This window comes from Hordeum vulgare, chromosome 5H (assembly GCF_904849725.1).
Source record: "Hordeum vulgare subsp. vulgare chromosome 5H, MorexV3_pseudomolecules_assembly, whole genome shotgun sequence".
NCBI classification, from domain to species: Eukaryota; Viridiplantae; Streptophyta; class Magnoliopsida; order Poales; family Poaceae; genus Hordeum; species Hordeum vulgare.
The window spans coordinates 393949985-394022073 of record NC_058522.1 but is presented as its reverse complement, the minus strand read 5'-3'; positions in this window follow the sequence as shown (position 1 = coordinate 394022073).

The following is a 72089-nucleotide window of genomic DNA, read 5'->3' as shown; positions in this document are numbered from 1 at the left end:
TGAAAGAGGAATCACCCTCGATAACCACGACCGACTAGCTATACTACAGAGATATCATCAGGAGTACTTAGCGAGGTGTCACCCTCGGTACCCGATAGTATCTCTGTAGCGTCGTACAATGAAGGGGGTGAATGTGCTGTGTCGGGTCTGGCTCGTCGATCAGAGATCGAGATTAGAAAACAAGCGGGGCAACTGAACTACGGGGTCAGAGGGGATGACTGCTCCACCTATACTAAGCATATTAAAGTTACAAGACTGAAAGTAGCAATTCATCAAAAATAGGCTATGCATCAGATATAGGAGCTAACTACAACAGTAGCAAAATACTAATGCAAGCAGTAGGAAGAAAGATATAGGCGATATAGGAATGATCAAGGGGAGTTTGCTTGCCTTGCTGCTCTGCGGCAAAGGACTGATCGGCAGGGTCGTAGATGTACCCGGCAGCAGCGTCAGTCTCGTGGTCTACCGGTAAGAAGAGGGGGAAGAAACAATAATTAATAGCACCGATGCAACACAAAGCATGACATGGCAAGATGCAGGCTAGACATGAGCTAACGCAGCGACATTCGTCATAGACGGGTCGGAAGAATATCTGACGATATTTTCCGGGTCTCGGGCTACTACCGGTTATACTGGAAACGATGGAAAAGTTCCAAGTTTGCTATGCTAGGGACGCGTGACAGACGAACGGGCCGTGTATCCGGGTTCGTCTCGTTTTGCTGATCAACTTTCGTGTTGAAATTATTTTGATCTGACTTACGGATTATTAAATATTAATTTTTAAAGTTTCATTCAATAATTAGAAATTAAAAACAGATTGGAATAATTTTAATAAAATCCCATTATGACATCATCGCGATGTCATGCTGACATCAACATTTGACTGGTCAACTGACCTACGGGTCCCGAACGTCATAGGCACAAGTTTTATTTAAGATTAAATATTAATTAATCAAATTAATTTAGTGGGGGACCCACGTGTCATACTCTAATTATTCTAATTAATTAATTTAACTAATATATCTATTTAACTAATTCGTTAACTCATTAATTAATTATTGTATCTATTTATTTATTTATTTAATAAAAACATATATTTTTATTTTTATTTTAACTATCGCGTGGGACCTCCCTGTCATAGACAGTGGGTGCGTTGGCCCCACCGGTAAGTGACCTAAGGCTATTTACTCATTTTTTTTACAGATACATAACCGTGCAAATATTGTATTCCTCCAAATATCCATATACGCAAATACATACGTCGCATCACATACATACATACAAACGCATTTAATACATCATTTATCTTATTCTCTCAAAACTCTCATCTCCCTCTCTGTTAACAGAGAGACAAAGAACACAACTCTCTGCTAACTCAACATAGGAGAGCACGTTCTTCAAATCCTCCTACCGGTCACTACCGTCGACGGATCGGGGTCCCGTTTGCCGGAACGGAACCGGGACGGTGAGGAGAACGCGACGGTGGGAGGAGCCCGAGGAGGGGCTCACCAACGTTGATGAGACGGCCCGATGAAGCCGATGTTCGCGGGAGAAGCGGGGTTGACGGCGGTGATGACGCGGTGGTGCTGATGCCGGTGAGGACGGTGGTGATGGTGGTGACGCGCCGGCGAGGGCCTCCCGAAGCCGTGGTGGTGGTGGTTGCCGGAGTTGGTGAAGGGGGCCGGCCGATGGTGGTCCGGGGATGGCCGGCCGAGGTGTGGGGGCTCGGGTTAGGGCCGAGAGGGCCGGCCGACGGGATGGGGAGGGCCCCGGCCGCCGGATCCGGAGGGGTGGTGGCCGGCTCTAGGGGAGAGGCGAGGGAGGCCGGTGGTGGAGGCGAGGTGAGTAAGGAGGCCGGGGTGGGGAGGTGCTGGCCGGCGTGGTGGAGAGCCGAGGGGCTCGCCGGCCGGGAGTAGAGGGGCCGACGGGGGGAGAGGCCGCCGGCGGGAGGACCTGGGAGGGAGGAGGCGACGTGGGAGAGGAGGGCTCGTGGGGGTTAGGTGGGGGAGGGTGAGATCGAGAGGCAGGGGGGTCGTGGGGAGGCTCGGTCTCGGTTGGGACCGAGAGCGAGGGGAGGGAGAGGGATACGAGAAAGAGAGAGAGATTCCGTGGGGGTGGGGGTTACGAGAGAGGTGGGATGTGGGGCCAGCGGGAGGGGTGCTGGCGGCGGCGTGGGGGGGGCGAGCGGGAGGGAGGCGAGCGAGGCAGGGGGTCGCTAGGGTTTGAGGGAGGGAGCGCAGGGGCCTGGCCGGTTGGGCCTCTTGGCCCAGCTGGGCCAGGGGGTGGGGGCCCCTTTTTCTTTTTTTGTTTTTTTGTTTTTTTGTTTTAGGTTTTCTTTTTCTATTATTTCTAAGTCCTTTTAGTACCTAATTTTATTTACTATCTCTTATAATTTACTCTATATACTTTTACTTCTTTCTTTTATTTATTTCTTTTAGATTTACTATATTTCCTTTATTTATTTTATTCAAGATCCACTTTTAAATATATAGCGTTTACCGATAATTCCTAAAGGGCCCGATTTGATATTATAATCTGCGAGGAAATTTTTATAACTCCCCAAGTTATTATTTCAACAAACGAATTCTGTTCTCGTTCGACTTAATTTTAAAGCTTCGAATTTGATTCGGTTTCAACCAACACGAGATCATTGATATTACTTGCGATGACGTGGCATCATTAGTACGGGATCAGTGTCGCTTAATTACAATCATTACTGTCGCAAAAGTCGAGGATGTCACACTATTACAGGACTAGCTCCTACCATTACAGGACTAGTGTTGGGGATTGGGGCATGGGCGTGATGTGCATATGCTTTGCCTATTAGATGTTGTTGTTACATAGTACATCATGCACTAAATCTGTTTCAGTGTGAGCTATGCCGCTGGCTGGTATTGCTTATGGAAAATAGATAGATAGCTGCTGATGTATTACACCTCCTCTGCTCTTACTGCATCTGTAAATGGATAGTGTAACATGTGACTAGATGGCTGCATAATTAGAGTTGAATTTTCTAACCGAAGCATTGTGCTGTTATCACCTCCAGAACAGTTACAATTACTGCAAGCATCCTTGATAGGAACTCACCGCAATTTCATATGCTCCACAAAGGCAAATTTAGTGTGAGATAATTTTCTGCTAATTTGGTAGCTCCATGTTTTTTTATAACTAGCAACTTTTATACAACTCTGACATCTATTATAATGGATATATTTTGTGATTTGAAGTTACTGATCTATGCTCTCATGTAATGTTACGGTCTAATGTTTTTTGTTTTGTCTCTTTTTCCCTTGCTAGGAAAATGGTGAGAAGATGTCGATGATGCATACTTGGGACATTTAAATGAACACAACATAAAAATTTCTGAACCTATGTCTCATAGGAGAGTGGAATGAACTCTATTGTTAGCAGATGTGTCATTGTTTTATTGGTCAATTTTGCTCGTTCTTGCTATATTCCTGTGTAAGGAAATGTATTCATGAGATGAGTTATTGTGTTATGTAAACCTGAGAGATGTACTATGTGATGTTATATGATGGATGATTTTAATTCGACTTGGAGTTTTCTTGTTTTGAATCTGAAATAGTGTTGGATTTAATATTGGACAAATAATTGGGTTGAAAAAGGCCCAACAAATAGAAATGAAACCAAATTTTGGAACAAAAAGTTGCTGAATTCAAAAATGATAAAGGGCCCAAACTGAAACTGGACCAAATGTATTTGGGCACTAAAAGGCCAGGGCCCAAATTATAATGATAAAAAAACTCGAAACAAATACTAGAAATGTATGTAAACAGGCCAAGGCCCAATAAGAAAAATCCCAAAGAAAATAAAACCAGCCCATGTGATCAATTGAAATGGGTTGGGCTGATTTCAACTATGATGTTTTGATTTCTTCGTAATTTTGCCACGTAGGACTGAGTTAGATTGCCAACGACGATTTAGGATCGTCGTAAAGGTTACGACAATCCAGGAATCAACATAAAAGTTACGACGATTTTGAACAAAACGTCGCTGCTGTTCATTTGTGAAGCTCTGTTTTCGACGCTTGGTTTTTCGTCGTGAGATCGTCGTAAATTAAAAACCGTGACGATGTAGCGACGAAAACATAGCGTCGTGTATTAGCATATTCCTTGTAGTGAATGTTCAGATCCATAAGATTCAAAACAATAGTTTAATATTGACATGAAAACAATAATATTTCAAGGATACTAGAAAAGTAATCATGAACTTTTGAAATAACAAGGCCAAAGAAAGTTATCCCTACAAAATCATATAGTCTGGCTATGCTCCATCATACCCACACAACGAATTTAAATCATGCACAACCCCGGTATTGGCCAAGTAATTGTATTCGCACTCTTACTTTCTCAAACTTTTTCAACTCTCACGCAATACATGAGCGTGAGCCATGGATATAGCACTATAGGTGGAATAGAGTGTGGTGGAGGTTGTGAGGCAAAAAGGAGGAGATGGTCACATCGACTCAGCGTATCAATGGGTTATGGAGATGCCCATCAATAGATATCAATGTGAATGAGTAGGGATTGCCATGCAACAGATGCACTAGAGCTATAAGTGTATGAAATCTCAAAAAGAAAAACTAGTGGGTGTGCACCCAACTTGCTTGCTCATGAAGACCTAGGGAAATTTTGAGGAAGCCCATCATTGGAATATACAAGCCAAGTTATATAATGAAAATTCCCACTAGTATATGAAAGTGACAAAACAAGAGACTCTCTATCATGAACAACATGGTGCTATTTTGAAGCACAAGTGTGGAAAAAGATAGTAGCATTATCCCTTCTCTCTTTTTCTCTCATTTTTTTTGGGCTCTTTGGCCTCTTTTTTTCATCTTATTTTTTCTTCCTTTTTTTGGTGGGCATCTTTGGCCTCTTTTTTTTAGGGGCTTCGCTGGCCTCTTTTATTATTTCCTCACATGGGACAATGCTCTAATAATGATGATCATCACACTTTTATTTACTTACAACTCGATACTTAAAACAATAATGACTCTATATGAAATGCCTCCGGGAGTGTACCGGGATGTGCAACGATCTAGCTTAGTGTATGACGTTGAAACATCTTGCTAGCTATCTTACGATCATGCAATGGCAATATGAAAGTGATGGCACATGTCATGAGACGGAATGGTGGAAGTTGCATGGCAATATATCTCGGAATGGCTATGAAAAGGCCATAATAGGTAGGTATGGTGGTTGTTTTGAGGAAGGTATATGGTGGTTTTGTGCACCGGCGAAAGTTGCACGGCACTAGAGAGGCTAGCAATGGTGGAAGGGTGAGAGTGCATCTATACCATGGACTCAAATTAGTCATGAAGAACTCATATACTTATTGTGAAAGTTTTATTAGTAATCAAAACAAAGTGCTAAACGCTTACTCCTAGGGGAAGGGTTGGTAGGAGTTAACCATTGCGCGATCCCCACCGCCACACAAAGGATGACAATCAATAAATCAATTATGCTCCGACTTCATAACATAGCGGTTCACCATACGAGCATGCTACGGGAACCACTAACCTCAACACAAGTATTTCTAGATTCACAACACCCTACTAACATAACTCTAATATTACCATATCCATATCTCAAAACTAATTGTAAGGAATCAAACTTCTCTTACTAATCAATGCACTTTAATATGAATGTTTTTATTATATCCTCTTCGGATGCCTATCATATTTAGGACTAATTTCATAACACACACCAATTACCAAGTTACTTAGAGAGAGCGCTCTCAAAATGATATAAGTGAAGATCGAGAGTTTTTATTTCTACAAAATATGACACCGCCGTGCTCTATAAAGATTTAAGTGAAGCACTAGAGCAAAATTATCTAGCTTAAAAGATATCAGTGAAGCTCATGGGAACAAAATTATCTAGCTCAAAATATATAAGTGAAGCTCACGGGAGAAAAATTATCTAGCTCAAAAGATATAAGTGAAGCACATGCGAGCTAAATTGCCTAACTCAAAAGATATAAGTGAAGCTCATTGAGTGTTCTAACAAATTCACGATGAGTGCATGTCCCTCTCAAAAGGTGTGCAGCAAGGATGATTGTGATAAAACAAAAGGCAAAGACTCCTATAATACATGACGCTCCAAGCAAAACACATACTTTGTGCATCTACTACTATTACTCCACACATCGACCGCTATCCAGCATGCATCTAGTGTGTTAAGTTCATAAGAAACAGAATAACGCCTTAAGAAAGATGACATGATGTAGAGGGATAAATTCATGGAATATGATATAAACCCCATCTTTTTACCCTTGATGGCAACAACATGATGCGTGCCTCGCTACCCCTTCTGTCACTAGGTGAGGACACCGCATGATATGAACCCAAAACCAAGCACTTTTCCCATTGCAAGCATTATAGATCAAGTTGTCCAAACAAAACCCATAACTCGAAGAGAGTTACAAGGATACGAAATCATGCATATAAGAAATCATAGGAGACTCAAATAATATTCATAGATAATCTGATCATAAATCCACAATTCATCGGATCTCGACAAACACACCGCAAAAGAAAGTTACATTGGATAGATCTCCGTGAAAATCATGGAGAACTTTGTATTGAAGATCCAAGAGAGAGAAGAAGTCATCTAGCTACTAGCTATGGACCCGAAGGTCTATGGTGAACTACTCACGCATCATCGGAGAGGCAATGGTGTTGATGAAGAAGCCCTCCGTGTCTGAATCCCCCTTCGGCAGGGCACCAGAACGGTCCCCAGATGGGATCTCGCGGAAACATAAGCTTCCGGCGGCGGAAAAGTATTTTCGTGGCTCTCTCTGTTGGTTTGGGGGTTTTAGGGAATTTATAGGCGAAAGAGGTAGGGCAAAGGAGGCACGGGGGCCCACGAGCTTGCTAGGCGCCCCCCTGGGGCGTGCCTAGGGGGCTCGTGGCCTCCTCCGTGGCCCTCTGCCTTGGTTCTCAAGTCTTCTGGATCCCTTCTGTTATGGAAAAATCACACCGAAGGTTTGATTCCGTTTGGAGTCCGTTTAATATTCTTATCTGAAAAAGGTCAAAAACACGGAAAAAACAGAAACTGGCACTGGGCACTGAGTTAATAGGTTAGTCCCAAAAATGATATAAAATAGCATATAAATGCATATAAAACATCCCAAGTTGATAATATAGTAGCATGGGACAATGAAAAATTATAGATACGTTGGAGACCTATCACTGCTCAGTATGAAGGTTTCGTCTAGCTTCTCGTCCAATTTAAAGGGAATAATAAATATGGCACAGAAAAAGTTCCAGAACCCAAAGTCTCATTACTGCCACGTGATTATTCCCAACTGCTTACGGTTGCATTGAGGGGGCTTCTACAAGAAAATGTTCGATTAGCAATTGTGAAGCTATGTGCATTCCTCAATGCAATCTCTCAGAAGGTAATCGATCTAGAAATCATGCCAAGTTTAAAGAGTGATTTGGTGCAATGTCTTGTCAGTTTCAAGCTGGTGTTCCCACCATCCTTCTTCAATATCATGACGCATGTCCTAGTTCATCTAGTCGACGAGATTGGCATTCTGGGCCGTGTATCTCTACACAATATGTTCCCCTTTGAGAGGTTCATGGGAGTCTTAAATATATATGTTCGTAACCGTGCTAAGCCAGAAGGAAGTATCTCCACGGGCCATCAAAGGTAGGAGGTCATTGGGTTTTGTGTTGACTTCATTCCTGACCTTAAGAAGATTGGTCTCCCTCAATCGCGGTATGAGGGGAGACTGACTGGAAAAGGCACGCTTGGAATGGACTCAATAATATGTAGGGACATGCATTCTTGGGCTAAAGCACACTACACAGTACTACAGAACTCTACCTTGGTGACCCCATATGTCAATGAACACAAGAATATTCTACGCTCCAAACACCCGGAGTAGTGTGACAATTCGATTACATGTGAACACATCAGTACTTTCGGTAGTTTGTTGCAAACACATCTCATGGGTGACAACACTGTTGAAGATGAGATGTACTCGTTGGCCAGTGGACCATCTTTGACTGTATTGAATTACAAAGGGTACGAGATAAATGGGAATACATTTTACACTATCGACCAAGATCCAAAGAGCACCAACCAAAATAGTGGTGTCCGCTTTGATGCAGCAACCAAGAGGGGAAATGACACATATTATGGTTACATGGTGGACATATGGGAAGTTGACTATGGACATGATTTTAAGCTCCCTTTGTTTCAGTGCAAATGGGTCAATCTGTTAGGAGGCGGGGTACAGGTAGACCCATAGTACAGAATGACAACAGTGGATCTGAACAATCTTGGGTAAGAAACGAACCATTTGTCCTAGCCACAATCTTGGCGCAGGTTTTCTATGTAAAGGACATGCCTACCAAACCGAGTGTAAGAAATTATAAGAAAGCGAATACATAATACGATGAGCCAAAGCGCCACATAGTTCTTTCAGGGAAAAGAGACATCGTGGGAGTGGAGGGCAAGACAGACATGTTTAAATATTATGAAAAGTTTCATGAAATTCCTCCCTTCAAAGTGAAGGCTGGCCCAAGCACCCTGTTAGGCGATGAAGATTATCCATCGTTATGGTGCAATAAGCAAGGGACACACGCGAAGAAAAAGTGAATACATTCTCTCCACAACTATTTTGATGATTCTCTGATGATGGATTTGATTATGCAAAGAAATGAAATCCCTTTGTAGTAGATGAGTTTTCGTCCGAAACCCTCATACTTCGAAAGAGATTGACCATTTTGTACATGAAGTGCATCCAGTTTTTATCATAACCCTCTCAACTTGTTAGCACATGCTATGTGGGTGAAATGATGATACCATGCCAACATTCAACCTCTTCAGAGTTCATTTGTAGTGTTTTTCAATTTCAGGATCATTTAGCTAAAAAAATAACTAAATGCATGAAAAAAACCAAATGGTGTCATAATGGGTTGAAAATTGATGATGTGGATTTGAATCGTACATGTTGAATGCACAAAAATCCTGAAGTTGAAATAAGTTCAAAAAATGAAATCCCTTTGTAACACATGAGTTTTCGTCCGAAACCGTAATACTTCAAAAGAGATTGTCCATTTTGTACACGAAGTGCATCCATTTTTTGGCGTACCCCTCTCAACTTTTTAGCACAAACTATGTGGGTGCAATGATGATACCATGCCAACTTTCAACCTTTTAAGAGTTCATTTGTAGTGCTTCTCAATTTCAGGGTCATTTAGCTTTAAAAAATAGTAAATGCATGAAAAATACCAAATGAAGTCACAAATGGTTGAAAATTGATGATGTGTCTTTCAAAGCTACATGTTAAACGCACAAAAAGTCTCGAGTTGAAGTAAGTTCAAAAAAATGAAATCCCTTTTGTAACACATAACTTTTTGTCTGAAAGTGTGATACTTCAAAAGAGATTATCCATTTTGTACACGAAGTGCATCCAGTTTTTTCCGTAACCCTCTCAACTATTTAGCACATGTTATGTAGTGAAATGATAATACCATGCCAACTTTCAACCTTTTCAGGGTTCATTTGTAATGCTTTTTAATTTCAGGGTCATTTAGCTCAAAGAATAAACTAATAGCAAAAAAGTGGACTAAATAGAATCAAAATAATATTAATTAGAATTATCAAAGTATTGCTTTGTTAAAAATAATGAACTAAAAAGAATAAAAAAATATTAACTAAAATTATCAAATATTTATTTGTTAAAAAGAATGAACTAAAATATTAACTAAAAAGAATGAACTAAAAAGAATCAACTAAAACATTAACTAAACAAAATCAACTAAAAAGAATCAACTAAAATATTAACTAAAATTATCAAAGTATTTATTTGTTAAAAAGAATGAATTAAAAAGAATCAACTAAAAGAATAACTAAAAAAGAATCAAGTAAAACATTAACTAAAAAGAATGAAGTAAAAGAATAAAAAAATATCAACTAAAAATAATTTTCATAAATTTTTTTGTTAAAATCTTTAAAAGCAAACTAAAATAACAAAAAAAATGCCCGCCTACTAGGCCACCACAACCTCCATACGACTAGAAACCCATCTGTACATGGGCGAGGATGCAGGCCCGCGGGCCTAGCAGGCCCAACAGGACGTCAAATATGCAAGTACTGCATGCATTAGAGAGGAGCTCGAGGTGGCAGCGGTAGCGACGCTTATAAACTACTCCGAGCCGTGATAACCCACAAGTGTAGGGGATCGCAACAGTTTTCGAGGGTAGAGTATTCAACCCAAATTTATTGATTCGACACAAAGGGAAGCGAAAGAATATTCTCAAGTATTAGCAGCTGAGTTTGTCAATTTCAACCACACCTCAAAGATTAGTGTCTTCAAGCAAAGTATCAGTAGCAAAGTGGTATGATAGCAACGGTGTCAGAAAAAGATCTGTTGACGGCAGAGTATTCCTAACTTGTTGTATCAATGGCGCCAGTAAATAGCACGTGGACGGGGAACTATTCTTCCCAGGAAACGGCTCCAGAAAAGTCTTGCAACAAGTAGCAGCAAAGTAACGGTAGTAGTGACAGCAGTAGTGACAGCAGCAGCAGAGTAACAGGAGTAGCAACAGTAGTAGCGACAAAGTAACATAGCAAGGACCAGTAGTAAAAGACTCGTAGGCAGTGGAACGGTGATGGATGAGTATGACGGACGTGATTCATCATGTAACAGCTATAACACGGAGAGATAAGTAACTAGCTCATGTTCGTCAATCTAATGTAGGCATGTATTCCGTATGTAGTCATACGTGCTTAGGGAAAAGAACTTGCATGACATCTATTGTCCATCCCTCCCGTGGCAGCGCGGTCCTAATGGAAACTATGGTATATTAAGGTTCTCCTTTTAATAAAGAACCGGACCAAGGCATTAACACGTGGTGAATACATGAACTCCTCATACTATGGTCATCTCCGGGAGTGGTTCCGGCTATTGTCACTCTGGGGTTGCTGGGTCATAACACATAGTAGGTGACTACAACTTGCAAGATAGGATCTAAAACACACATATATTGGCGACAACATAATAGGTTCAGATCTGAAATCATGGCACTTAGGCCCTAGTGACAAGCATTAAGCATAGCCAAGTAGTAGCAACATCAATCTCAGAACATAGTGGATACTAGGGATCAATCCCCGTCAAAACTAACTCGATTACATGATAGATCTCATCCAACTCATCACCGTCCAGCAAGCCTACGATGATATTACTCACGAACGCTGAAGAGCATCATGGAATTGTCGATGGAGGAAGGTTGACGATGACGATTTCCCCTCTCCGGAGCCCCGAACGGACTGCAGATCTGCCCTCCAGATGAAGAACAGGAGGTGGTGGCACCTCCGTATCGTAAAACACGATGAATCCTTCTCTCTGATTTTTTTCTGGGAGAAACGGAATAAATAGAGCTGAGTTTGGAGGCGGTGGCACCACGTGGGCCCCACAAGTCCTCACGGCGCTGCTAGGGGGGTGGCCGCGGCCCAGGGGCTTGTGGCCCACTGGCACACCTCCTCCGGTGGAACTTTGCCCAGGTATTTTTCATTTATTCCAAAAAAATTCTGCGTAAATTTTCAGGACATTCCGAGAACTTCTATTTCTGCACAAAAACAACACCATGGCAATTCTGCTGAAAACAGCGTTATCCCGGGTTAGTTCCATTCAAATCATGCAAGTTAGAGTCCAAAACAAGGGCAAAAGAGTTCGGAAAATTAGATACGAGGGAGACGTATCAACTCCCCCAAGCTTAAAGCCTTGCTTGTCCTCAAGCAATACAGTTGACAAACTGAAAGAGACAAAAGAAAAACTTTGACGAACTATGTTTGATCTTGTTGTTGCAACTATGTCTAACTCATATCCAGAGTTTCAGCAATATCACAAGCAAACCACATAAGCAAATGACATCTAGGTATCACGGTAAACTCATATCAATGGCATAATAAACTACCGAGCAAATAATAATAAGCCTCAAATGTCAACACTTCAATCAAAACAACATGAAGCAGTACGAATAGATGGTATCTCGCTATTCTTTCTGAGACCGCAAAACATAAATGTTGAGCACCTTCAAAGACCAAGGGCTGACTAAACATTGTAACTCATGGCAAAGAAGATCCAGTCACAGTCATACTCAACACAGTTAAAAGCAAAGCATAAAAATGACAGAGTTGCTCTCTAATTGGTGCTTTTGTAAGAGGAGGATGACTCAACACGAACATAAATAGACAGGCCCTTAGCAGAGGGAAGCATTGATTTGTAGAGGTGCCAGAGCTCATGCTTTTAAAATAGAGATAATAATTTTGGGTGGCATGCTTTCATTGTCAACGCAATGACTAAGAGTTCTCAACATCTTCCAGGCTACACATGCTATAGGCAGTTCCCAAACAGAAAAGTAAAGTTTTGACTCCCCCACCACCAATCAATCACACTCCACGGCTATCCGAATCCTCGGGTACCGTCCATACCAACATCAATCCTGGGGGAGTTTTGTTTGCAATTATCTTTTCGATTTGAGCATGGAACTGGGAATTCCAATTACCGGCCCCTTTCTCGTGAATGATAGTGAATAAACACATATCGAGGATAACACGCCTAGCATGGAAGATACTGATAGCCCCCTGTCACCACATGAGCGGTTCGGGCATGCAAAACATATTATTTCTTGAAGATTTAAAGAGTGGCACATGCAAATTTACATGGAACGGCAGGTAGATACCGCACATAGGTAGGTATGGTGGACTCATATGGAACAACTTTGGGTTTATGGAAGTGGATGCACAAGCAGTATTCCCGCTTAGTACAAGTGAAGGCTAGCAAAAGACTGGGAAGCGACCAACTAGAGAGCGACAACAGTCATCAAAATGCATTGAGATTAACTAACATTGAGTGCAAGCATGAGTAGGACATAAATCACCATGAACATGAATAACATAGAGGCTATGTTCATTTTGTTTCAACTACATGCGTGAACATGTGCCAAGTCAAGCCACTTGAAACATTCAAAGGAGGATACCATCCTATCATACTACAACACAGTCATCTCAACATTCATGTGGGCATCCAAGACAAACCATTATAAGCTCCTAGCTAAGTAAGCATGGCATCAGCAACTATGATCTCTAAGTTGTCATTGCAAACATGTTTCTCTCACAACAAAGCTGAATCAGGCATGATGAGCTAGTCATATTTACAAAAACAAAATAGATCGAGTTCATACTAGCTTTTCCAGGCTCGGTCACTTCATCATATATCGTCATTATTGCCTTTCACTTGCATGACCGAACGATGTGAACAATAATAAGCGTGCTCGTGCATTGGACTAAAGCTGGAATCTACAGGAAAACACAAAGGAGAAGACAAAGTAATATGGTTCTTTGAAAGCTAAACAGGTATGCATTCAAGAGCCACTAAACATTGTAACCAATATCTTCTACCTTGACCCAAAGAAAAAGAAAACTATTTACACGGGAAAGCTCCCAACAAACAAAACAAGAAAAAGAAAATATTTTTGGGTTTTCTCAAACTAGACAGATACACGAAAAGAAAACGAGAAAAAAAGTAAACTAGCATGGATGATACAGTGGCAAAGTGTGAACACCGACGAACAAAGTGAAAGCATAAGCAAGAATGTAAAGTTGGTGAGAACACGTACTCCCCCAAGCTTAGGCTTTTGGCCTAAGTTGGTCTACTCCCAAGGATGGTCCTGGCGAAACCCAAAATCATAATGAGGGTTATACGGGAGCGCTACAGCCACTGCCTGAATAGCTGCCTGACGGAGACGAGCAGCCTTTGCCTCCCTCTCATACTCCTCTGCCTCTCCTCTGGTTATGTAATATCTCCGTTTTACCTGAAAGTCAAAGAAGGCAGGAGCAGGAAGGGTAATATGGAAAACACGCCGCCGGTTAAATCTCAAACGGTATAGGAGGGATTCGTCATCGCTCTCAAGGAGCTGGTAGCGTGTCAAAGCGACGCGGTCAAGGAAAGTTGTATGGAGCGGGGGATCTCCTTCGCGGATGGGTACTCCAAGAAAATTTGCTATGCGTGTGGCATAGATCCCAGCAAAGAAATCCCCTTCATTAGCATTCTTATTCAGCCTCCTTGCTATAATAGCTCCCATGTTGAAGCTTTTGTCACCCGTCACTGCGCTCTTATGGACAATGCTCAATCTTGCCATTAATGCATCTGCCTATGAAGAGGGCAAACTAATGCAAGGCAGGAAAATGAATACTCCCCATGGTAGCTTGTGTAATGTGTCTAGTTTCTCCAACAGTAATACCAGATCAAAAATCTCTAACCGAAGATTTAGGAGGAGCATTGAGGCTACCCCAAATAGGTATTTTGCAAATTCTATTGAAATCCTCTAAATCCATGGTATACGATTTGTCATAGAGATCAAACAGTACCGATGTTTCACGGCCAGCTGAAAATTTGAATCTACGAACAAAAGAGGGAGTGAGAGCAACATAATGTTCACATTTATCGGACATGAATTCTTCGAGCCCGATGTTGTGCACAAGTGCATCAAACCCATCTTTGAAACCTGCCTCAATCATAAATTTATCAGAAGGCCATTCACATGGTTGTACCTGCGCGTCCCTTGGTTGGTAAGGATCAGGCTCCCGAATCGCAAGACGGGGACCTCTCTTGCTTGAGGAACCACCATGATAGTTTCTCCTAAACATCTTCCTTTTCTGAAATTTTCAGAGACCCAAAGGAAAAATGAAGAAGGCTTAACTAAACTAGTAGCAACTACTCCCACAAGTGCCTAGAGGCCATATTACGTATCAAAACCACTTGGGACCAACTAAAATTAGCAGGAAAAGGTCAAGAACATGGTCACTAAGGCAGCAAAAATACACGGAGTATAAGGCACTAGAGCAAAAACTAATTGGACCAATGGAAGAGTCACTTACGAAGGAGTAATTTCCCCAAAACAGTTCGGAGAATGGTGATTTGAGCAAAGAGATCGAAAATCCCAGCAAGAGGAGCAAGAACACGGGTTTGAGGTGCGAAACGGTTTTTTCTCGAGGTAGGAGAACCAGATGAGAGAAAGAATGAGTGGAGGGGGTGCCTGTGGGCCACACAAGCCTGGGTGGCGCAGCCAGGAGGTGCCCGCGCCCCAAGGGCTTGTGGCCCACTGGTGCAGCCCCCAGACAAACTCTTTGTCTCCGAATTTTTCAAAAATTCCAGAAAAAATCAAACTAGATTTTCAGGACGTTCGGAGAACTTTTATTTTCGGGGTACTTTTCTATGGGACGCTAAAACAAAAAACAGGGAAAACTAAACTAAATCTATCATTTTTCTTCTAAGCAACCTAAAGTGAAATCTTGGAACAAAGGCTTTTGACTTCTCGATTCATCCATCTCATGGTCATCGAAAGAAAATCCGTCAATGAGGTTGATCAAGTCTCATCGACAAACCTTTTCGAATCGCAAAAGAGAATGGAGAATTTTCAAATAGTCACTAGGTCACCTCAATGGGGATATGTATCTCCCCAACAAGCAAATCATACTTCATCTTGACACGAGGAATAGGGCATTCAAAGCTCCCAATAAGAATCGATGAAGTTTTTTCGATAGCATTGATGCAATGTACTCGATGTTGTTTCTTCAGAAAGTGCACCGTATGCTCATTACCGTTGGCATGGAAAGTGACATCGCCTTTGTTGCAATCTATAATAGCCCCTGTAGTGTTTTAAAAAGGGTCTTCCGAGGATGACCGCCATGGCATCGTCCTCGGGAATATCCAAGATAACAAAGTCTGTTAAGATGGTGACGTTAGCAACCACGACAGGCACATCCTCGCAAATGCCGATAGGGAAAGCAGTTGATTTGTCGGCCATTTGCACAGAGATTTCAGTGGGTGTCAACTTATCTAGTTCAAGTCTACGATAAAGAGAGAGAGGCATAACACTAACACCGGCTTCAAGGTCGCATAAAGCAGTTCTCACGTAGTTGCCTTTAATGGAGCAAGGTATAGTGGGCACACCGGGATCACCTAGTTTCTTAGGAGTTCCACCCTTGAAGGTATAATTAGCAAGCATGGTGGAAATCTCAACTTTATGTATCCTCCTCTTATTAGTCACAATATCTTTCATGTACTTAGCATACGGAGACATTTTGAGCATATCTGTCAAATGCATTTGCAGAAAGACAGGTCTGATCATTTTAACAAAGCGCTCAAAATCCTCATCATCCCTTTTCTTGGATGGTTTGGGAGGAAAGGGCATGGGTTTCTGAACCCATGGCTCCCTTTCTTTACCATGTTTCCTAGCAACGAAGTCATTCTTATTGCATCTCTTAGTCTTAGGATGTGGGTTATCAAGATCAACTGGTTCAATCTCCACATCCCTATCATTGCTAGGTTGAGCATCTTTATGAACATCACTATTGATATTATCATTAGGCTCGTGTCCATCACAAGATTGTGTTTCAGCATCACAAATAGAGACATCGTTTGGACTCTCAGGGGTAGCAGCAACAGGGTTGCTAGCGTGCAGGTTCCTATCATCTTTGTTTTTCTTTATAGGATGACTAGGTGCATCAGTGCTAACTCCTTGAGAATCTTGTTCAATTCTCTTTGCATGACCCTGAGGATACAAAGGTTCCTGGGTCATTCTACTGCCTCTAGTGACCACTCTAATGGAATTGTCATTCTACTCAGTGAGCAAGTCATTTTGAGCTTTAAGTACTTGTTCTACCTGAGTAGTAACCATAGAGGCATGTTTACTCAGAAGCTTAAGATCATTGACATTTATGTCCACACAAGCACTTAAATGACTAAGCATACAAGCATTCTGTTCCAGTTGTCTGCTAACATAATGGTTGAAACTCTGTTGTTTGGCAACAAAGTTATCAAATTCATCCAGCAATAAGCTAGCAGGTTTATCAAAAGGAATATCACTCTCATCAAACCTATGCAGAGAATTTACTTCTACTACCTGTATCGGGTTATCGAGACCATGGATCTCTTTGATAGGTGGTAGATTTTTGACATCTTCAGATTTAATGCCTTTCTCTCGCATAGATTTCTTGGCTTCTTGCATATCTTCAGGGCTGAGGAATAGAATACCTCTTTTTCGGAGTTGGCTTAGGAGGTGGTTCGGGAATAGTCCAAGCATTCTCATTGCACAAGATGTTATTCAGTAGAACCTCAGCTTGTTCTACAGTTTGTTCCCTAAAAACACAACCAGCACAACTATCTAGCTGGTCTCTGGAAGCATCGGTAAGTCCATTATAGAAGATATCAAGTATTTTGTTCTTCTCAAGAGGGTGATCAGGCAAAGCATTCAGTAGTTGGATGAGCCTCCCCCAAGCTTGTGGGAGACTCTCTTCCTCAGCTTGAGCAAAGTTGTATATTTCCTGCAAGGCAGCTTGCTTCTTATGGGCAGGGAAATATTTTTCATAGAAGTAGTAGACCATATCCTGGGGGCTACGCACATAACCAGGAGCAAGAGAAGTGAATCAGGTCTTAGCATCACCCTTTAGCGAGAAAGGAAACAGCTTGAGGATATAGTAGTGGAGGATCTTTTCCTCACTAGTGAATAGGGTGGCTATATCGTGTAGTTTGGTAAGATGGGCTACAACCATTTTAGACTCATAACCGTGAAAATGATCAGATTCGACCAGAGTGATTAACTCAGGGTCGACAGAGAATTCATAATCCTTATCGGTCACAAAGATAGGTGAAGTAGCAAACTTCAGGTCGTATTTCATCCTAGCGTTCAGAGATTTTTCTTTCCACTTGAGTAGTAGTTTCTCAACATCATAGCTATCCTTACACGCAAGAAAGTCCTCAGCTATCTCTCCCTCCATAACATAGCGCTCAGGCATTACAGGCATAGTAGCAGGTTCTACTTCAATAGTATCAGCAGTTTCAGAAGTATCATCACGTCTAGCAGCAACTCTAGCAATTTGTGCATCAAGGAATGCACCTAGTGGCAAAGCAGTATCAGGCATAGCATCATCAGGGAAACTAGTAGTAGCATCATAAGGCAAAGGAGTATCAAGCATAGCATCATCAGGCATAGTATCAAGCATAGCATCCTGGGCAGCAGAAGTAGCATCATCAAGCACGGGCGACATATCAAGATTTCTAGCACGAGGCGATGCCGCAAACTTACTCATAACTGAAGGTGAATCAAGTGCAGAGCTAGATGGAAGTTCCTTACCTCTCCTCGTAGTGGAAGGCAAGATTTTAGTTCTTGGATCTCTCAGATTCTTCATAGTGACCAACAGACGGCAATCCCAAGTGACTCAGAGAATATAGTTTTGCTTCCCCGGCAACGGCGCCAGAAAATAGTCTTGGTAACCCACAAGTGTAGGGAATCGCAACAGTTTTCGAGGGTAGAGTATTCAACCCAAATTTATTGATTCGACACAAAGGGAAGCCAAAGAATACTCTCAAGTAATAGCAGCTCAGTTTGTCAATTTCAACCACACATGAAAGATTAGTGTCTGCAAGCAAAGTATCAGTAGCAAAGTGGTACGACAGCAATGTTGTCAGAGAAAGATCTGTTGACGGCAGACTATTCCTAACTTGTTGTACCAATGGCGCCAGTAAATAGCACGTGGACGAAGAACTATTCTTCCCAGGCAACGGCTCCAGAAAAGTCTTGCAACAAGTAGCAGCAAAGTAACAGTAGTAGTGACAGCAGTAGCAAGGAACAACAGTAGTGACAGCAGCAGCAGAGTAACAGCAGTAGCAACAGTAGTAGCGACAAAGTAACGTAGCAAGGACCAGTAGTAAAAGACTCGTAGGCAGTGGATCGGTGATGGATGAGTATGCAGGATGTGATTTATCATGTAACAGCTATAACACAGAGAGATAAGTAACTAGCTCCTGTTCGTCAATCTAATGTAGGCACGTATTCCGTATGTAGTCATACGTGCTTAGGGAAAAGAACTTGCATATCTATTGTCCATCCCTCCCGTGGTAGCGGGGTCCTAATGGAAACTACGGGTTATTAAGGTTCTCCTTTTAATAAAGAACCGGACCAAGGCATTAACACGTGGTGAATACATGAACTCCTCATACTATGGTCATCTCTGGGAGTGGTTCCGGCTATTGTCACTCCGGGGTTGCCGGGTCATAACACATAGTAGCTGACTACAACTTGCAAGATAGGATCTAAAACACACATATATTGGCGACAACATAATAGGGTCAGATCTGAAATCATGGCACTCGGGCCCTAGTGACAAGCATTAAGCATAGCCAAGTAGTAGCAACATCAATTTCAGAACATAGTGGATACTAGGGATCAATCCCCGTCAAAACTAACTCGATTACATGATAGATCTCATCCAACTCATCACCGTCCAGCAAGCCTACGATGAGATTACTCACGAACGATGAAGAGCATCATGGAATTGTCGATGGAGGAAGGTTGATGGTGACGATGGCGATGATTTCCCCTCTTCGGAGCCCCGAACAGACTCCAGATCTGCCCTCCAGATGAAGAACAGGAGGTGGCGGCGCCTCCGTATCATAAAACGCGATGAATCCTTCTCTCAGATTTTTTTCCGGGCGAGACGTAATAAATAGAGCTGAGTTTGGAGGCGGTGGCACCACGTGGGCCCCACAAGCCCTCACGGCGCGGTTAGGGGGGTGGCCGTGGTCCAGGGGCTTGTGGCCCACTGGCACACCTCCTCCGGTGGATCTTTGCGCATGTATTTTTCATTTATTCCAGAAAAATTCTCCGTAAATTTTCAGGACATTCCGAGAAATTTTATTTCTGCACAAAAACAACACCATGGCAATTCTGCTGAAAACTACATTAGTCTGGGTTAGTTCCATTCAAATCATGCAAGTTAGAGTCCAAAACAAGGGCAAAAGAGTTCGGAAAAGTAGATACGACGGAGACGTATCAAGCCCCTCTCGACTAGAGAGGTGGGACTAAACTTTTGACCACGGCAGCACCTCCCATTCATCTCGGCTGGTGCCACCAACCGGGACTAAAGGTCTATTTTCAGCAGCCTTGGTGGCACCAACCGGGACTAAAGGTTACTGTGAGTGGGCCAGGCATCCCACCTTTAGTCCCGGCTGGTGGTTGGAACCGGGACAAATGATCTTTAGTCCCACTTCCAGCCACGAACCGGAGCTAAAGGTTCCCCGTATATATACTTCTTCTTATCCTAGTGCGACCCACTTCCCGGGACAAGATTAGATTAACGCCGCCACGCTGCCCAATTTATTTGACGATCTGCACCGTCGCTCGTGTAGCCTCCCCTACGGTGCCCGCGCGCCCCCTCTGTCGGCCGGTGAGGCCAGTGCATCCCCTCTGGTGCCCGCGCGCCCCCTTCATCTCGACGGACCTCGTTTTCTCCGCGGCGCCCTTGCGTCCCTGCCACCATGCCCAGTGCATTGTTGTTGACGTCGGCACCTTCCTCTCAACGTCGGCCAACACCGCCACCACCTTCATGCCGGCCAACATCACCTCGCCATTGACCAACACCAACACCTCAACACCACCGTGAGGTATATATGCTCGGTCGGCGCTAGCTATTTTATTTTTGTTTTTGCTATTTTATTTTTGTTGTAGTATGGATATGATCTATATATGTATATGAAGTTTAATATATGTATGGGTATTGTGTGCATAATTTGGATAGGCTATATGATAGTATATAGTGTTACCTATATATGGATATTGGTGTATACATGTTTTTATTTTTTGTTTAATTTGTAGATGGATGCATGCATGTTTGAGTTCGAGAGAATACGTATGTGTGTGAACATGTTGTCCAAATTATAGATAGACGTAGGTCAACTCATGAGTCCCGGGCGAAGATCGCCGGAGGAGTCCCCGACGATGTTTTTTGTTCATATGATGATTTTTTTGTTCATAGCATTTTTTGGTCCATGTATATATGTATGTGTATGTACGAATGGATGTATATATATATATATATAGAAAATGATAACTTCGACATCACGGGGGACGTCAGACATGCATGAGAGAGAGGCACTTTGTTCGCCTGACCAACTATCGAGGCCACCCAAACCCTAGAAGAAAGAGCGTCGCTGTCGATCTACCCCCTCCCCGATAACTTCGACCTGAGGGGGCCGTCGTACATGCATGAGAGAGAGGCGTTCCGGTCACCTCACCAACTATCGAGGCCACTCAAACCTTAGAAGAAAGAGTGTCATTGTCGATCTACCCCCTTCCCGATAACTTCGACATGAGTAGGGACGTCGGACATGCATGAGAGAGAGGGGGTCCGCTCACCCGACCAACTATCGAGGCCACCCAAACCCTAGAAGAAAGAGCGTCGTTGTCGATCTACCCCCTCCCTCCCATACCCGTAATTGTTATGTATAATACTATATAGTGTACTCTCCTGAAAGTATAATCCTGATAACTTCGACATGAGGGGGGACGCCGGACATGCATGAGAGAGGCGGTCCACAAAGTATCCTCTTTCGAAAGATATGTAGGACGACTCATCAGACATGAGGGGAAGGAGTCCTTGACGATGTTTGCCACTAATCCATTGCTCATGTGCATATGATTCCTTGTTGTGGTATTAAGTCCATGTTTGCCACTAATCCATCTCTCATGTTTGTATATTGCCATGTTGTAATATTTGCAGAAACTATGGACAGAGACTTGGAACAAGAAGAGTTGTTGGGGGATATAATCCGTGAAGGAGGTGATACCTTGTCGTTTCTCAATGACACCAATGGTCAGGAAGGAGAGAATTACGGCTTCGGTGATCCAACAATGGAGGAGAAAGGAGGTCATGATGGCTCCGGTGACCGAATGACGGAGGAAGGAGATCATGATGACGGCTCCGGTGACCGAACAGAGGAGGGATCTTTAACTGTTGCAAAGTCCGGCGAGGCATACATACATACACACACACACACACAGATATATATATATATATAAAGCCTATGCTGACTTGATGCATTAATTGTTTTGGTATGTACATATATTAACGCTTCTTTCTTCTTTTAGCTCTCCGGATCGAGCCAAACTTTCGTAAGGAAACGAGGCCCGAAGATAAGGTTGCGCAAGGATGAAAGGTTCACGATCACAGAAGTCGCGGGAAATGGCCAATCGATTGCTCTCAAGCGAACCAAGGACGCATTTGTACATCCATGCAGAGTTGTTGTTAAGGACAGTGTCCAGATCATAATCCACGAATGGAATAAGAAGGACCCTGGAGTTTCTTATGTCCATGATAGAATCAAAGATGATCTTTGGACCTCGTTGATGACAAATTTCAGCCTACCGCTAGAGGAGCATCCGAATAACCCAATTATAGAGCGTAAGGTCAAGGCATTTCCTCTTAATAAGATGGCAGAACTATTCAAGAACTGGAGGAAACATTTGAACACAAAGTTTGTCGAGAAAGACGAAACTCCAGAGTTCACCAGTCAATATGAGAAGATCAAAGATCACTGGCCCGCATTTTTGGTCTACAAGAAATCGAACAAGGGTAAGCAAAGGTCAGAGACAAACAAGAAAAATGTTGCAAAGAAGAAGTATCACCATACCACGGGGTCAGGTGGCTACAGCAAAGCCCGGTCGTTGTGGGACAAAGCTGAGCAAGACCTGCTTGCTAAAGGGGTCCAACCAGCGACATTGTACTGGCCAGATCGGTCAATGATTTGGTTCTTCGGGGTTGGGGGAACTTTGGACCCAGAATCAGGGAAGTGTGTTTGGATGAACGAACAACTTGTAATACCCATTACCAAGCTTGAGAAGGCAATCAAGGCAGTGCTGGAGGGGGCGTTCATTCCCGACAGAGAGAAGGACGAGCTGACAGAGGCCCTCGGGAATCTTTAACACCATGGACGAACACGAGGCACATCAGGCTCCGTTCTGTGGGTGCATGGGTTTCCCGACAACGATGGTTATAGAAGCCGACAAAGAAAGAAAAAAGAGGTAGCAACCGAAATGCAGAAGCTCAGTGCAAGATTAGAGGAACTAGAGGAACTTGAGAGCCAACGAGTTACTGGCCAACCATATCAGCGGCACGAAAATCCTTCCTTGGATGCTGCCACAGAAGCTACCCCACCATCTCAGCGGATAAGCAGCGTGGCTTCCACGGAGCTCGTTCAGTCGGATTTCAAGGCTCCTCGCTACCCTGTGGATAGTATCACAGAGGCTGAACATTGGGTGCTAATGGCGAAATGCCAGAACCTGACCTTGAAGGCGGTGCTCGACTCTGTTCCACCTCCTTGAGCTTAAGGAACTTTCCATTGTCGTCTTATTCCACATGGCTATGCTATTGTGTTGGTGGATAAAGTAATGGAGGTATTTGAGGAGCTGGAGCTTGACTACCCTACAGGTGAAGGGGACATTCATCTGGAAAATTCTTTAACGTCGTAATGTCTATGGAGAAAGGAGTACATCAAGCTTCCAAACTGCACGCCTGAGTAGAATCATCAGCGGATTCCGCCTCCTCCGACACGCGAGCGCACTCCCCCTCCTCCTCCTCTGACTCCTGTGACGTGTGAGCGCACGCCACCTCCTCCTCCTACGCATCCTCCGGCGTGTGAGCGCACTCCGCCTCCTCTTCCTCTGCCTCCTCTGGCATGTGAGCACACTCCACCTCCTCCTTCGCCGCCTCCTCCGGCGCGTGAGCGCACTCTGGCTTCTCCGGCACGTCAGCAACGGCAAAAGAGAGACGCCGCCTGTACAAGAGGCAGGAAGAAATTCAAATTTGGTCCAAGCCGCAAGGCTCCTGTAAAATTACCATATCAGAGGACTAAGGAGGAAAATATGTAAATCGTGGATGCGTATAATAAGGGCTTTTTTGCATCAAAACGTCCACCTCCAAACGAGAAAGTTGATCCAATAAAAGTGAAGCGCTGTCTGGATGCCCTTAAGCGACCACCACCGGGTCCGCTTCCATCACACTATGAGTGAATTCTTGGAAAGACATATGATCAAGCGAAGCAGTTGGGAAGATTAAGTACCACCAGTGCAAGAAGTGGGAACATTCTTCCCCAGCTCGGCGAAAAGGAGAAGCAATTGTGCCCCCCGCTTAAGATCTTTGCCGATGTCTCTAATTTTGATGCGTGGGTAGTGGCCGCTAATAATCCTGGTTTCACTCTTGGTGATTTCATAAGCGATGATGTATAGTTCGAACCTGCCCCAATAGTAGCCCTTAGATACGAGCACGGGAAGCCTCTCGTCAAACCTGAGCAGTTGACGGAACTATCAATGATGATGTGAAGACTACATGATTGGTACTTGAAAGCGTGCAAGGATGGGAGAGACAGTATCTACGTGGGATTTAAAGATGGGCACTTTTACAATTGAAATGGGTCGTTGTACATTGAATTTGACGAATTCTTTCAGTTATACAATCAAGAGGCCCTCGACAAAACGATCGTCAGTTCCTACTATCTCTAAGTATTATTTCATTAACTAAGTCTCTAGATCAACTCGTTCATTATTGCGTGTAATTATCCTTACTATATTAGGCAGATTGAAGATCCTCGAATGCAAAAGGAAAAATATATGACATTGGGTTCATTAACCCAAATACCGTACATGCACATACGGTACGTAAGGCTTCCATGGATACAGAGAAATTGTTGCTAACTGTGTTACTTCGACAATATGACAGAAGGGAAATACTATTTCCTTACAACTTCGAGTGAGTGTTACTAGTTGTCTTCTGCACATTCTGTTTCGCTTACTCGAGGTTAAGTGTAATTGATGATTTATGCATGCGCAGGTTTCACTTTGTTCTGCTAATCATTAGGCTTGATGAGGGAGTAGTACTTATCTTGGACTCGCTACATAAAGACCCTACAGAGTTGGTGTCGATTACTGAAATGCTTCAGAAGTAAGTCCAATCATTATCGCACCATATCGACAACTTCCTTCATTTCCTGATATCAAGTAATCATTTTCTTTGTCGTGCAGTGTTTGAAAAAAGTTCACCAAGACCGCTAAAGGTGAATGGACTAAGGAGCTGCAATTTTCCTTCTCTAAAGTAGGTAGTACTAGCTTGTTACGCGCATCTCTCATTCATTCTAGTTTCAATACCATTATCATGCTTGATTATTATTTTGATTGAACTCTATTCTCGGAAAGTACATCTTGAGGCAGGAATCCGGTAATATTTTTTGTGGATACTACACTTGCAAGTGGATACACCAGGCGACCTATGAGAATGACAGATCTTTTAGAGAACTTGATGCACGTAAACAATATTCACATTTTTTTTATTACCATCAATTGTGTTGAGTTTCATTCATTTATATATATATATATATATATATTGACCTCCTTCTTTGTATTAGATCAAGTGAAAGCGGGAAGAACTCCTACCAACTGATCGCATACGAGCAATTCAAAAGGAATTGGCGGGACTCATTGTTGACCATGTCATACCATCAGACGAGGAATATCATCAGGATTTCCTTACCGATTTTGGTGGATAGATATTAGCTAGTTAGTGACCACAAGAGATGTTATATATTTTATATATGCATGATCGTGTACGATATGTAGTAGCGTCGAGTTGTTCGACCAAGCACGGAGAAAGAGAGGTCACTTCTCTCTATATATGTCCATGATCGCGATGTTGTGTAATTAATGGTTCCTTCATTTGCTTACTAGCTAGCATCGAGTTCTCTCTATATGTAGTAGCTACCGTCGACCAAGCACGGAGAAAGAGAGGTCACTTCTCTCTATATGTAGTACCTAGCTAACACAATATGAAACCCCTAGAACCCCACTAAACCCCTAACCCCCCCCCCCTTTAAAAAACAACGCCTACAAGTTGCTGACGCGTGGCTGCCTTTTGGTCCCGGTTGATGTTACCAACCGATACTAAAGGTCCTCCTGCCTGGGCGCCCCATAGCGGCCACGTGGAGCTCCTTTGGTCCCAGTTCGTAAGCCAACCGGGACTAAATGTTTTAGGTATTTGTCTTGTTTGTTCTGTCCCGCTTGAAGAACCAAGACTAAAGGCCATCTTGAACCGGGTTTAATGCCCTGTTTTCCACTAGTGTAAGAAAAATATTGTGTGTGCAATAGTTGTGTGCATGTAATAGTTGTAAAGTAACAATGCGATGAACAGTAATGATCGTTGTTAATTGATGTCGATGATTTACATATTTATATCCCTGGAAGGGACATGCCGCAGAGGCGCGACGTTTACAAGAGGCACGACGAGTACGATGTGTCTGTTACATTAGGATGCGATCGTTCGAGAGAGAAACTGGCGGTCGATCGCACAAAGTTTCTATTTAATTAAACTAACTAATTAATTCTAACACTCCCCCTAGCCTCTGCTTCAATTATTCTTGTAACCAGTATCAACACTATCTTGATCATCATCATCATGATTAATCTCCTCCAAAAACCCTGTAGGAAAAATATGAGGAGGTATACACAATATGCCATCAAAAATTCCTTCCAAAAACCTAGTAGAAAAATAAGGAGAAACTGACATATCACAATGCTTGCATTACTATTGCCACATTAAAAACCTTCCATGAGAAACCATTCAGGAAAAACATATAAAGAAAAAGAGTGCAATATCAAAGATCCGAGGATTACAAACAGATTATCATTGAGGGATACACTCCCTCTGAACTTTGCAAGTTTCGAAGTCGTTTCATACCAATTCCATTAATGTACTTCTCAAATAAAGAACTTGGTAATGACTTTGTAAACAAGTCAGCAAGATTTTCACATGACTTCGTTTGCAAAAGATTTATCTCCCCAGTTTATTGTAACTCATGGGGATAAAATAATTTAGGAGAAATATGCTTTGTCATATTGCTCTTTATATAACCTGTCTGCATCTGTGTAATACATGCAGCATTATCTTCATAGATAATGGTGGGTGACTCTAATGATCCAATCCCACTTGCACTTTCAATTAAGTTTATCATTCTACGAAGCCATGCACATTCACGTGACGCTTCAAACAAAGAAATAATTTTAGAATGATTCGTGGACGTAGCCACCTGAGTTTGTTTTGTCGACTTCCAAGAAAAGCTCGTACCTCCACTCAAGAAAAGAAAACCAGTCTGTTATCTGTCATTATGGGGATCCAATAGGTATCCAGCATCACAATATTCCACCATGGTCTTATCTTGATTTTTCTTATAGAACAAACCAAGATCTTTGGTGCCTTGAATATATTTGAGAATGTTCTTCACACCAACCCAATGCCTCTTTGTTCGTGATGCACGGAATCTAGCCAATAAATTTACTACAAACGATATATCAGGCCTGGTGTAGTTTGCTAGATACATTAGTGCTCCAATAACACCGAGGTAAGGAAACTCAGGTCCTGATACCTCTTCATCATCACCCTTAGGTCTAAATTGGTCTTTATCTCTATCAAGAGATCTAACAACCATTGGTGTTTTCAATGGATATGCTTTATCCTTATTAAATTTCTCAAGAATCTTTTGGATATATGTAGACTGATGAACAAGTATTCCCGAAGGAAGTGTTGGAATTATGCCCTAGAGGCAATAATAAATATAGTTATTATTATAATTCCTGTATCAAGATAATCATTTATTATCCATGCTATAATTGTATTGAATGAAGACTCATTTACATGTGTGGATACATAGACAAAACACCGTCCCTAGCAAGCCTCTAGTTGGCTAGCCAGTTGATCAAAGATAGTCAGTGTCTTCTGATTATGAACAAGGTGTTGTTGCTTGATAACTGGATCACGTCATTAGGAGAATCACGTGATGGACTAGACCCAAACTAATAGACATAGCATGTTGATCGTTTCATTTTGTTGCTACTGTTTTCTGCGTGTCAAGTATTTATTACTATGACCATGAGATCATATAACTCACTGACACCGGAGGAATGCTTTGTGTGTATCAAACGTCGCAACGTAACTGGGTGACTATAAAGATGCTCTACAGGTATCTCCGAAGGTGTTAGTTGAGTTAGTATGGATCAAGACTGGGATTTTTCACTCTGTGTGACGGAGAGGTATCTCGGGGCCCACTCGGTAATACAACATCACACACAAGCCTTGCAAGCAATGTGACTTAGTGTAAGTTGCGGGATCTTGTATTACGGAACGAGTAAAGAGACTTGCCGGTAAACGAGATTGAAATAGGTATGCGGATACTGACGATCGAATCTCTGGCAAGTAACATACCGAAGGACAAAGGGAATGACATACGGGATTATATGAATCCTTGGCACTTAGGTTCAAACGATAAGATCTTCGTAGAATATGTAGGATCCAATATGGGCATCCAGGTCCCGCTATTGGATATTGACCGAGGAGTCTCTCGGGTCATGTCTACATAGTTCTCGAACCCGCAGGGTCTGCACACTTAAGGTTCGACGTTGTTTTATGCGTATTTGAGTTATATGGTTGGTTACCGAATGTTGTTCGGAGTCCCGGATGAGATCACGAACGTCACGAGGGTTTCCGGAATGGTCCAGAAACGAAGATTGATATATAGGATGACCTCATTTGATTACCGGAAGGTTTTCGGAGTTACCGGGAATGTACCGGGAATGACGAATGGGTTCCGGGAGTTCACCGGGGGGCAACCCACCCCGGGGAAGCCCATAGGCCATGAGGGTGGCGCACCAGCCCTTAGTGGGCTGGTGGGACAGCCCAAAAGGGCCCTATGCGCCATACAAAGGAAAATCAAAGAGAAAGAAAAAAAAAGGGAGGTGGGAAGGAAGGGAAGGACTCCCACCCACCAAACCAAGTCCAACTCGGTTTGGGGGGGAGCCTTCCCCCCTTGGACTCGACCGACCCCCTTGGGGCTCCTTGAGCCCCAAGGCAAGGTCCCCTCCCTCCCACCTATATATACGGAGGTATTGGGGCTGATTTGAGACGACTTTTCCACAGCAGCCCGACCACATACCTCCACGGTTTTTCCTCTAGATCGCGTTTCTGCGGAGCTCGGGCGGAGCCCTGCTGAGACAAGGTCATCACCAACCTCCAGAGCGCCGTCACGCTGCCGGAGAACTCTTCTACCTCTCTGTCTCTCTTGCTGGATCAAGAAGGCCGAGCTCATCGTCGAGTTGTACGTGTGTTGAACGCGGAGGTGTCGTCCGTTCGGTACTAGATCGTGGGACTGATCGCGGGATTGTTCGCGGGGCGGATCGAGGGACGTGAGGACGTTCCACTACATCAACCGCGTTCTCTAACGCTTCTGCTGTACGGTCTACAAAGGTACGTAGATCACTCATCCTCTCTCGTAGATGGACATCACCATGATAGGTCTTCGTGCGCGTAGGAAATTTTTTGTTTCCCATGCGACGTTCCCCAACAGTGGTATCAGAGCTAGGTTCATGCGTAAATGTCTTCTCGAGTAGAACACAAAAGTTTTTGTGGGCGGTGATGTGCGTTTTGCTGCCCTCCTTAGTCTTTTCTTGATTCCGCGGTATTGTTGGATTGAAGCGGCTTGGACCGACATTACTCGTACGCTTACGAGAGACTGGTTTCATCGCCACGAGTAACCCCGTTGCTCAAAGATGACTGGCAAGTGTCGGTTTCTCCAACTTTAGTTGAATCGGATTTGACCGAGGAGGTCCTTGGATGAGGTTAAATAGCAACTCATATATCTCCGTTGTGGTGTTTGCGTAAGTAAGATGCGATCCTACTAGATTCCCATGGTCACCACGTAAAACATGCAACAACAAAATTAGAGGACGTCTAACTTGTTTTTGCAGGGTATGCTTGTGATGTGATATGGCCAACGATGTGATGTGATATATTGGATGTATGAGATGATCATGTTGTAATAGAAAATATCGACTTGCACGTCAATGGTACGGCAACCGGCAGGAGCCATAGGGTTGCCTTTATACTAACGTTTTTGCTTGCAGATGCGTTTACTATTTTCCTAGGATGTAGCTTTAGTAGTAATAGCATGAGTAGCATGACAACCCCGATGGCAACACGTTGATGGAGATCATGGCGTGGCGCCGGTGACAAGAAGATCGTGCCGGTGCTTTGGTGATGGAGATCAAGAAGCACGTGATGATGGCCATATCATGTCACTTATGAATTGCATGTGATGTTAATCCCTTTTATGCACCTTATTTTGCTTAGAACGACGGTAGCATTATGAGGTGATCTCTCACTAAAATTTCAAGACGAAATTGTGTTCTCCCCGACTGTGCACCGTTGCTACAGTTCGTCATTTCGAGACACCACGTGATGATCGAGTGTGATAGACTCAACGTTCACATACAACAGGTGCAAAACAGTTGCGCACGCGGAACACTCGGGTTAAGCTTGACGAGCCTAGCATGTGCAGACATGCCCTCAGAACACATGAGACCGAAAGGTCGATCATGAATCATATAGATGATATGATTAGCATAGGGATGCTTACCACTGAAACTATACTCAACTCACGTGATGATCGGACTTGAGCTAGTGTAAGTGGATCATGAACCACTGAAATGACTAGAGAGATGTACTTTTTGAGTGGGAGTTTAGAAAATAATTTGATTAAGTTAAACTCTAATTATCTTGAACATAGTCTAAGTCCACTTTGAATATATTTGTGTTGTAGATCATGGCTCACGCGACAGTCATCCTGAATTTTAATACGTTCCTAGAGAAAGCTAAGTTGAAAGATGATGGAAGCAACTTTGTAGACTGGGCTCGTAATCTTAAACTAATCTTACAAGCTGGGAAGAAGGATTATGTCCTTAATGCTGCGTTAGGAGATGAACCACCCGCTACGGCTGATCAGGATGTTAAGAACGCTTGGTTAGCACGTAAGGAGGACTACTCAATAGTCCAATGTGCAGTCTTGTATGGCTTAGAACCGGGACTTCAACGTCGCTTTGAGCGTCATGGAGCATTTGAGATGTTCCAGGAGTTGAAGTTCATCTTTCAGAAGAACGCCCGGATCGAGAGGTATGAGACCTTCGATAAATTCTATGCTTGCAAGATGGAGGAAAACTCGTCTGTCAGTGAACATGTGCTCAAAATGTCTGGGTACTCAAACCGTCTAGCTGAGCTGGGGATTGAACTCCCGCAAGAAGCTATCACTGACAGAATCCTTCAATCACTGCCGCCAAGCTATAAAGGCTTTGTGTTGAACTACAACATGCAAGGGATGAACAAGTTTCCCGGCGAGTTGTTTGCGATGCTGAAAGTCGCAGAGTCTGAACTCCGTAAAGAGCATCAAGTGTTGATGGTGAATAAGACCACTAGTTTCAAGAGAAACGGCAAAGGCAAGAAGGGTAATTCGAAGAAGAGCAGCAAGCCTGTTGCCAATCCGACGAAGAAACCCAAAGCTGGACCTAAGCCTGAAACGGAGTGTTACTATTGCAAGGGTATGGGTCACTGGAAGCGCAATTGCCCCAAGTATCTGGCAGATAAGAAGGCGGCCAAAGAAAAATCAGGTATATTTGATATACATGTTATTGATGTGTACTTAACCGGCTCTCGTAGTAGTGCCTGGGTATTCGATACAAGTTCTGTTGCTCATATTTGCAACTCGAAACAGGAACTGCGGAATAGACGAAGGCTGGCGAAAGATGAAGTGACGATGCGTGTAGGAAATGGTTCCAAGGTTGATGCAATCGCCGTCGGCACAGTGTCACTTCAGTTACCAGCAGGATTAGTGATGAACTTAAATCATTGTTATTTAGTTCCTACGTTGAGCATGAACATTATATCTGGATCTTGTTTATTGCGAGACGGTTACTCTTTTAAGTCAGAGAATAATGGTTGTTCTATTTCTATGAGTAACATCTTTTATGGTCATGCACCGAATGTGAGAGGATTGTTCATATTGAATCTAGATAGCGATACACATATACATAACATTGAGACCAAAAGAGTTAGAGTTAACAATTATAGCGCCATATTTTTGTGGCACTGCCGCTTAGGTCATATTGGTGTAAAGCGCATGAAGAAACTCCATGCTGATGGACTTTTGGAGTCACTTGACTTTGATTCACTTGACACGTGTGAACCATGCCTCATGGGCAAGATGACTAAGACTCCGTTCTCCGGAACAATGGAGCATGCAAGTGACTTGTTGGAAATCATACATACCGATGTGTGTGGTCCGATGAGCGTGGAGGCACGCGGCGGATATCATTATTTTCTCACCTTCACTGACGATTTGAGTAGATATGGTTATGTCTACTTGATGAAGCACAAGTCTGAAACATTTGAAAAGTTCAAGCAATTTCAGAGTGAAGTGCAAAATCATCGTAACAAGAAGATCAAGTTCCTACGGTCTGATCGTGGGGGTGAATATCTGAGTTTCGAGTTTGGTACTCACTTAAGACAATGTGGAATTGTTTCACAGTTAACACCGCCTGGAACACCACAGCGTAATGGTGTGTCCGAACGTCGTAATCGTACTCTATTAGAGATGGTGCGATCTATGATGTCTCTTACTGATTTGCCGTTATCATTTTGGGGTTATGCATTAGAAACAGCTGCATTCACTTTAAATAGGGCACCATCAAAATCCGTTGAGACGACACCATACGAACTGTGGTATGGCAAAAGGCCAAAGTTGTCGTTTCTTAAAGTTTGGGGATGTGATGCTTATGTCAAAAAGCTTCAGCCTGAAAAGCTGGAACCCAAAGCGGAAAAGTGCGTCTTCATAGGTTACCCAAAAGAGACAGTTGGGTACACCTTCTATCTCAAATCCGAGGGCAAAGTGTTTGTTGCTAAAAACGGAGCTTTTCTCGAGAAGGAGTTTCTCTCGAGAGAATTGAGTGGGAGGAAGATAGAACTTGACGAGGTTGTTGAACCTCTCATCCCTCTGGATGGTGGTGCAGGGCAAGGGGAAACCTCTGTCATTGCGACGCCGGTTGAGGAGGAAGTTAATGATGATGATCATGAAACTCCAGTTCAAGTTTCTATCGAACCACACAGGTCGACGAGACCACGTGCTGCTCCAGAGTGGTACCGTAATCCCGTCTTATCAATCATGTTGTTAGACAACAATGAACCTGCAAATTATGAAGAAGCAATGGTGGGCCCAGATTCCAACAAATGGCTAGAAGCCATGAAGTCCGAGATAGGATCCATGTATGAGAACAAAGTGTCGACTTTGGAGGTACTACCTGAGGGCCGCAAGGCTATTCAGAACAAATGGATCTTTAAGAGGAAGACGGATGCTGACGGAAATGTGACCGTTTATAAAGCTCGACTTGTGGCAAAGGGTTTTTCACAAGTTCAAGGAGTTGACTACGATGAGACATTCTCACCCGTAGCGATGCTTAAGTCCGTCAGAATCATGTTAGCAATAGCTGCGTTTTTCGATTATGAAATCTGGCAGATGGATGTCAAAACGGCGTTCCTTAACGGTTTCCTTAAGGAAGAATTGTATATGATACAACCCGAAGGTTTTGTCGATCCTAAGAATGCTAACAAGGTGTGCAAGCTCCAGTGATCCATTTATGGACTGGTGCAAGCATCTCGGAGTTGGAACAAACTCTTTGATGAGGTGATCAAAGCATTTGGGTTTATACAAGTGGTTGGAGAATCTTGTATTTACAAGAAAGTGAGTGGGAGCTCTGTGGCGTTTCTAATATTATATGTGGATGACATATTGCTGATTGGAAACAACGTGGAGTTTTTGGAGAGCGTAAAAGGATTACTTGAATAAAAGTTTCTCTATGAAGGACCTAGGAGAAGCTGCTTACATTCTAGGCATTAAGATCTATAGGGATAGATCAAAACGCCTGATAGGACTTTCACAAGGCACATACCTTGATAAAGTTTTGAAAAGGTTCAAAATGGAACAGTCCAAGAAAGGGTTCTTGCCAGTTTTACAAGGTACGAGATTGAGTAAGACTCAGTGCCCAGCAACTGATGAAGATAGAGAGCATATGCGCTCCGTCCCCTATGCTTCAGCCATAGGTTCTATCATGTATGCAATGCTATGCACTAGACCGGATGTTAGCCTGGCCATAAGTATGGCAGGTAGGTTCCAGAGTAATCCAGGAGTGGATCGCTGGACAGCGGTCAAGAATATCCTGAAGTACCTGAAAAGGACTAAGGAGATGTTTCTCGTGTATGGAGGTGACGAAGAGCTCACCGTAAGAGGTTACATCGATGCAAGCTTTGACACAGATCCGGACGACTCTAAGTCGCAAACCGGATATGTATTTATTCTTAATGGGGGTGTGGTGAGCTGGTGCAGTTCCAAGCAAAGCGTCGTAGCAGATTCTACATGTGAAGCGGAGTACATGGCTGCCTCGGAGGCGGCCAAGGAGGGTGTCTGGATGAAGCAGTTCATGACGGATCTTGGAGTGGTGCCGAGCGCACTGAATCCAATAACCTTGTTCTGTGACAACATGGGTGCCATTGCCTTAGCAAAGGAACCGCGGTTTCACAAGAAGACCAGACACATCAAACGACGCTTCAACCACATCCGCGACTACGTCGAGGGAGAGGACGTAAATATATGCAAAGTGCACACGGATCTGAATGTAGCAGACCCGCTGACTAAACCTCTTCCACGGCCAAAGCATGATCAACACCAGAACTGTATGGGTGTTAGATTTATTACAATGTAATTCACATGATGATGTGAGGGCTAGATTATTGACTTTAGTGCAAGTGGGAGACTGTTGGAATTATGCCCTAGAGGCAATAATAAATATAGTTATTATTATAATTCCTGTATCAAGATAATCGTTTATTATCCATGCTATAATTGTATTGAATGAAGACTCATTTACATGTGTGGATACATAGACAAAACACCGTCCCTATCAAGCCTCTAGTTGGCTAGCCAGTTGACCAAAGATAGTCAGTGTCTTCTGATTATGAACAAGGTGTTGTTGCTTGATAACGGGATCACGTCATTAGGAGAATCACGTGATGGACTAGACCCAAACTAATAGACATAGCATGTTGATCGTGTCATTTTGTTGCTACTGTTTTCTGCGTGTCAAGTATTTATTCCTATGACCATGAGATCATATAACTCACTGACACCGGAGGAATGCTTTGTGTGTATCAAACGTCGCAACGTAACTGGGTGACTATAAAGATGCTCTACAGGTATCTCCGAAGGTGTTAGTTGAGTTAGTATGGATCAAGAGTGGGATTTGTCACTCCGTGTGACGGAGAGGTATCTCGGGGCCCACTCGGTAATACAACATCACACACAAGCCTTGCAAGCAATGTGACTTAGTGTAAGTTGCGGGATCTTGTATTACGGAACGAGTAAAGAGACTTGCCGATAAACGAGATTGAAATAGGTATGCGGATACTGACGATCGAATTTCTGGCAAGTAACATACCGAAGGACAAAGGCAATGACATACGGGATTATATGAATCCTTGGCACTGAGGTTCAAACGATAAGATCTTCGTAGAATATGTAGGATCCAATATGGGCATCCAGGTCCCGCTATTGGATATTGACCGAGGAGTCTCTCGGGTCATGTCTACATAGTTCTCGAACCCGCAGGGTCTGCACACTTAAGGTTCGACGTTGTTTTATGCGTATTTGAGTTATATGGTTGGTTACCGAATGTTGTTCGGAGTCCCGGATGAGATCACGGACGTCACGAGCGTTTCCGGAATGGTCCGGAAACGAAGATTGATATATAGGATGACCTCATTTGATTACCGGAAGGTTTTCGGAGTTACCGGGAATGTACCGGGAATGACGAATGGGTTCCGGGAGTTCACCGGGGGGGCAACCCACCCCGGGGAAGCCCATAGGCCATGAGGGTGGCGCACCAGCCCTTAGTGGGCTGGTGGGACAGCCCAAAAGGGCCCTATGCGCCATACAAAGGAAAATCAAAGAGAAAGAAAAAAAGGGAGGTGGGAAGGAAGGGAAGGACTCCCACCCACCAAACCAAGTCCAACTCGGTTTGGGGGGGAGCCTTCCCCCCTTGGACTCGGCCGACCCCCTTGGGGCTCCTTGAGCCCCAAGGCAAGGTCCCCTCCCTCCAGTGGCGGAGACAGGGGGGCGAGCAGGGGCCTGCCCCCCCCCAACGACCAGCTTACACATGAAGTATTGCTACGTATATACATGTACTTGGCTTGTTGCCCCCCCCCCATCAGCAGTACTGCCAAGCACTTTGTGAAAGTACAGGTACCGAGCAGTCTTTCATAAGTGCATAATTAACTATACATAGGATTTTATTTGGCTTGCCCCCCCCATATTCAAATCCTGGCTCCGCCACTGCCTCCCTCCCACCTATATATACGGAGGTATTGGGGCTGATTTGAGATGACTTTTCCACAGCAGCCCGACCACATACCTCCACGGTTTTTCCTCTAGATCGCGTTTCTGCGGAGCTCGGGCGGAGCCCTGCTGAGACAAGGTCATCACCAACCTCCGGAGCGTCGTCACGCTGCCGGAGAACTCTTCTACCTCTCTGTCTCTCTTGCTGGATCAAGAAGGCCGAGATCATCGTCGAGCTGTACGTGTGCTGAACGCGGAGGTGCCGTCCGTTCGGTACTAGATCGTGGGACTGATCGCGGGATTGTTCGCGGGGTGGATCTAGGGACGTGAGGACGTTCCACTACATCAACCGCGTTCTCTAACGCTTCTGCTGTACGGTCTACAAGGGTACGTAGATCACTCATCCTCTCTCGTAGATGGACATCACCATGATAGGTCTTCGTGCGCGTAGGAAATTTTTTGTTTCCCATGCGACGTTCCCCAACAGGAAGATGTTCAAGTTGTAAGCCCAAACAAAATTTAGTCTTACCCGGATCTTTCATCCCAACGTCCCTCTTAAGATGATTACTTACCTCATGTATTTCTTGTGTAGTCCCAATGATATTTAGATCATCCACATACATAGAAATAATACAAAATCCATTCTTAGATTTCTTAATAAACACACATGGGAAATCATTATTATTTGAGTAACCCTTTTGAAGAAGGAATATACTCACTCGGTTATACCACATTCTTCCCGACTGCTTCAAGCCATACAATGACTTCTGAAGCTTTACAAATACATGTTGCGATTAGCCTTTGGATTCGAAAGCTTCATTCCCTCGGGAACTTTCATATAAATATACAAATCTTGTGAGCAATATAAATATGCAGTCACAACATCCATCACTTGGATAGACAAATTCATTTTCACTGCGAGTGATATTAAATATCGGAACGTTGTTCCACTCATAACAGGAGAATATGTTTCATCATAATCAATGTCGGGTCTATGCGTGAACCCATGTGCTACAAGCTTCGCCTTATATCTCACCACCTCATTGTTCTCGTTCCTCTTACGAACGAAAACCCATTTTGCTCTCACAGGGAACACATGATGAGGAGTGGGTATTACTGCAGTAAATACCCCTCTTTTTATGATCAAGCGCAATTCATCCTGAATTGATGCATTCCATTTGGACTAGTCTAGGCGCTTCATGCACTCTGCCATGTACTTAGGTTCGCAATCCAAATCAAGGACTTCTGCATAGAGGAGAAATAAATGTCGACAACTACAGTGTTTCTACTGTATGATTCTTCTAAATCAATATAGTTAATGGATATCTCATCAATACCTTTTGATCCTTCGTGATTTCCCTCAACAATTGGATCAAGGTCTTCCGATGTCTCATCATCAAAATTTGTGTGCACACTCATACTGGGTTCTGGATGTCCAACATCCTTGAGGTGTCCATCAACCCTAGGTTGAATATCAACATCTTGTTGACTTGCATTTACTTTTTGAGGATTCATCATTCCCCTTGGACGCTTTTGCAAAGCCTTGTCCATTGTGTCTAGATTCCTCCCCCTCTTAGGTGGCTGAGTAGATCTATGGGTCACATCTACTCTCTCTCGCTAATTCATAGCAGGAACATTTGATTTTGTGACACCTTTCTAATCAATAAATGCATCTCGCAGATTATTTACAATATTTTGCAAATTTATAATCTTATGAACCTCCAGTTCAGACTCATTCGTACATGGATCTAAGGAATGGATGCCTTTCACATCACAATCTATTTCTCGGCATTCTTTGTGGTTACTCCCTCCCCCTAATGCCGGGAAATTGTCCTCATCAAAAATGCAATCAGCGTACCGGGTTGTAAACAAATCCCCTGTGAGGGGTTCCAGGTACTTAATGATTGATGGAGAATTGTACCTCACATATATCCCCATTCGTCTATGAGGGCCCATTGATGTACGCTGCGGTGGTGAGATCGGGACATACCGCGCAACCGAATTGTCGCAGATGGGGAATACTTGGCTGGTTTCCACATAGTAACTGCAAAGGGGAGACCGTATGATATGTAGTTGGTCTAATTTGTATCAATTCTACAACATGTAAAACTGCATGACCCCAACATGAAGCTAGAAGATTACTATTCTGCAGGAGAGATCTTGCTATCAACTTGATCCTCTTGATAAGTGATTCCGCAAGACCATTCTAGGTATGTACATAAGGTACTCACTGCTCCACAGAAATGCCCAAAGCTAGGTAGTAACCATTAAATTCTCATGAACTAAATTCCGCAACATTATCCATTCTGATGATGTTTATCCTATGCTCAAGATGATTTTCTCTCCATTTAATAATCTGAGCAATTAGCTTTGCAAAAGCATGGTTCCTTGTTGATAGTAGACACGCATTTGACCATCTCGTTGATGCATAAATTATTGGAATTATGCCCTAGAGGCAATAATAAATCTATAGTTATTATTATAATTCATGTATCAAGATAATGGTTTATTATCCATGCTATAATTGTATTGAATGAAGACTCATTTACATGTGTGGATACATAGACAAAACACCGTCCCTAGCATGCCTCTAGTTGGCTAGCCAGTTGATCGATGATAGTCAGTGTCTTCTGATTATGAACAAGGTGTTGTTGCTTGATAACTGGATCACGTCATTGGGAGAATCACGTGATGGACTAGACCCAAACTAATAGACGTAGCATGTTGATCGTGTCATTTTGTTGCTACTGTTTTCTGCGTGTCAAGTATTTATTCCTATGACCATGAGATCATATAACTCACTGACATCGGAGGAATGCTTTGTGTGTATCAAACGTCGCAACGTAACTGGGTGACTATAAAGATGCTCTACAGGTATCTCCGAAGGTGTTAGTTGAGTTAGTATGGATCAAGACTGGGATTTGTCACTCCGTGTAACGGAGAGGTATCTCGGGGCCCACTCGGTAATACAACATCACACACAAGCCTTGCAAGCAATGTAACTTAGTATAAGTTGCGGGATCTTGTATTACGGAACGAGTAAAGAGACTTGCCGGTAAACGAGATTGAAATAGGTATGCGGATACTGACGATCGAATCTCGGGCAAGTAACATACCGAAGGACAAAGGGAATGACATACGGGATTATACGAATCCTTGGCACTGAGGTTCAAACGATAAGATCTTCGTAGAATATGTGGGATCCAATATGGGCATCCAGGTCCCGCTGTTGGATATTGACCGAGAAGTCTCTCGGGTCATGTCTACATAGTTCTCGAACCCGCAGGGTCTGCACACTTAAGGTTCGACGTTGTTTTATGCGTATTTGAGTTATATGGTTGGTTACCGAATGTTGTTCGGAGTCCCGGATGAGATCACGGACATCACGAGGGTTTCCGGAATGGTCCGGAAACGAAGATTGATATATAGGATGACCTCACTTGATTACCGGAAGGTTTTCGGAGTTACCGGGAATGTACCGGGAATGACGAATGGGTTCCGGGAGTTCACCGGAGGGGGGCAACCCACTCCGGGGAAGCCCATAGGCATTTGGGGGGGTCACACCAGCCCTTAGTGGGCTGGTGGGACAGCCCACCAATCCCCTATGCGCCAAGAGAGAAAAAATCAAAGGAAATAAAAAAAAAGAAGGAAGAAGTGGGAAGGGGGAAGGACTCCCTCCCACCAAACCAAGTAGGACTCGGTTTGGGGAGGGAGAGTCCTCCCCCCTGGCTCGGCCGACCCCTTGGGGATCCCTTGGACCCCAAGGCAAGGTCCCCCTCCCTCCTCCTATATATATGGGGCTTTTAGGGCAGATTTGAGACGACTTTCTCACGGCTGCCCGACCACATACCTCCATAGTTTTTCCTCTAGATCGCGTTTCTGCGGAGCTCGGGCGGAGCCCTGCTGAGACGAGATCATCACCAACCTCCGGAGCGCCGTCACGCTGCCGGAGAACTCTTCTACCTCTCCGTCTCTCTTGCTGGATCAAGAAGGCCGAGATCATCGTCGAGCTGTACGTGTGCTGAACGCCGAGGTGCCGTCCGTTCGGTACTAGATCGTGGGACTGATCGCGGGATTGTTCGCGGGGCGGATCGAGGGACGTGAGTACGTTCCACTACATCAACCGCGTTCTCTAACGCTTCTGCTGTACGATCTACAAGGGTACGTGGATCACTCATCCCCTCTCGTAGATGGACATCACCATGATAGGTCTTCGTGCGCGTAGGAAAATTTTTGTTTCCCATGCGACGTTCCCCAACAGTGGCATCATGAGCTAGGTTCATGCGTAGATGTCTTCTCGAGTAGAACACAAAAGGTTTTGTGGGCGGTGATGTGCGTTTTTCTGCCCTCCTTAGTCTTTTCTTGATTCCGCGGTATTGTTGGATTGAAGCGGCTTGGACCGACATTACTCGTACGCTTACGAGAGACTGGTTTCATCGTTACGAGTAACCCCCTTTGCTCAAAGATGACTGGCAAGTGACGTTTTCTCCAACTTTAGTTGAATCGGATTTGACCGAGGAGGTCCTTGGATGAGGTTAAATAGCAACTCATATATCTCCGTTGTGGTGTTTGCGTAAGTAAGATGCGATCCTACTAGATACCCTTGGTCACCACGTAAAACATGCAACAACAAAATTAGAGGACGTCTAACTTGTTTTTGCAGGGTATGATTGTGATGTGATATGGCCAACGATGTGATGTGATATATTGGATGTATGAGATGATCATGTTGTAATAGAAATATCGACTTGCATGTCGATGGTACGGCAACCGGTAGGAGCCATAGGGTTGTCTTTATACTAACATATGTGCTTGCAGATGCGTTTACTATTTTGCTAGGATGTAGCTTTAGTAGTGATAGCATAAGTAGCACGACAACCACGATGGCAACACGTTGATGGATGATCATGGTGTGGCGCCGGTGACAAGAAGATCGTGCCGGTGCTTTGGTGATGGAGATCAAGAAGCACGTGATGATGGCCATATCATGTCACTTATGAATTGCATGTGATGTTAATCCTTTTTGCACCTTATTTTGCTTAGAACGACGGTAGCATTATGAGGTGATCTCTCACTAAAATTTCAAGACGAAATTGTGTTCTCCCCGACTGTGCACCGTTGCTACAGTTCGTCGTTTCGAGACACCACGTGATGATCGGGTGTGATAGACTCAACGTTCACATACAACTGGTGCAAAACAGTTGCGCAAGCGGAACACTCGGGTTAAGCTTGACGAGCCTAGCATGTGCAGACATGGCCTCGGAACACATGAGACCGAAAGGTCGATCATGAATCATATAGTTGATATGATTAGCATAGGGATGCTTACCACTGAAACTACTCTCGACTCACGTGATGATCGGACTTGGGATAGTGTAAGTGGATCATGAACCACTCAAATGACTAGAGAGATGTACTTTTTGAGTGGGAGTTTAGCGTATAATTTTATTAAGTTGAACTCTAATTATCTTGAACATAGTCTAAGTCCACTTTGAATATATTTGTGTTGTAGATCATGGCTCACGCAAGTGTCATCCTGAATTTTAATACGTTCCTAGAGAAAGCTAAGTTGAAAGATGATGGAAGCAACTTTGTAGACTGGGCTCGTAATCTTAAGCTAATCTTACAAGTTGGAAAGAAGGATTATGTCCTTAATGCTGCGCTAGGAGATGAACCACCCGCTACGGCTGATCAGGATGTTAAGAACGCTTGGTTAGCACGTAAGGAGGACTACTCAATAGTTCAATGTGCAGTCTTGTATGGCTTGGAGCCGGGACTTCAACGTCGCTTTGAGCGTCATGGAGCATTTGAGATGTTCCAGGAGTTGAAGTTTATCTTTCAGAAGAACGCCCGGATCGAGAGGTATGAGACCTCCGATAAATTCTATGCTTGCAAGATGGAGGAAAACTCGTCTGTCAGTGAACATGTGCTCAAAATGTTTGGGTACTCAAACCGTCTAGCTGAACTGGGGATTGAACTCCCGCAAGAAGCTATCACTGACAGAATCCTTCAATCACTGCCGCCAAGCTATAAAGGCTTTGTGTTGAACTACAACATGCAAGGGATGAACAAGTCTCCCGGCGAGTTGTTTGCGATACTGAAAGTCGCAGAGTCTGAACTCCGTAAAGAGCATCAAGTGTTGATGGTGAGCAAGACCACTAGTTTCAAGAGAAACGGCAAAGGCAAGAAGGGAAATTCGAAGAAGAGCGGCAAGCCTGTTGCCAATCCGCCGAAGAAACCCAAGGCTGGACCTAAGCCTGAAACAGAGTGCTTCTATTGCAAGGGTATGGGTCACTGGAAGCGCAATTGCCCCAAGTATCTGGCAGATAAGAAGGCGGGCAAAGAAAAATCAGGTATATTTGATATACATGTTATTGATGTGTACTTAACCGGCTCTCGTAGTAGTGCCTGGGTATTCGATACCGGTTCTGTTCCTCACATTTGCAACTCGAAGCAGGAACTGCGGAATAGACGAAGGCTGGCGAAAGACGAAGTGACGATGCGCGTAGGAAACGGTTCCAAGGTTGATGCAATCGCCGTCGACACAGTGTCACTTCAACTACCATCGGGATTAGTGATGAACTTAAATCATTGTTATTTAGTGCCTGCGTTGAGCATGAACATTATATCTGGATCTTGTTTATTGCGAGACGGTTACTCTTTTAAGTCTGAGAATAATGGTTGTTCTATTTCTATGAGTAACATCTTTTATGGTCATGCACCGAATGTGAGAGGATTGTTCATATTGAATCTTGATAAAGATACGCATATACATAACATAGAGACCAAAAGAGTTAGAGTAAACAATGATAGCGCCATATTTTTGTGGCACTGCCGCTTGGGTCATATTGGTGTAAAGCGCATGAAGAAACTCCATGCTGATGGACTTTTGGAGTCACTTGACTTTGATTCACTTGACACGTGCGAACCATGCCTCATGGGCAAGATGACTAAGACTCCGTTCTCTGGAACAATGGAGCGTGCAAGTGACTTGTTGGAAATCATACATACCGATGTGTGTGGTCCAATGAGCGTGGAGGCACGCGGCGGATATCGTTATTTTCTCACCTTCACTGACGATTTAAGTAGATATGGTTATGTCTACTTGATGAAGCACAAGTCTGAAACATTTGAAAAGTTCAAACAATTTCAGAGTGAAGTGGAAAATCATCGTAACAAGAAGATCAAGTTCCTACGGTCTGATCGTGGGGGTGAGTATCTGAGTTTCGAGTTTGGTACTCACTTAAGACAATGTGGAATTGTTTCGCAGTTAACACCGCCTGGAACACCACAGCATAATGGTGTGTCCGAACATCGTAATCGTACTTTGTTAGAAATGGTGCGATCTATGATGTCTCTTACTGATTTGCCGTTATCGTTTTGGGGTTATGCATTAGAAACAGCTGCATTCACTTTAAATAGGGCACCATCGAAATCCGTTGAGACGACACCATACGAACTGTGGTATGGCAAAAGGCCAAAGTTGTCGTTTCTTAAAGTTTGGGGATGTGATGCTTATGTCAAAAAGCTTCAGCCTGAAAAGCTGGAACCCAAAGCGGAAAAGTGCGTCTTCATAGGTTACCCAAAAGAGACAGTTGGGTACACCTTCTATCTCAAATCCGAGGGCAAAGTGTTTGTTGCTAAGAACGGAACTTTTCTCGAGAAGGAGTTTCTCTCGAGAGAATTGAGTGGGAGGAAGATAGAACTTGACGAGGTTGTCGAACCTCTCATCCCTCTGGATGGTGGCGCAGGGCAAGGGGAAACCTCTGTCATTGCGACGCCGGTTGAGGAGGAAGTTAATGATGATGATCATGAAACTCCAGTTCAAGTTTCTGTTGAACCACGCAGGTCGACGAGATCACGCGCCGCTCCAGAGTGGTACGGTAATCCCGTCTTATCAATCATGTTGTTAGACAACAATGAACCTGCAAATTATGAAGAAGCAATGGTGGGCCCAGATTCCAACAAATGGCTAGAAGCCATGAAATCCGAGATAGGATCCATGTATGAGAACAAAGTGTGGACTTTGGAGATGCTGCCTGAGGGCCGCAAGGCTATTCAGAACAAATGGATCTTTAAGAAGAAGACGGACGCTGACGGTAATGTGACCGTTTATAAAGCTCGACTTGTGGCAAAGGTTTTTTCACAAGTTCCAGGAATTGACTACGATGAGACTTTCTCTCCCGTAGCGATGCTTAAGTCCGTCAGAATCATGTTAGCAATAGCTGCATTTTTCAATTATGAAATCTGGCAGATGGATGTCAAAACGGCGTTCCTTAACGGTTTCCTTAAGGAAGAGTTGTATATGATGCAACCCGAAGGTTTTTTCGATCCTAAAAATGCTGACAAGGTGTGCAAGCTCCAGCGATCCATTTATGGACTGGTGCAAGCATCTCGGAGTTGGAACAAACGCTTTGATGAGGTGATCAAAGCATTTGGGTTTATACAAGTGGTTGGAGAATCTTGTATTTACAAGAAAGTGAGTGGGAGCTCTGTGGCGTTTCTAATATTATATGTGGATGACATATTACTGATTGGAAACAACGTAGAGCTTTTGGAGAGCATAAAAGGTTACTTGAATAAAAGTTTCTCTATGAAGGACCTAGTTGAAGCTGCTTACATTCTAGGCATTAAGATCTATAGGGATAGATCAAAACGCCTGATAGGACTTTCACAAAGCACATACCTTGATAAAGTTTTGAAGAGGTTCAAAATGGAACAGTCCAAGAAAGGGTTCTTGCCAGTGTTACAAGGTACGAGATTGAGTAAGACTCAGTGCCCAGCAACTGATGAAGATAGAGAGCATATGCGCTCCGTCCCCTATGCTTCAGCCATAGGCTCTATCATGTATGTAATGCTGTGCACTAGACCGGATGTTAGCCTGGCCATAAGTATGGCAGGTAGGTTCCAGAGTAATCCAGGAGTGGATCAGTGGACGGCGGTCAAGAATATCCTGAAGTACCTGAAAAGGACTAAGGAGATGTTTCTCGTGTATGGAGGTGACGAAGAGCTCGCCGTAAAAGGTTACGTCGATGCAAGCTTTGACACAGATCCGGACGACTCTAAGTCGGAAACCGGATACGTATTTATTCTTAATGGGGGTGCAGTAAGCTGGTACAGTTCCAAGCAAAGCGTCGTAGCAGATTCTACATGTGAAGCGGAGTACATGGCTGCCTCGGAAGCGGCTAAGGAAGGTGTCTGGATGAAGCAGTTCATGACGGATCTTGGAGTGGTGCCAAGTGCACTGGATCCAATAACCTTGTTCTGTGACAACACTGGTGCCATTGCCTTAGCAAAGGAACCAAGGTTTCACAAGAAGACCAGACACATCAAATGACGCTTCAACCTCATCCGCGACTACGTCGAGGAGGAGGACGTAAATATATGCAAAGTGCACACGGATCTGAATGTAGCAGACCCGCTGACTAAACCTCTTCCACGGCCAAAACATGATCGACACCAGAACTGTATTACAATGTATACTTATTACAATGTAATTCACAAGGTGATGTGAGGGCTAGATTATTGACTCTAGTGCAAGTGGGAGACTGTTGGAATTATGCCCTAGAGGCAATAATAAATGTATAGTTATTATTATAATTCCTGTATCAAGATAATGGTTTATTATCCATGCTATAATTGTATTGAATGAAGACTCATTTACATGTGTGGATACATAGACAAAACACCGTCCCTAGCATGCCTCTAGTTGGCTAGCCAGTTGATCGATGATAGTCAGTGTCTTCTGATTATGAACAAGGTGTTGTTGCTTGATAACTGGATCACGTCATTGGGAGAATCACGTGATGGACTAGACCCAAACTAATAGACGTAGCATGTTGATCGTGTCATTTTGTTGCTACTGTTTTCTGCGTGTCAAGTATTTATTCCTATGACCATGAGATCATATAACTCACTGACATCGGAGGAATGCTTTGTGTGTATCAAACGTCGCAACGTAACTGGGTGACTATAAAGATGCTCTACAGGTATCTCCGAAGGTGTTAGTTGAGTTAGTATGGATCAAGACTGGGATTTGTCACTCCGTGTAACGGAGAGGTATCTCGGGGCCCACTCGGTAATACAACATCACACACAAGCCTTGCAAGCAATGTAACTTAGTATAAGTTGCGGGATCTTGTATTACGGAACGAGTAAAGAGACTTGCCGGTAAACGAGATTGAAATAGGTATGCGGATACTGACGATCGAATCTCGGGCAAGTAACATACCGAAGGACAAAGGGAATGACATACGGGATTATACGAATCCTTGGCACTGAGGTTCAAACGATAAGATCTTCGTAGAAAATGTGGGATCCAATATGGGCATCCAGGTCCCGCTGTTGGATATTGACCGAGAAGTCTCTCGGGTCATGTCTACATAGTTCTCGAACCCGCAGGGTGTGCACACTTAAGGTTCGACGTTGTTTTATGCGTATTTGAGTTATATGGTTGGTTACCGAATGTTGTTCGGAGTCCTGGATGAGATCACGGACGTCACGAGGGTTTCCGGAATGGTCCGGAAACGAAGATTGATATATAGGATGACCTCATTTGATTACCGGAAGGTTTTCGGAGTTACCGGGAATGTACCGGGAATGACGAATGGGTTCCGGGAGTTCACCGGAGGGGGGCAACCCACTCCGGGGAAGCCCATAGGCATTTGGGGGGGTCACACCAGCCCTTAGTGGGCTGGTGGGACAGCCCACCAATCCCCTATGCGCCAAGAGAGAAAAAATCAAAGGAAAGAAAAAAAAAAGAAGGAAGAAGTGGGAAGGGGGAAGGACTCCCTCCCACCAAACCAAGTAGGACTCGGTTTGGGGGGGGGAGAGTCCTCCCCCCTGGCTCGGCCGACCCCTTGGGGATCCCTTGGACCCCAAGGCAAGGTCCCCCTCCCTCCTCCTATATATATGGGGCTTTTAGGGCAGATTTGAGACGACTTTCTCACGGCTGCCCGACCACATACCTCCATAGTTTTTCCTCTAGATCGCGTTTCTGCGGAGCTCGGGCGGAGCCCTGCTGAGACGAGATCATGACCAACCTCCGGAGCGCCGTCACGCTGCCGGAGAACTCTTCTACCTCTCCGTCTCTCTTGCTGGATCAAGAAGGCCGAGATCATCGTCGAGCTGTACGTGTTCTGAACGCGGAGGTGCCGTCCGTTCGGTACTAGATCGTGGGACTGATCGCGGGATTGTTCGCGGGGCGGATCGAGGGACGTGAGGACGTTCCACTACATCAACCGCGTTCTCTAACGCTTATGCTGTACGATCTACAAGGGTACGTGGATCACTCATCCCCTCTCGTAGATGGACATCACCATGATAGGTCTTCGTGCGCGTAGGAAAATTTTTGTTTCCCATGCGACGTTCCCCAACATAAATTAGGACCATGAAATATCTGAATGGTCGAGATAACGGTTGTATTGGACCACAAATATCTCTTTGAATGCGTTTAAGGAAATCAAGTGGCTCATCCTTTAATTTTACATAAGATGGTGTTGTGATCAATTTCCCAGCTGCACATGTTGTGCATACAAAATCCGATGATTTTGGGAACTTTCTATCCATTATGTTGTGTCCAACAGAACCATCAATATTTTTTCTCATCATCCCAATAGCAGGATGACCTAGGCGACCATTCCCAATCTTGAAATTTTCAAGATTCTGAAAACTATCATGTACGCCAAATGCGTCTCTGGTTTAATGTATGTATAATACAACCCAGAAGATATAGAAGGCAAATTCTCAAGGATTTCCTTTCGAAATCCCTTTTGCTGAGTTATGAGTAGGCATTCATCCCCACTCTCTTCATTAGTTTCCACACAGAAACCATCTTTGCGGATATCCTTAAAACTCAGCAAGGTACAAGTAGAATCTAGATACACTAGAGCATCCTGGATTATCAATTTAGAACCCATAGGGAGTTTAACTGTAGCTTGATCAGAACCAACAATTATCGTGTCTCAACTAGCTATTATCAAGACACTTCCATTACTCCTCTTGAGTGTCTCGAAATACTTCATCTCCCTAAGTATCGTGTTATTAGTTCCACTATCCACTAAACACATTTCTACCTCCATTGTGTTTCTTGAATTCGTTCTGATTTTCTCTGGCGAGTTTGTGGCCTAGTGCTCTTGAGGAAGAGACGTGTGTGATAACGTGTAAAGTAACAATGCGATGAACAATAATGATCGTTGTGATTGATGCCAATGATTGCTACCTCTTGAGCTTGCGTTGGGTTTTTCTCTTGAAGAGGAAAGGGTGATGCAGCACAGTAGAAGTAAGTATTTACCTTAGTTTAAGAACCCAGGTATCAATCCAGTTGGAGTATCAAGATGAAGCACCAATGTACGTGCACAAAAACAGCAAACTTGCACCCAACGCTACAAAGGGGTTGTCAATCCCTTCACGATTTATTGCAAGGTGAGATCTGAAGGCGGAAAGTGCAACAAAGTAAAAGTGTAGGGCTGAAAATATGATGTGAAGTAGACCCGGGGGCCACAGTGTTCACTAGAGGCCTCTCTCAAGATAGCAAATATTACGGTGGGTGAACGACTTACTGTCGAGCAATTGATAGAACCGCGCAAAGTCATGACGATATCTAAGGCAATGATCATACATATAGGCATCACGTGTGAGACAAGTAGACCGATACAATCTGCATCACCTACTATTACTCCACACATCGACCGCTATCCAGCATGCATCTAGTGTATTGCGTTCATGACAAACAGAGTAAGGCCTTAAGCAAGATGACATGATGTAGAGGGATAAATTCATGCAATAGATATAAACCCCATCTTTTTACCCTTGATGGAAACAACACGATGTGTGCCTCGCTACCCCTTCTGTCATTGGGTGAGGTCACCGCACGGTATGAACCCAAAACCAAGCACTTCTCCCATTGCAAGAAACATAGATCAAGTTGTCCAAACAAAACCCACAACTTGAAGGGAATTACAAGGATATGAAATCATGCATATAAGAGATCAGAAGAAACTCAAATAAGATTCATAGATAATCTGATCATAAATCCACAATTCATCAGATCTCGACAAACACACCGCAAAAGAAGATTACATCGGATAGATATCCATGAAGATCATGGAGAAATTTGTATTGAAGATCCAAGAGAGAGAAGAAGCCATCTAGCTACTAGCTATGGACCCGAAGGTCTATGGTGAACTACTCACGCATCATCGGAGAGGCAATAGTGTTGATGAAGAAGCCCTCCGTATCCGAATCCCCCCTCCGGCACGGCACCAGAACGTGCCCCAAATGGGATCTTGCAGAGACAGAAGCTTGCGGCGGTGGAAAAGTATTTTCGTGGATCTCTCCCGTGGTTTTGGATTTTTTCGGAGATTTATAGGAGGAAGAAGTAGGGCAGAGGAGCCACAGGGGGCCCACAAGCCTGCTAGGCGCGGGCCCCCTGGTCGCGCCTGGGGGTCTTGTGGCCTCCCCTGGTGCCCTCTGCCTTGGTTCTCAAGCTCTCTACATTTCTTCTGTTCCGGAAAAGATATTTTTGGAGGTTTTATTCCGTTTGGACTCCGTTTAATATTCTCCTCTGAAAAGGGTCAAAAACACGGAAAAAACAGGAACTCGCACTTGGCACTGACTTAATAAGTTAGTCCCAAAAATATATAAAAGGCATACAAAACATCCAAAGTTTGAGAAGATAATAGCATGGAACCATCAAAAATTATAGATACGTTGGAGACGTATCAAGCATCCCTAAGCTTAACTCCTGCTCGTCCTCGAGTAGGGAAGTGATAAAGACTGAATTTTTGATGTGGAATGCTACCTAGCATATTTGTTCTTTGTAACTTCTTTCATGTGAAATGAATGTTCAGATCTGTAAGATTCAAAACAATAGTTTTCTATTGACATGAAAACAATAATACTTCAAGCAAACTAGCAAGGTAATCATGAACTTTCGAAATAACAAGGCCAAAGAAAATTATCCCTACAAAATCATATAGTGTGGCTATGCTCCATCATCCCCACACAACTAATTTAAATCATGCACAACCCCGGTATTGGCCAAGTAATTGTTTTCACACTCTTACTTTCTCAAACCTTTTTCAACTCTCACACAATACATGAGTGTGAGCCATGGATATAGCACTATAGGTGGAATAGAGTGTGGTGGAGGTTGTGAGACAAAAAGGAGGAGATGGTCACATCAACTCGGCGTATCAAAGGGCTATGGAGATGCCCATCAATAGATATCAATGTGAAAGAGTAGGGATTACCATGCAATGGATGCACTTAGAGCTATAAGCATGTGAAAGCTCAAAAGGAGAACTAGTGGGTGTGCATCCAACTTGCTTGCTCACGAAGACCTAGGGCAATTTTGAGGAAGCCCATCATTGGAATATACAAGCCAAGTTATATAATGAAGATTCCCACTAGCATATAGTGGTGACAAAACAAGAGACTCTCAATCATGAAGAACATGGTGCTATTATGAAGCACAAGTGTGGAAAAAGATAGTAGCATTGTCCCTTCTCTCTTTTTCTCTCTTTTTTTTGTTTGGGCTCTTTGGCCTCTTTCCATATCTCTCTCTCTCTTTCTCTTTTTTGTGGGCAACTTTGGCCTCTTTTTTTTATTTCCTCACATGGGACAATGCTCTAATAATGATGATAATCACACTTTCATTTACTCACAGCTCAATGCTTAGAACGGTGATGACTCTATAGGAAATGCCTCCGGCAGTGTACCGGGATGTGCAACGATCTAGCTTGGCGTATGATGTTGAAACATCTCGTTAGCTATCTTACGATCATGCAATGGCAACATGTAAGTGACGGCACAAGTCATGAGACGGAACGGTGGAAGTTGCATGGCAATATATCTCAGAATGGCTATGAAAAGGCCATGATAGGTAGGTATGGTGGCTGTTTTGAGGAAGGTATATGGTGGTTTTGTGTACCGACGAAAGTTGCGCGACACTAGAGAGGCTAGAAATGGTGGAAGGTGAAAGTGCATCTATACCATGGACTCACATTTGTCATGAAGAACTCACATACTTATTGCGAAAGTTTTTATTAGTAATCAAAACAAAGTGTTAAACGCATACTCCTAGGGGAAGGGTTGGTAGGTGTTAACCATCGCGCGATCCCGACCGCAACACAAAGGATGACAATCAATAAGGCAATTATGCTCCGACTTCCTAACATAGCGGTTCACCATACATGCATGTTACGGGAATCACTAACTTCAACACAAGTATTTCTAGATTCACAACACCCTACTAACATAACTCTTAATATTAGCAAATCCATGTCTCAAAACTATTTGAGAGGAATCAAACTTCTCTTTCTAATCAATGCACATGAATATGGAAGTTTTATTGTATCCTCTTTGGACGCCTATCACCTTTTGGACTACTTTCATAGCATAAGCCAACTACCAAGTTACTCAGAGAGAGCACTCTCAAAAAGATATAAGTGAAGATCCAGAGTTCTTATTTCTCCAAAGAATGACACCGCCGTGCTCTAAAAGATCTAAGTGAAGCACTTAGAGAAAAGTTATCTAGCTCAAAAGATATAAGTGAAGCACATGTGAGCTAAATTGCCTAACTCAAAAGATATAAGCGAAGCTCAATGAGTATTCTAGCAAATTCACGATCAGTGCATGTCTCTCTCAAAAGATGTGCAGCAAGGATGATTGTGACACGAAAAAAGAAAAGACTCCTATAATACACGACACTCCAAGCAAAACACATATCATGTGGTGAATAAAAATATAGCTCCAAGTAATGTTACCAATGGATTGAAGACGAAAGAGGGGATGCCTTCCTGGGGCATCCCCAAGCTTAGGCTTTTTGGTGTCCTTGAATTTGGCTTGGGATGCCTTGGGCATCTCCAAGCTTGAGATCTTTCCACTCTTTATCCCTTTGTCCATGAGAACATGACCCAAAACTTAAAAAACTTCACAACACAAAACTTAAACAGAAACTCGTGATATCATTAGCACAAGAAAACAAACTACCACCTCTGGAGGTACTGTAGCAAACTTGATTTCTATTTATATTGGTGTTAGATTACTATATTCTCACTTTTCCATGGCTAATACCCCCCAATACTATCCATAGTTTCATCAAAATAAGCAATCAACACAACAAAAAACAGAATATGTCAATAACAGACGAGTTTGTAGCAATCTGTATACTTCGTATACTTCTGGTACCTCAAAAATTCTGAACAATTACGAAAATTTGGTAAATTGGTATATCAACCAGCAGCAAAAAGAATCAACTCCAAATCTCTTTCTGGATAAAATTGAAAAATAATTTCATGAGCGAAAAGTTTCTGTCTTTTTCCAGGATGATCATACAACCATCACCAAACTAGTCATAAAGGTTTTACTTGGCTCAAACACAAAAAGAAACACAAAAGACACAATCATAACAGAATTATGATGGTGTGGATGCAACAAAACGGAAAGCAAAAAAGCAAAGATAAATTCATTGGGTTGCCTCCCAACAAGCGTTATTGTTTAACGCCCTTAGCTAGGCATAAGGCGATAGAATAACGTATCGTCGTCTTTGGTACTCAAACCATAAGTAGCCCTCATCATGGATTCATAAGGCAATCTTATTTTCTTTCTAGGAAAATGTTCCATGTCCTTCTTTAAAGGAAATTGAAATCTAATATTCCCTTCCTTCATATCGATGACAGCACCAATAGTCCTTAGGAAAGGTCTACCGTGAATGATAGGACATGTAGGATTGCAATCAATATCAAGCACAATGAAATCTACGGGTACATAGTTCCTATTTGCAATAATAAGAACATCATTGATCCTTCCCATAGGTTTCTTAACAGTAGAATCCGCAAGATGCAAATTAAGAGAGCACTCATCAATCTCATTAAAGCCTAGAACATCACATAAAGACTTTGGAATCGCGGAAACACTAGCACCCAAATCACACAAAGCATTGCATTCATAGTTTTTGATCTTGATTTTGATAGTAGGTTATCACTCATCATGAAGTTTTCTAGGAATAGAAACTTTCAATTCAAGTTTCTCTTCAAGAGATTTCATCATAGCATCGACGATATAATCGGTAAAGGCCTTTTTTTGGCTATAAGCGTGTGGAGAGTTTAGCATGGATTGCATCAAGGAAATACATTCAATCAGAGAGAAACTATCATAATTGAATTCCTTGAAATCCAAAGTAGTAGTTTCATTACTACTCAATGATTTGATATCCTCTACTCCACTTTCAATGCTTTTAGCATCAAGATAGATAGACTCTGAATCATTGGGGCGTTTTTCAACCAAGGTGGATTCATATCCAGCCCCATCATCATTAGGTTTGACACTAGAAAACAAGGATTCAATGCGAGTCGCACCAAGAACTTTAAGATCTTCGTGATTCTCATCACGAGAACACGCCTTTTTAAGGCATTCATGTCTAGCACGAATTTGGGCGGTTCTTTCTTTACTCGCATTCATGGAAACACGCATAGCTTTCAAAGTTTCATCCATATTGATCTTGGGAGAAGCACATCTAACTTTCAAAGCATCAATATCAAGAGACATTCTATCAACGCTCCTAGCCAAATCATCAATTTTGAGTAGTTTTTCTTCTATGGATGCATTGAAAATCTTTTGCGAGTTGATAAACACTTTAATATTACTCTCTAGATCAGAGGGTAATTTATTGTAATTTCCATGAGTATTGTTGTAGGAGTTGCCAAAGTTATTAGAGGGATTACTAGGAAAAGGCCTAGGAATATAGTTTCCTCTAAAAGCATTGTTGTTGCCAAAATTATTCCTACCAACAAAATTAACATTCAAGCTTTCATTGCTACTCTCAATCAAGGAAGACAAGGGAATATCATTTGGATATAAAGGAGCACTTTTACTAGCAAACAATTTCATTAACTCATCCATCTTAGCACTCAACGAGTTAATTTCTTCTATAGCGTGTACCTTTTTACTAGTAGGTGACCTTTCAGTGTGCCACTGAGAATAGTTTTTCATCATATTGTCTAGGAGTTTTGTAGCTTCTCCTAATGTGATTTCCATGAAAGTTTCACCGGAGGCGGAGTCCAAGATATTTCTAGAAGCAAAATTTAAACCAGCGTAGAATATTTGTATAATCATCCAAAGACTCAAGCCATGAGCGGGACAATTTCTAATCATCAATTTCATTGTCTCCCAAGATTGTGCAACATGTTCATGATCAAGTTGCTTAAAATTGATGATACCATTAGGGAGAGAGATAATCTTAGCCGGCGGAAAATACTTGGATACATAAGCATCTTTGCACTTGTTCCAAGAATCAATACTATTTTTGGGCAAAGATGAAAACCAAGTTTTTGCTCGATCTCGCAATGCAAACGGAAATAGCTTCAATTTAATCACATCATTATCCACATCTTTCTTCTTTTGCATATCGCATAACTCAATGAAGGTATTAAGATGGGATGCGGCATTTTCACTAGGAAGGCCGGAGAATTGCTCTTTCATAACAAGATTCAGCAAAGCAGCATTGATTTCATATTATTCCGCACTAGTCGCGGGAGCAATCGGAGTACTAATAAAATCATTATTATTAGTATTCGAGAAGTCATAAAGTTTGGTGTTTTCGGTCATGGTGACTTCAGCAAGCAGATAAGCACACAAGTGAACAAAAAGCAAGCGAAACAAAAGGGCGAACGAAAAAGACAAATATTTTTGTAAATTTTTGTTTTTCAAAAGTGGCGGAGAGGAAAACGAGAGGCAAAAAAAGTAAATGCAAGAGATGAGTTTGTGACACTTACTTGGATAAGCTTCACTTGATGCTCCCCGGCAACGGCGCCAGAAATTGGCACGTTGACGGGAGACTATTCTTGACTTGATCCTCCTCCCCACGGCGCCAGAAATTCTTCTTGCTACCTCTTGAGCTTGAATTGGTTTTTTCCCTTGAAGAGGAAAGGGTGATGCAGCATAGTAGCAGTAAGTATTTCCCTCAGTTTGAGAACCAAGGTATCAATCCAGTAAGAATATCAAGATGAAGCACCGATGTACGTGCGCAAAAACAGCAAACTTGCACCCAACGCTACAAAGGGGTTGTCAATCGCTTCACGATTGATTGCAAGGTGAGATCTGAAGGCGGAAAGTGCAACAAAGTAAAAGTGTACGGCTGAAAATATAATGTGAAGTAGACCCGGGCCATAGTGTGCACTAGAGGCTTCTCTCAAGATAGCAAATATTACGATGGGTGAACGAATTACTGTCGAGCAATTGATAGAACCGCGCAAAGTCATGACGATATCTAAGGCAATGATCATACATATAGGCATCACGTCCGAGACAAGTAGACCGATACAATCTGCATCACCTACTATTACTCCACACATCGACCGCTATCCAGCATGCATCTAGTGTATTGCGTTCATGACAAACAGAGTAAGGCCTTAAGCAAGATGACATGATGTAGAGGGATAAATTCATGCAATAGATATAAACCCCATCTTTTTACCCTTGATGGAAACAACACGATGTGTGCCTCGCTACCCCTTCTGTCATTGGGTGAGGTCACCGCACGGTATGAACCCAAAACCAAGCACTTCTCCCATTGCAAGAAACATAGATCAAGTTGTCCAAACAAAACCCACAACTTGAAGGGAATTACAAGGATATGAAATCATGCATATAAGAGATCAGAAGAAACTCAAATAAGATTCATAGATAATCTGATCATAAATCCACAATTCATCAGATCTCGACAAACACACCGCAAAAGAAGATTACATCGGATAGATATCCATGAAGATCATGGAGAAATTTGTATTGAAGATCCAAGAGAGAGAAGAAGCCATCTAGCTACTAGCTATGGACCCGAAGGTCTATGGTGAACTACTCACGCATCATCGGAGAGGCAATAGTGTTGATGAAGAAGCCCTCCGTATCCGAATCCCCCCTCCGGCACGGCACCAGAACGTGCCCCAAATGGGATCTTGCAGAGACAGAAGCTTGCGGCGGTGGAAAAGTATTTTCGTGGATCTCTCCCGTGGTTTTGGATTTTTCGGAGATTTATAGGAGGAAGAAGTAGGGCAGAGGAGCCACAGGGGGCCCACAAGCCTGCTAGGCGCCCCCCCCCCCGGCCGCGCCTAGGGGGCTTGTGGCCTCCCGTGGTGCCCTCTGCCTTGGTTCTCAAGCTCCCTGCGTATCTTGTGTTCAGGAAAAAAATCTTTTCGAAGGTTTTATTCCGTTTGGACTCCGTTTAATATTCTCCTCTGAAAAGGGTCAAAAACCAGGAAAAACAAGAACTGGCACTTGGCACTGAGTTAATAATTTAGTCCAAAAAATATATAATAGGCATACGAAACATCCAAAGTTTGACAAGATAATAGTATGGAACCATCAAAAATTATAGATACGTTGGAGACGTATCAATGATCTACATATTTATATCCCTCGAAGGGACATGTCGCATAGGCGCGACGTTTACAAGAGGCACGACCGGAACGATGTGTGTGTTACGTTAGGATGCAATCGTTGAGGAGAGAAACTGGCGGTCGGCCACACAAAGATTCTATTTAACTAATTAATTCTAACAATAGTGACATTTTCATACGGTGTTCAACAAAAATGATGCAAAACATATCGTAAAATTTCGAACACATGTATGTATAAGAAATAGAAAATATGTATGGGATAATTCATAGAAAATCACAAACATATGCAACACACAAAACCAATCAACACACCTTAACAAAATGATGCATGCTATGATATAAAAATATATTGACAAAAGAAAGGCAACCCGTTTGGGCTTTGTGATACACACCAAGAATTATTGTAACATGTCAATCATGTCTATGCAAAAAACTATGTATGAGCTCTTGCAATATGTCGATGTAACCTAAGCAAGCGGGATATCTTTCAGAGTCAACATTTTGGACAAAGATATCATACTATCAAGATGAAATGTTGTGTGCGGGAAATAAGAGAAGGCATATATCCAAGATTCCACCGAGCCAAATTGTGATTCCCTCTAAGTTCTTTGTTTATCTTGTTGTTTGGACTACTAGGAGGTTGGATTTAGTCCAAAAAGTTTTCAGTGGAAAGTCTTTAGAGAATCTGTATAGGTGCAAACTTCACCTCAAGACCTACCTCTTAGTGAAGGGAGCTCGTGGGTCGTTGGGCGAGGCTCTAGAAAAAAAGGCGAGACAAAGTGTCGTTGGAGATATCTTAGTGATTCCTTCGCCTCTCTAACACAGGTTAGGGCTGCCCTAAGAACATGAACTACTTGAACACATTCTTCGTCTCCATCACTTTGGTTATCTCGTTCCTGGCTTTACATGGTCTTTATTACTTGCTTGATTTCTTACCTTTTCCCACCAATAAGGGGCTTTCACGTCGTTACATCTTAGAGAACTTATTATTTTGCGCATCTCTATATGAACAAGAAAGTTAAAATTAGTCATCTCCCATTCACTCCATCTCTTCAAATTCTTTGATCCTTCAAACGCAAACATGGCGTGTAACTGAATTGGTTGTTAAATAATATTATAGGATAGGCTGAGGGAGGAGTTTATTGTGCAACCTTGCAAACGTGCAACAAATCACATGGATAAAAAATAAACATTTTATGAGTAATAAATAAATATTACTATGTATAATAAATGGGAGGCATGTCCATCGAACATTGAGGCCGTCAAATGCCATTGCACCATATGATACATTGTCCAACCTGGACAGTATGATGCCCAAAGTAGCCCAAGCTAGGTTATTGAGGTGGAAACCGAACCAATGCCTTAATGTGACTATGATGTAGCTCCCCAAGGGTATGCATCAGGCACCACCTTCAGGTCATAGTCCTTCTGCCTCCCTGTAATTTCCCACCTCATTGCATTTATCATTGGTGTAATGAGTATCATCATGTCCTAATCGAGGCAAGACAAAAGAACAAATTGCAACACATATGTGATATAACTAAATCATACATGAATCCCTTCACCGTGAGGCACACCAACAATGATTTTACATACCCATCCTTAGTCTATGGGGCCTACTTATGCCTAATCACAACCACCATGAACACAAGAGATATCATTAAATGGTATTTAAGATGAATGCTTGGAAACTGTCTTATCTTCTAATTTACTATGTTTCCTAATTTTGGAGCTCTCCCATTCAATTTAGGTGTCCAATTTTGAATTTGGTGCACGATTTTTATCGGTTCAACTATTTCTCAATGATCTATCCCACTATGCTCCGTGTGGGCTCTTTCATTCAATTAAGATGTTTAGTCTTGGTTTTGGTGGATGATTTCGATCGGGTCAACGAGTTCTCAAGGAGCTCTCACATTCATATCTCTAACTTCAACGAGCTCTTTAATTTTGGAGCCCCCTAATTCTATCTAGGTCTTCAATTTGAGATTGGTACACGGAATGAGCCACTGCCCACAGCTTTGTTGTGTGATATCTTGATGAGTGGGTCCCTTTAGTGTGTTTCTTGGGTAGTGTGGACCTTTGTTAGCAAAACATAAGCGGAGCAGCAAAACGCGCACTGTTCATCTAGTAATCTTCCATGTGGCAGTCAAATTCATGGAACATAAGGACTTTGATCTAATGAAGGTGATAACGGTAGCTATAGGGAGCTGTCATGGAGCCGTGGCTTTGGAGTGGATGGTGAGAATGGCTAACTTGCTCGTTTCCTCATTACATGAGTCCTATGGACTAGGGATTGTGCGGGTGCACGACATAAATTTACTCTTGGAGCATGATGTCTACTATGTAATTTTATTCTTGTAGGTTTCATTGGGCCTTTCAAGCATAGAGTTTTATAGGACAGTAATAAAATTTCCTCAAGTGGATGATCTAAGGTTTATTAATCTACGAGTGGTGTAGGATGAAGATGAGGCTCTCTCAAACAATCCAGCAACTAAATACAAGTAGTCTCTTGTGTCCCCAACACACGTAATACAATTGACAATCATATAGGTGCACTAGTTTGGCGAAGAAATGGTGGTAGATGTGTAATATGGATGGTAAAAATATGTTTTTATAATCTAAACAATTAAACACAAGAAGGTAGCAAGTAACAGAAGCGAGCAACACAATGTCTCAATGCTTAGTATACTTTCACTAGTGCAATCTCCAAACATCATTAACATAATTGAACCACGTGATAACCCCTCAAATTGCGGTAAAGACTCACTCCAAAGTTTTTATTTATATCGGAGAAAGTGCGATGAAGTCACGTATTGTATTTCCAATCAATCTTATGAACTACCCTCAAAGTGTCACGAGTAGCCCTAGAGATTGTACTACGACAACACCATATGATATGTATCGTTCTACTCTTATGTCACCTAGATTACACCAATGTAACCACGGGTATCCGTGAGTTAGACATGCATCAGGTGATCCCAAATCTAAAATATTCAATCCAACATAAAAAAAACTCAAAGAGCAAGACTCAATTCACCAAGAAAATAAGAGAGGGGGTGAACATCACGGGATAAATTTATTAAAAAAGCACATGATACATCAATATCGGAACCCACCAAGAATGTAGGAGAGAGACATCAACATATAGTTACTGCTACAAACCCTCAACCTCGATGATGAACTACTCACGCATCGCCATGGAGACAATAAAGTTGATGAAGAGACCGCCCGTGGTGCCACCCCCTCCGGCAGGGCGCCGAATAAGGGCTCCATATGAGATCGCCTCGGTATAAACGTTTGCGGCGACGATAGAATTGTTTCGGGTCTCACTCCGAGGATTCCTGCATATATGTGAATTTATAGGCCCGTAATTAGGGTTATGAGAGCCACAATGGGCCCACAAGTCAACATGGCCTGCCCTACCTCCCAGGGCGCGTCGAGATCGCTTGTGGTCACCTCTTGGGTCTTCTCGTTCTCCCCCGAAGCTTCTAGGGTCTCTTATACTATAAATATTTAATAAACTATTAATACGTTGGAGAAGTATTCAAGCCTTCAAAACTATTATTAGTTTGATATTAGTGAGATGTCCTCGTTAGGTTCAACCACTATATAACCGAACCGACTGCGGGTGTATTAGTGCTCGGCTTGCCATTTGGAGAGAAGGTTAGCGACAAATCACATATGAGAAAACTCCAAAGTAGGAGAAAATTGTAGAATTGTGTTGATCTTCTATTGTATCGATCATATCCACAACAAAAATATGAATATAAGGATATTTGTACATCTTGTAAGTAGTTTTTCAACAATAATGAATTTAAAAAGACCACTTAAGATTTTCTTTGAATACTAAATTTGATTTGAAAATGACGGGGAGTAAAATACACACATCAACATCATGGTAGTGACCATGCATCACTTGCACTAGCCCTTCTTGCTAGGGATACATGCGGACCCATCCCTGACTACCGGCGTCCATCATTTTTTTTGTATTGACACGTTATACTAAAGCAACGATGATTTTTGTTGGCAGAGCAGATGGTCGTTCGCATGCATCCCTACTTCACAAGAAGTACTTCCACTTGCATTGCTATGATCCTTCGTTACCCACAATTTTATTCTACATGGTTCTTTTATCAAAAAATGTTGTTGCGGTTTAGTTGAAGTAGTCGGATCACGAGTGTGATGTAGGATGTACGATGACACTGCAATGACCTCTGATGTGCTCTGCTCTCTCGTGTTTACACTATTAAAAAAATTATAGATAGACAATTACTAGTAGCGCGAATTTAAACCCTTCGGTGCTGCTACTTACTATTAGCTCATGTTTATACCCTCGCTATTATTAAGTTGGTAGTATTAGCGTGGGTTTATACCCCTTGCTACTATTAAGTGGTCTCTATCGTGCTCCCCTCAGACCTGTCATAGTAGTAGCGAGGGGTATAAACACGCGTTACTACTAAGTTGATAGTAGTAGTGTGAATTTATACCCCTCGCTAATATTAAGTACAAAGTAGATGAAGTTTCCATATCCTCGGCTGAATTCCTGCTCTCTCCCTTACTCCCCCCTAACTCCAAAGGCTCTCCCACCTCCTCCTCCATGGCGCCGAACGAGGCTGGCTCATCGCGTCGCTGGCGTCCACAAGCTCGCCCGTCTTCCACCTCGCCTTCATGCCACCATGACGGAGCACCTCACCATCGGCAACCTGCCCCGATGCTCCTTCCATCTCCCTCTTCCTTCGGTTTCACTCACCTCATATGCCCATGCCTGCGCAGGTTGTCAACATGGCCAACCAGGAGCTCTCTACCTTGGCCGCGAAGAGGATCCTCACACATTCGTCTTGCTTTGCCCTAGATCTGGTCCCTCTCCAACAGTCGTCATCGTATTTGGTCTATCGTTGCCTGTCCGCACCTCCGGCAACCTCTGTCATTGGTGGATCGAATCTCTGACACCATTGACAGCACGCACTGGTTCGGGATTTTTTTTGGTTTTTGAAACTAATAATAATAGTGCGGGTTCTAAAAGCTCGTTACTGTTATTGCACGTTAGTAGTAGTGCGGTTATAAAACTTAGTTGTAGCGTCGTAGCAGTAGTGCGGGCACCCGCGCCCGCGCTACTGCTATGGGAAAACCCCGCGCTACTGCTCGACTTTTCCCTAGTAGTGTTAGTCTTTTTGGCATTGCTATCTTGTGGTGCTAGTGACCTAGCATAGATAGGTGTGGTTGCCTATTGTCCAATTTTTCGTTCGGTTTTTTTTGTAATAAACCGAGCAACTTTCATCATCAATGTATTTCTTCTAAATGAAATCGTAAGAGCAACTCCAATGGGGCGACCCATTTCATCCGCTGCCGCCCGTTTGGGGCCGCGCGGACAAAACGGTTGGCCCAATGCGTCGACCCATTGCCATAACGCGTCCGCGCCCAAATTTAGGACTCAAATGCATCGGCGCGGACGCGCGCTCGCCCCCTCGATGTCCGTCCCAACCATCCACGATCAACATTATTAATGATGGCCGCCCTCCTCGGGCCCATACGTCAGCGACCCCTGTCGGTCTTTTTTAATCCGAGCGTGCAGTGGGGTCCGGACATCTGTTTCCAGATCCCCCGTCCCCATCTCGCCGCCCCTCTGTTTCCTCATCAGCGGCCCTAGCCAGCAACCATGGACAACGGCGACAACCTCGTCGTCTATGCCCGCGCGATGCTCCAGGAAGAGGTCGCCTACCTGTAGGTTAAGAGGGCGATGTGCTAGGCGCACGAGCGCGCCGTGTTGCGCCCGGCTTCGCCAAGAACACCATCGTTATCTATCCCCGCGCGCTGCTCCCGGAGGAGGCCGCCTACCCCCATGCTAAGATGGCGCTGCGCCTGGCGAACGAGCACGCCCGTGCTGCGCCACCGTCGACACCAACACTGCCCGCGCCCGCACAGCCCGCCTCCGGTCCGGCGCAGCACGACCTCGCCGCTGCCGGCGAGGACGTCTAGTTTTTTTCTTTTCATTTATAATGTAATGGAGATGTGTGGACTCTCGTCAGCCTTCGTGGTCGGCTTTAATATTTGATTATTATTTTTTCACGCGTCAGTAAAAATAGATCGGACCAGCGGTGGGCGCATGCGTCGACCCAAACGCCGAAACGGATGTCGGTGTCCTCCAGACCGACCCAAACGAATGAAAAACGGATAAAATTGCCGTTTATTTGAATCGATCCGTTGAAGTTGCTCTAATAGTTCTTCTACTAACTTTAAAAAAACTAACGGGTCACTACCCAAAAATTGGCAAGGACCTAGTAAGCCGCAGGCACTCCCTGCCAACGCTGCAGGAATCTTAGACCAGAAAGGAGATATCGATGTGGAATTTATAAGCTCAGTTGGCCATGATGCTGACCAATTTTATTTTTAAAATTATCGTTCAGGAGTCATGATGCTGACCAATTCAATGTTGCCCCTTTGCATGCTGGAACAGGAACCACAGTAGTAGCAGCTGGCCTTCGATCCAACCAACGGAGATATATTTATCTATCCATGTATAGAAACTCTAATCTGCAAAGGGTTCCTGAGAAAAGAAATATTTGCATCCCAAAGCTGGAGCATGTGCACTCAAGCATTTCTCCCGCCGTTATTCTTGTCCCATCGACTTTTCAAGTCTCATCAGAATAATTACTAATGCCGCACTTAATTTCCGTCTTCAGCAAGAAGAATACTACTTTGGTATGTACATTTTCCGTCTTCGGCAACCATTGTTACTTCAGTAACATTTTAATTTTTTGAGAATTATTGTTACTACAGTAGAACCAGCGAAAGTCCAGTTGTACTGTAGAGTCGGTACTCGCTCGTTTTCCGTTGATTAACTAGGCAAATCTTTTTTATTTAATTAATCGATAAGATAAAGCTTTTGTTTAAGAAACTTCTACGGAGGAGTACATGTCAATGACATGGAATATTTGCATCATGCTATTTAACCACTCGTGCGCGCTTTGCCGGCGTAGAAATTGGAAAAGGGTACGCCTTGCGTCGCGATAAAGCCCCACCACCCCACACCATCTTTTCTTTCTTTTTTTCGCTAAAGCATCTGTTTCTAGACGGATTAAAATGAGTGTAGTGGGGCTTCAAGTCAGAGCTAGCGCGCGCCCCATTGGCGGGGCGAAGCAACGTGGAAGCTGACCAGGTTCATGCATCCTTGCGCGTTTACGTCAGCGCCGGGAGAAGCACTGACGTCGGAGAGAGAAACCACGTGGTGACCGATCCATGGGGTATCTATCTCCTCCCTACCTAACGATGTGCAGCACTGTACCAACGTCCGCGCTGCCCATAGTAGTACCTTTCTGGCAACAGTAGTAGGAGTAACATTTTTCAGAGTCTCTGCAACTACATGCGCGGCTCTGATGACTGATGAGCCTACTTCTTTTCTGAAGCGGTTCTCTGATAAGTCCAGCGGCAGAGCAGCTTATAAGCTAACTAAACGGAAATGGTATTGGGTTTAACGGCGCATGGTGACGGTGTGAAAACATCTGGCGGTTGAGAACTTCGTAGTTCCTACGTACGTACCTTCTTTGAAATGTCCAACCTCTGCTGTGTAGTAAATTTATATAGCAAGAAATGGAGCTACTTGCCGGTCTGCAACAGACATGGCAGGGGAAGCACCCGTGGAGAAACAGGCAGGCCCACCACAGACTGCGTGCAGGGAAAGATAATCAAAGGCAACAGCTATTTCATTATTATGTGTGGATGCATGCATGCATGCACGTTTTCTACTCTACTCTACGTACTGTGCTGCTCCTACTAGGTACGGAAATGACACCGAGAGCCTTTTATATGAGTGGGTGGAGCAACTGCCAAAACTACACAATTGGGTTACGTACTTGAGACAGGGCCATTTTTCAAATCAAAAGATATACGTAGGATCGATAAGATAGACGGTTCGCATATTGTGGAAGGTGCACTGGTATCCGCCGCAAAGGTGCAGCGGTTTTGCAAAAATGTTGGCAAAGCCATTACGTGATTGGAGTCAAAATGTGTAATACTAGCACTATACTACTCCAAATTGCACCACATGTTGACTTCATTTGGAATTAGGAAGGGATGGAGCGGCCGTGAGCCTTTCGCTCCAAATAGCACGACATGTTGGAATTCGATGGTTTATGCCGTAACACTTGCGCCGCAAAATGCGATGCAACCATACAAACTCACCAACGATGTCATAATCAACCGTGTCTTTGCTAAACATGACTAGCACTGCATTTAGCTTAGTCTTAGAAGCGGAAAACCACTTCTGTTAGGATTCCTTCCGTCCACTCCAAGTAGCAGTAGCACAGTTTGTCTACAGAAGCGATTAATTAGGTTTGCCCTCGAAATGAGAAGATACGCCATGTGAGCGTGACACAACATCAGTTCCCGCGGGATTCCTTCCGTCCGGTCCACTTGTGGGGCGCCCCACCCCCACCCACCACATACATGCATGCATGTACGCGGTTGCAGGAGAGAGTGATGAGCATCACCATAGATGCTCGCAGCTCCCTACGTAGCCTATTTCCCACGTGGCAATAAACACACGTTACCTGCAACTTGGGAGCCAAGTGGCAAGTGGTGGCAGCAACTTGGTCATAAACCATTCGTCCCTTCCCTCGTCAACTGCAACCATGGCACAGAACAAACGAGCAAAAAAAAAATTCGTTTCGAAGAAAACAAGCCATTTTTTTTATAGATCCCATCCCAGGAAAAACCGGCCCCAGGTTTCCTACTAAACAATCGGTTGGGAGCCGATCAATAATCAAGTGGCAAGGCGACAAGGATGGAAGGGTACCGCGTGGCTGGCCGCGTGCTATATTTCCTTCTCCCGGCGGGACTGGGAGTGGCAGTGACGGCCGCCGTGCACGGACGTACGCGGCGGGCACCGCGTGCGGCCAAGCAGTGGACGCAACATCTGTGTCTGCCCCGGTAGAGTATACGCGCACGCACAGGCGCAGCCAGCAACAAGAAAAGGGTCGCCTTTCCATAAGAAAAGAAAGGAAAAGGCGTCGCCTTTACTCGCTGGATGGAGTAATTATCCTCCCAGTCGATGTATGGCACGACGCGGTCTTGTTCCTGACCGGCCCCTGTTGCCGCGTAGATGGGGGACATGAACCCATGTGGAGCACATACACGCCGTGTGTCACCCGCTCTTTTCCTTGGAGTTTTCCGTCCATCCTGGCGTCGCAACAAGCTCTGGTGCATGAATGAATGACCGGTAAATTTCCCAGTAGGATAAGAGGGTGAGGGGCTCGGTCATGGCCTGGACGACGGCTCTGCCTGCGAGTTACGGCCACAGCAAACCACGCAAGGCGCGTACGTACTGCCTGCCTGTCTGCCTTCCTTTTCACCGAGCTTTTTGCCTTCCCGGCCTCCACGTTCTCGCTGAACTTTCATCTCCTAAATTAGCGAGTTGGTTGTTTTCGAGCGTTTGATTGGGTAAATACACGAGTGGTGGAGCAGCGGCTGAAGCGGCATGCGTGTAGTACTGAATAGTTGTGCAGGTCAAAAGGTTGAACAGTGGTGCTGAACCTAGCTAAGCTAGGCGCATCATGTCTTTTCTCAGAAATTCAGATAGATTCGGAGGACAGCCAGCTGCGTGCCTTCTCTCTGAAATTCAGATGGAGTGGGGAGACAGCGACCTGCGTGTCTTCTCCCTGAAATTCAGATAGATTGGGATGACAGCCAGCTGCGTGTCTTCTCCCTGAAGTTCAGATAGATTGGGATGACAGCTAGCTGCATGTCGCTCTGAAGTTCAGATAGATTGGGATGACAACAAGCTGCCTTATGGCAGTTAGAGTAACGGAAATCATCCGATGATCGCAGGGATCCTGCAAGTAACAACATGAACCGTAATCTACATATATTGAGGAGATGTATATCCTAACATGACAGAATAGAGTTCCATTTTGACCACTTATGCACTTGGATCCTAATACTACATACATCATGGCCGTCAAATACCGGTTGCATATAACCTCAAATTAATGTTGCGGTCGGACCTGGAAGCTATGTGTTGTAAGTTTATAAAATATAAGTCCCACTAGTAGCTCAACTGGGATGATATTGGTCAAACGACTAGAACGATTCACTGAATGATACTCTTTTGACCAATAGTTAGCAGTCATGTTGTTTTCCTGTACCAGTTACATTAAGAAAATATAGTCGAAATCTGCTTTGGCCATTACTAGATGTTCTTTGGGAAAAAGGCTGTTGTGGCAGGTGGAGGATGTGGTGCCAACAAGTACGCATCATGTAGAAGTAGTTAACTGGCAACAAGTTTGTCCACCAGATTTTTGTTGTTTAGGGGTGGTAGACTTACATGTAATAATGAATTTATCCTTGCTGAGTAAACGGGGCTGGGGTGTTATTAAGTACTGTAGAATATAAAATTTAACGAGCGACTCTTTGTGCAAGAAGAAAGCGGCTGTATCCCAAGGGTGCTGATGAAAGGAAAATATATTTGGGGACTACTTTTCACTCAGATTTTGGCGTTTTGCCGCTCCGACCTCCACGTTCTTGTTGAATTTTTGAGGATTTGAGTAGGTAAAGGAGTATATATGAGTGGTGGAAGTAGCAACTGAAGCGAAACGTATGTAGTACTGTATTTGTGAGCAAGTCAAAAGGTGCGAGAGTAGTGCTGAACCTTGCTAGCTGCCTGTCTTTTCTCTGAAATTCAGATAGATTCGGACGACAGCGAGCTGCATGTTTTGTCTCTGAAATTCACATGGAGTGAGGAGACAGAGAGCTGCATGTCTTCTCTCGGAAATTCAGATAGATTGGGATGACAGCAAGCTGCCTTGCGCCAGAAAGAGGAAGGAAAATCACCCCATGATCGCAAGGAACGTGCTAGCGAACAAGTAACAACATGAACGTAGTCTACATATATTGATGAGGAGATATACATCTAACATGGCAGAACAGAGTTCCATATTTCTTGTCTTGTACATATTGAAGGCCGCGCTTCTTCGTCAGCACATGTATATATGCCTTTTTTGCAACACACACACGCACACGCACACGCACACGCGCGCGCGCGCACACACGCACATACTCAAGGTTCTGCCGTATGAGAAATATGGGATGCAAATTCAGTAAGTTAACTGCCTTCACGCCCTTGCAACTTGCAGGGAGTTATTTAAGTGCAGTAGTGCACTATACATGACAGTGCACCTGGATCTTAAATTCCTAATACATTTATGGCCGTCAAATCCCGATTGCATATAACCTCAACTTAGGCCTTGTTTTTTTTAAAAGTCCTAAGACTTTTTTTAGTCCCAACTAAAAAGTTTCTAGTCCCTACCCGTTTCTTTCCAAAGACTAAACATGGACTAAAGATCATTAAATGACATGCAAAAAGACCATGTTACCCCTAATAATATACTAGAAGTTATTAAATGACATGTTAAAAGTAGGGGCACTGTTGAAAAAAGTACCAAAAAAGTCCCCAAAAGTCCCTACCATAGGAACTTCTTCATTTAATCCCAAATACCCCATTTTAATCCCTAAAAGACCCTCATATTTCTTTCCCATGAGACTAAAATGGACTTTTTTTAGTCCCTACACCAAAAAGTTCCTGGAAAGAAACACCCCCTTATTGGTACGGCCGCACCTGGGCGCTATGTGTTTGTACAACTGGTGTTTATTTATAAACTTGCTCAATTGGCATGATATTGGTCAAACGAGTATGACAAAACACTGAATGATACTCGTTCGACCAATAGTCAGCAGTCACGTCAGAACATGGATGTAAATGACGTCGTTTTCGTGTACCAGTTACATCAAGAAAACAAAGTTGAAATCTGCGTGGCAACCAATAGATGTTCTACCCCAAGGCATTGTGCTTTGAAAGCATTGTGCTTTCTCTTATATGAAATCGGAGAGGGAGCTGTCTTTTTAGAAATAAAAAATAAGATCAATATATGTTCTTTGGGAGAAGGCTGTTGTGGCAAGAGGATGATGGTGCCAACAACTATCATGTATAGTTAATTGGCGACAAGTTTGGCAACCAGATTTTTATGGTTTAGGGGTGGTAGACTATCCTTGCTGAGTAAAGGGGGTTGGGAACAGAGAACCGCGATATAGAGCACGGGCGCGCGCTCTCCTGGTAAGTGGACCAATAAATGCGTACAATATAAATATACGACCGCCTTCAGGTCAAACGAAAAGTACCGTCGGTACATAATATACATGACGTGGAGTGCCAGACTTCGTGCAATTTGTTCCGTTTTGTATCGACGTCAGTTGTGTAGTAACGGAGAAACTTAAATGCGTACACGGTCCCACCTATGATATATTTGCCCCCCACCACCCCCATCGCCCCTTCCCCCCACCCCCCAGGTTAAGACCTACATGAAAAAAAAATCATTTCGATCGATCTGCGGCGCGCTCGAACCGAACGATAGCTCATGGCAACAGAGGAGGACGGCGGCAATGGGCTGGAGTTCCTAACAGATCCGGTTGATAGGTATGCTTGTTTCTCCTAGTTCCTAGTGTGTGCTAGTCTGAATCATTTGCGGTAACAGTTTCCATGGGCTCCTGGATGTTGACATAGGTTCCCCTTGCCGGATCTTGCATCCAGCGACTTTACGCCCCCAAGCAACCGAGATTCAATCATCCCGGGGTCAGCTTATGATTCTAGCATGGGAGATGTGGGTGACGCGCCTCTTAGCATCCAGTTGGTCGCGAATGCTGGTGGAGATGCACCGACCTTATCGACCACTGATTCGCAACTGTCCACTGGGAAGGATGACCCTCAGACCGCTGGCTGGGCAAAAAGGTAATAACCGCTTCTTTTGTTCGCGAAGAACTTTGACTATTTTTGTTGTAAGGGAAGAAAAACATCTGGCCAATGTTTCGTATTGAGAGATTGCTCGGGATCTGATGAACTGAAGCTATGTCATTTTAAACTGCAAACTCCGCTAGTTCTGTTGCCTAAGTTGCTGAGTGTATGGACGCGAAATAGCTCGCAGAACCTATAAGTGCACACTTATTAGTTGCTGAGATACTCTTCGGGTATGTGTGAAACAGTCTGGACACCTGAAAAAACATAAGATGCACTTATGCGGTGTTCTGTTATTTGTTTTTTGCTTGAAATTGTAGTGCATTTGGCCATATCTGAAAGAAAAAAAAATAACATTGTACTGGTATAAAATCATCGAGTTTCTTGTCTGTTTTTAAGATGTATCACGCTGGGACATGTCTAACGAAAAAACATAATATGAAACCTAAATATGTACACCAATGTACTCACTTGTCGATGGTGGAAAAATTTCTATCTAAATTTTGTTTTCTACGACTGTGTGCTGGAGCATGTGTGAATAAATTTAGTGACCAGAATTTAATTTTTGTGAGAGCTACCGTTATGATTTGGTTGAGTTAGCTTGTGCACAAACAGTTGAATTCATATTTTTTTGAAGAGCATACAAATTATATGGGCTCGCTTATCGGGCTTAACACAGTTTATAATATGCAGGGTTTGTGTTGGACGAGCACCTGTCAAACGGTTGCCTTGTGCTGGCAGAGTATGTGCTCTTGAGAAAACATTGAGATGTTATGCAGAGAAGAAAACTGATACCGTCGTTGTCCCTCCTATTGGATACACCTTTGATTCTTTGGGAGAAGCATACGACTTCTACAATCTTTATTCTTGGGAAATTGGATTTGGGATTAGGTATGGAAAAAGTAGGCTTAATGTTGAGAGAAGCAAGTGTATGCAAGAAATAGTATGTGGTTGCTCGGTGAGTACAAATTAAATTAATTGCTGCATGTCGATCCACAAATTTTGTACACGGACAATGCACTAATAAATGTGTATATGAATTTTTCATTCCAGGGCAAACCAAAGAGAGGAAATACTCGCACATGCCGTTGCGAGTGTCCTGCAATGATACGTTTGCTGAGATCTGCTGATAATAGTTGATACATATGTGAGCACAGACCAAAGCACAACCATGCTCTAACAGATAAATGTGGAGAGAAAGTATACTGGCCCTCACACAAACATATTGATTTGTACACAAGAGACCTTGTTAAGCAGCTACGGGAGAATAATATCAGCATTGGAAAAGTGTACAACATAATTGGTAGTTTCTTTGGATCAATGATCAATCTCCCATTCACCAAACGTGCTTTGAGGGGTCTTTGTGGTGAGATCAGCCGAGATCAAACAGATGATGACGTGCGGAAAACTATGGATGTTTTTGCAGAATTGGGCTCAAAGGATGCTGGATTGTATTACAGAGTACAACCTGACAATGATAGTCGGATACGGAATTTATTGTGGTCAACCGGAGCAAGTAGAATGCAATACCACTATTTCGGAGATGCAATAACATTCGATACAACGTATCGTACAAACATGTACGATATGCCATTCGGACTGTTCGTTGGTGTGAACAACCACTTTCAAAGCATTATATTTGGTGGTGTGCTTATTAGGGATGAGACAACTGAAACATTTGAATAGGTGTTTGCTGAATTTATACGTATGATGGGCGGCAAGCATCCACAGACCATACTTACAGGTATGAAAATATAATTACAAAAGCATTCATAAAAAGTAAAAGTTTGGTGTCTATATGAAATCATGTCCATACATGAACAAAAAATAAAAAATAATAGAAAAAACATCTTACAATTGTTTTTGGAAGAATAAATAAATAAATAAAAATGGTGTTTAGCATTTGAATTTGGTTTGAAAATGTTGACAATTAAAGATTTCACTTTCTGCAGATCAATGCAAGACTATGGAAAATGCAATAGAGAAAGTAATGCCACAAATGACTCACCGGTGGTGCAAGTGGCATGTCCTTAAGAAAGCAAAGGAAAAACTTGGTACATATTACACAAAACGAAGCAACTTCAGAACAGAATTCCATAAGATTGTCAACCACATGCTAACGGCTGATGAATTTGAAAGTGCTTGGGCACAGCTGCTAGAGAGATATAACTTAAAATAACACTTACCTGGCGCATATATATGAAGTGTGGACAAAGTGACCGAAATCATACTTTAAAGGGAAATTTTGTGCAAAAATGACAAGCACACAGCGCAGCGAGAGTGCAAACCATATGCTCAAGGGGTATGTTCCCGCGAGTTGCCCCATGCACTTGTTTGTACGACAGTATATGAGGCTGCTTTTTGACCAGGAAGCAAATGAGAACTATGAAGAGCGGCGAACAAAGATTGTAAGTTGATCCATGAAATCGTTCAACATTTCTTTGCTGGTCTGTCCAATTTCCTTGGTTGTTTTGTACTGACTGAACATCAAACATTTTAATATGCAGTCCCTACCAGTTATGAAGGTAAACACACCGCTTGAGTTCCACGCTAGCAAGATTTATACACGAGCAATGTTTGATAAATTTGGCGAGGTCTTGTATGAAGCGGGTCAATACAAGGTAGAAGAGATTGAGAAAAATTCAAAATATTATGTTCACAGATATCATCCAGAAAGGCATGACAAGTGGTGCAGGGTGGTGTACACCGTTGAAGTCGTTGAGAAAGGACAGGAGCTTATCTGTGAGTGCGGTAACTTCGAGCACACATGACTTTTATGCTGTCATTTAGTT